Genomic DNA, 72,089 nt, shown 5'->3' with positions numbered 1-72,089 from the left:
AAATGAAAATGAAAAAATTCATATGAAAATGAATGGCAGATATAAATGGTCAGAACGTCACAATAACTGCTAATTCACGTGGCATTTATCTTTTGGTCACAGCCAAAAGTTTTATTAGTGTCTGCTAAACATATCATTAATAAAGATTTCCATGGATCATAGTGGAAAACATAAGAAAATCCAATAAGGAGAAATTGGTCTTAATAATTACATACATCATGATCAAGAGGAAGCAACCTTTGGCTCAATACAGTTTTTGAACTTAAACTTCTATCACCCTTATCTAGCAAACTGATCATCAGCTGGTGGTTTGTAGGAGTGGAATTCTGATAATAACACCAGAGCCACAGATTGCCTTCTGCCAATGTATGTACAAATAAATATAATACGTAACTGCGCCATAAAAAATGTGGCCAAAGAGTACAATGCTAAGTATCCATACCTCAGCTACAAAATGTTTGAAAGGAAGTCTCAGCCACAGAATGCATATACCTGTAGAGTTTTGCATGGGTTTTGTATAAATACAAATAAAAATAGCTGCTTGCACATTATACCAGAAAAACCTCCAAATTGCAGTTGCTTTGAAATTAGATGTTAGGTTTTTTGGGGTTTTCTGAAATGCTTGGTCTGTATTTTGATAATTGTGCATATTATGTAAAAAACATTGGTGGACCCATAAATGACCAGACTTTTTCTAAGAAAAATGTTGCTTTAATGCATTTCATGAATTTTTACTCATATATCATAGCTTGCTAGAAATAGCAAACCCACTCACCCACTCTGCTTTGCGTAGCTATTGTAAGGCTTTGAACTAATGTATGTATTTATTGCTTGAACCTCTGTGCATACCTTATAAAGAGTAAGGTCTGACAATTTAAATGCCTCATGTATTCTTGCTTCATACTTTGCTGATGGGGATCCATTATGTTTTGTATACAGCAAATTTAAGTGTAGCACAAACATCTGTTTATGTATTGTTGGTATATACCTGTTTATTTATCTTTACTGAGGTAAGCACATTTTGATCATTTTTCCATTACTGTGTACTGGGCTCATACATAGAATTCTCTGACGTTAGAAGTCATGATAGAATTATCCTGATAGAACAGTATTCTATATTCATGGCTTTCATTGCTGAACAAAATAAAGGACCAAACCAAGGATCTGAAAGAAAATTGTCTACCTCTAACACCAGGGAGTTATCAGATTTTATTTCTCATAATTTTGTCTTTCAAAAACACACACAATTGCTTAAAGCTTGTGGGCGTATGGCTTGCATTCTATAAAGTTGCATACATATCTAGTTCTACTGGTTCGGAAAAAAATCAATTACATTTTCATGTGACTTTTTAAAGTATTAGTAGAATAACCTCTAATGGGGTTTTTCTTTGAAACCAAAGTCACAAGGGGGCGTTATCATAATTATTCTACACCCACAGCTATTTAACTGCAATCATATTTAATTTCTTACTGAGGGAATCGGAAGCACAGGTAGAAACATGTCTACTGAACCACTTATAATAATAAACCATTTTACACTATATTAACATTGGTCACATTCACTTGAAGCTGTTAGCAACGTACTGACTAAATTCCATGCTTATATGTTAAAGTGTGAAAGTTGATATTTTGCTTTTTTATAAATCCTGAGTTTCTTGTACCATGCAGCTACTATAGAACGTATCAATCTTTTGCATTGTTGGTATATTTGTTCAAATAATTAGAATATTTCATTGATGAAATCGGATTCAGTTAAAAAGGATGTACATTTTTACTATATGTATAAACAATATTTCTGAACTGTTGGATGTAAACATGTATATGAAACCATTTCATTCATTTGCCTACATTTCTGGAATAAAAATAAAAAATATCTAAATCTTTTGACCCAGTTAAGATCAATATATTTGCATTTTTTTCCTAATTTAACTCACAATCAGGAACTTTATTTCATTTTAACATTAATGGGGTTATTTTTTTTAAAGGTTTTTTATTTAACCATTTCTCAACACACACATACATTTGCATTGCTATGACCATACAGAACAAGAAAGCATGTTTGCTGGGCAATGGTAAGTTATATTCAGTAGGAATACAGAATAGGACCTACACCGGTAATCAGTGGGAGGAATCTTAAGGGAAATTAATATTGTTCGGAGGTTGGTTATATTAGGGAGCTGCCACTGGATTGAACTCTAGCCAGGGATCCCCAACCATCTCAAACTTTTGGGGGCACCATCTGGCCACGTAGGTTAGTTTGATAACTGGCAGCATATTGTTAATTAATTGAACCCACTGTTGTACCTGTGGTGGGAGGGGGCTCATCCACTTCATTGCTACATGCTTTTTAGCATAGAAGTATGATGACCTTAGTAGGGTTCTGGTCTTATTCAGTGGAACTGTATCTTCTATTACTACCAGCAAGCACACCTCCGGGGCCAGAATACCAGGTAGCAGGACTTGTTTGTTAATGTATTTCACTACTTACACCCAGTACTTATGTACCACTGGACATTCCCATAATAGGTGGATGATCCCCGTGTCTGGAGAACTGCATTTGGGGCATAGTCCAATTTGGGTTTCTGACCATTTTCTGCCTTTTAGTCTTGACGGTGTAATATATGTCCTGTGAATTATTCTGTATTGCACCATTTTGTCTTTAGTGGAAATTAGGTATTCAAATGTGCCATAAGTTGCCTCTGCCCACATCTCGTCGTTTAGGTGGGGTATGTCTACAGCCCATTTGCTCTTTGCCCTATCAAAGGGGTTTCCCTAAGCTAGAAATCAGTGATTTGTACATTCCAGAGATGACTTTGCTTGAATCTGGGTCCCGCAGTCTTCTCTCGTGAGATAAGGTTGTTGTGCTAATTGTTAGGGGCCCAAACTAGGAAGTAAATGCGTGGTGCAGTTGGAGATATCGGAATAGCTGTATATTGGGTTGATTTAGGCATGTTCTTAATTGAATCAGAGTGGGAAAAGTGCTTTCCAGTAGTAGTTCTTTCAGATGGCGAACTACCGTTCTGGGCCAGTGGTGAAATTCGGGTATTCTTAGAAAATGTTCAAAATTGGAGTTCCTCCAAAGTGGTGCATTTGGCGAAGGTTGGGGGTATGTTTTAACTACTGTTTTGGAAGAAAGTGCCCACATTTTCCCAACAATAATGGGGACAGGGGGTATCCCTGCCTGGTCCCTCGGGAGAGGGGGAATTCCTTGGAAAGTGTTCTGTCGACCTGTATGATGAGGGTGATTGGTACAGCAATTGAACCCATGATATAAAGCTGTGTCCTATGCCAAACTTTTCCAATACTTTCCACAAGTACAGATGAAGCCACTTGGATTTGTGAGATAAATGCGTCATGACTCAGGGTTAATTGAAGAAACTGCGTTATCTAAAGTCATCTTAACTCATTTAATGCATTTAACCTTTCCATTAGTATACCAAAGCACCATTGTGAATAATGGTGAATGCTTTAATTAGATGGGATGTTGTGACGCAGTTTTCTGTGTTAAATGAGATAAATGGGATATCTGTGTTTAGTTATTCTGTGTCAAACAGACAAACCAAAGTGGCTGCATCTGTATGGCCACTGAACTGAGTCAAATGCTTTGGTAGCATCTAATGAAGCAATGGTTCTGGTTCCAGCATTCCTATAGTCAATTTGGAGATGGGAGAATAATCTTCTCAGATTAATTGCCGTACTCTTATTGGGCATAAAGCCAGTTTGGTCTGGATGTATTATTGTGGTTATTACTTTATTCAATCTTTGGGCCAGGATTTTTGCCAATATTTTAACATCTGTATTAATTAAGGATATGGGACGGTAGGATTGGCACGCTTCAGGGTCTTTCCCCTCCTTGAGTATGAGTATTATAGTAGCGGAATAAAAGGATTGTAGGGAGCCAGATTCTTTCACTCTCATCAGTGTGGCATGCAACCTGGGTACCAGATCTTCACTAAGAAGACGATACCACGCTGTCGGCAGACCATCTGGTCCAGGGGTTTTCCCCAGGGAAAGGTTTCCAATGGCTGTAGCTACCTCCCCCAAGGTTATAGGCCTGTCTAGATAAGAGATTTCAGTCTGGCTCAGTTTGGGGAACTCCATGTCTTGCAGGAATTGCTCTAGTTCTGCTTGTGTATAAGACATATGTGGTGTAGAGGTCTTTATAATATGTGGTCAAGATTTCAGGCCAGGGTTTTTCCATTTTTGTCCCCCTGCTCAAAGGACCTTTGGCTGGCATATAATAATTTCTTGTGAGTGGAGGCAGTTTGTGCCAGTTCCAGGTTTCTCTGAGACTAATGGCTTGTTACAGCTCCCTTTTTTGCAATAGTTTTCCACTGCATGAGTTATTTTCCCTGCCGCTTCAGTAACTTCTTGCTTAGCGGCTAGGCGCACTCTTGCAATTGCCTAGATTAAGGTGCCACAGGGAACAGCCTTGGAGGCCTCCCATACTACATTGCTATGAGCCATGTCTATGTTTGTCTCCCAGTATTTTACGTACTCGGCATGAGTCGCTCCTCCTATCTCTACGTTGTTGAGCCAGAGCGGAGATAGTCTCCATTGAAAGTGGTGGGGTTGGGGCTTTGTGCATATTTTTAATAACAGTGGGGCGTGCTCCGACAGGGCTCTTGGGATATACACAACTCCTTGTACCCATTGAATAAAGTCTGGGGAACCCAGGGCCATGTCTATATGGGACAGCGCTCCTTTGCATGTCAAATGACAGGAGAACTGCCTATCATTAGGGTATTTGTATCTCCATATATCTAGTAGTCCTAGAGCCGAGAGCCATTGGCAGAGGGGAGAAGACTGCGATGTGGAGAACCGAAGTCTGTCCCTTATAAGGTCTAACACTGTATTAAAGTCTCCCATTATACATAGTGGGCAAGGCAAGTAAGTCGAAAGTTTGGCAAAAATAAGGTCTAATATCTCAGCTTCAAAGGGGGGGATATATATTGACCAGAACCAATATTTAGTTGTTTAATTTACAATGTACAATTATGAACCTGCCATTGTGGTCGGTGTTTATATGTAATAGTTCAAATTGTATATTTTTTCCACACTAGGCATGATATGCTTGATTAACCCTACGCTTTTTAAGGGCGAGCAGTTTCTGACCCGTAAGATAGGTTTCCTGTAACATAAGGAGATCAGGTTTGTATCTATTGATGTAATCAAATATTAGGGCTCTTTTAAACTTGGGGTTGAACCCCCACACATTCCAAGATGTCAGTGTTATTTCACCCATTACTCATGTTGATATATATAGAGGGCATGTCCCATAGTGAACAGTTGCCATAGCCACTTACTTACATGTACCCTTGATAATACAATACTGTCTTAGATCGCAAAATATGAAACATAACAAAAACATAACAACCCAGTTTCCACTGTTTCCAACCCTGCCCTTCTACAACATGTAGATGGCCTATACCTTGAACTAAGTCCCATTGGGAGCAATGTTGCACTTTTGTTCCATTCAAAGGGGCAAATTTACTAAAGGGTGAAGTGGATAACGCTAGCGAAAATTTGCCAGCGTGACGTCATTTTCCCACTTCGCCGATTTACTAATGGGTGCTGGCGTAAATTCGCTAGCGAAGTAGACCTAATCTAGCACTACGTAACTATGCTAATTCACTAACTTGCGGATTTTACTGAACGTTACCTCTTGCACCAGACTTGCTTTCGCCACCTCAGACCAGGTGAAGTGCAATAGAGTAGATAGGACTTGCTTCAAAAAAAGTTGACATTTTTTCTAAGTCCCAAAAAACGCTGGCGTCTTTTATTTTTTTAAGGGTGATAGGCTGAAAAAGATCGTACATTTTTTAGGGTACCCTCCTTCCCCCATACATTTGATAACATATGGCACCTAAACTATACTGTGGGCACACGTGTAGGCCATTAGAATACATTTATTAAGGTTCCCTGGCCTTGTGTAGTGTAATGTGTTTGCTGCTGCATATACGGCCATTCACTAGTGTAACGTCGAAACGCTGATTGTAATGTTGCTAGCACAACTTCGCAAACGATCGGTAACTTGTGCGCAACTTCGGATCTTCGTGAATTTGCGCAGGTGGCAAATCTACACCTGGCAAAGTGCGGCAAAGCCAACGATGGCGCAACTTTGGAGGTAAGTAAGTTTGCCCCATAGTCTCAAGACAACCATCTTATTGCAACAGTTTGTATTAATGGGGTTTTCTCATGTATATGGTATATTATAGAGCAATCCAACTAGGGAAAAACAGTATGGAACACATCCTCAGGGTAAGGCTGGGCAGCATCTCTATGACCAGCAGACCTTTAGCTGAGCTAGATGTTAGTGTTTAGCGAGGCATTTGACAATCGTAGGCATGTCTATCACATGTGACTCACAATCCCAGATAGCACAGGACAGTATATTTGCTGAGGCCTGGCGGCCCCGCTACATTGCGGTTGTTTAGGGATTAACCGCAAATACTGTACTCAATATGGCCCCCCCTTCCACCGAAGTGCCTAGGACAGAGTACCTCACTGTGTACTGGAACTCCTTGCTTAGGTTGCCCTGATCTTCTCAACCCAGTCGGGCGCTGATTTGAAGGTGTGAAAGGGAGAGGGTCTGTATATAGGCCGTTGGTTTCAAAATGTGCCATATTTTAAGGTCACTCGTTTTCCATCCTCGGCGTCAGGAAGAGTTTAGGGAAGGCCTGGGCCCCGGAAGTTTAGGGTGTAGCATATGCTTGGAGAATAGTGAGGCACTCTAGGTCAGAGGTGTAAAACACAGGAGTGTATACTCACGATCCCCAACTACTGGCACAGACTTGGGTTGTTTCTTGTGTTGTCTTGTCTTCTTCGGGTATTGAGCCACTGTTCTGCCTCAGCTGGAGTCACGAAAAAACGCGTGACATCTCCATCCACTACCTGTAGTTTAGCTGGGTATATCATTGAATATACCATGGCAGCTTGGTATGAAGCGCTGCTTCTGCTTCTGGTGTATAATCCAGGTAGAGGCTGACAGAGTTTCCGTTCCATGTAAGCGGGTCCTTCCTTCGCGCCGATGTAGCTGCCGCGTCAGTTTAGGAATCGCATGATGAACGGCCTTCGGTTGGAACCTGGAGGTAAAGGCCTTGTGGGGATGCGGTGCACACGCTCAATTACTAGCAGCTGCGAAAAGATGTCCGCCCCCAGGGTCTCCCATAGCCAGCTCTCAGTAAAAGTTTCAGGCGACTTCCCTTCCACCTTTTCGGGCGGTCCCAACAGTCTCAAGTTATTACGGCAGTTCCTATTCTCCAGGTCTTCTGCCCGGTTAGCAAGTGTTTGCAACTGCGTCATATCATCTGGGATAGGCCGCAGCGTGCCTTCTATACTCTGCGTTCCGCCTCAGTGCTCTGTTCCCAGAGATTTTGGAGGTCTTGAGGCAACAGTGATAGATCGACTTTTATAGTCTCTAGTTGAGCTGTAGTTGATGCATGTGTCCCTTCATTAGCAGCAAGTAGTTTTGCATTCATCGGTTCAGATGTCGGGGCATTGGAAGTAGTGGAGTCCGAAGCTGGAATGAGCAGGTCTTCTTCTGCAGCCCAGTCAGTGTCTTGTGAGGCATGGAGATAACGGTCCATTCAATTTTCAGATTTGGATCTGATCCCATGTTTGCCCATCTTGCAGCCAGATGTATATCGTCATCGTTTGGCAAAAGTAGGGACTAACGTTGCCCTGGAATATGCTCAGGAGTTTAAGCTTAGTGCAGAGCACCAGAAGAAGCGACTGCTCATTTCGCCTTGTCCACACCTCATTAATGGGGTTATTTAATAAAAGACACAGGGAATACCATTTGTTAATTTTTTAATTCACTTTTTTGTCAATTAAACTTGACCAAGATTTTTCTTTGTGATAACATTTGTTTGCCTTACCGCAAGCATCTAAATGGAAAAACTCAATTGTGGATAAAAATCACAATGTTCAAAAAAACATAAAATGACTTGAATGTTGTAAATAAACCTAAAATTTGGAAAACTCAAAGTTTTTGATCCTGTTTTTTGCCATGATTTTCAACAACTCAGAAAAAAAAAAACATTTACTCGTCACCTATTTAAAAGCAAACTTCTTATTTGTTGCTTTGGGTTACTTACTACATCTCTGCAAAGTTAGCTCTTTTTTTAACATACTGTAAGTTGGTATCATAAGCAAGGTAGTAAAAGACAAATGTTTGCTAAAGTTTAAGTAACCCATAGCCATTGATCATCTTATGGTGTTTACTGGTTACCTGTCTGAAAAGCAAACATCTGACTGATTGCTGTGGATTACTAGACCTAGAAAAAAATGTTTACTTTATACTACCCCATAAACAGTTAGGGTCATATTTATCAAGGGTTGAATTTCAAGTTTATGGGAGTTTCTAAAAACTCCCATCAACTCCTATAAACTCAAAATTCGAAAAAAAGGACCAATCAAAATTTATTAAAACAATTATTTTTTTTTATATTCAGGTGAATAGGATCGAACTGCAAAACTCGAATCGATTTCTAATCGAATTCGATTGATTTCGATTCAATTTTTTAAAAAACTTGATTTTCAAAAGTCCACCAAATGACTCCATTGGCCAGGTTTTAGATGGCAAATAGTTGAATTTGAATTCTTAAAGACACAATACATAATACATTTTGAAATTCGAATTTAGATTTTTTCTTTAAACTCCAATCGAATTTATTACATTAAAATAAACCCGAAATTCAAATTTAAAAATTCAAATTTTCAATTCGACCCTTGATAAATCTGCCCCTTAAAGTCTCATATATAAAACTGCAGTATTTGTAAAGTAATATATGACTGCTAATCAAACAAAGGTGTTTTAAGAGAGTACAGCAGTGTCAGAAATATCAATATCCACTAAAACTGGTGTTTATTTGAATGGAGTAAAGACAGGTAATGCTTGGGGATGCTTACTTGCATGGTAGTGCATACTTCTATAATCCTCTGCAGATTTCTAGTTGAGAATGAAATGGTTGTTGCATACATAATGTAGTGATTACAGTGGTTGCCCCTAAGAGAAACATTGTAGTCTTAAATTACCATGTAATATAAAAGGCAGGGGTTTCCAGATGTAAGCAAACGTTACTACTTTGGGGCAAATTCACTAAGATTCGTAGTTGCGCCAGTTCGCCAGCGCTACGCAAATTCACTAAAATCCGAAGTTGCGCTCAGGGGAAGCGTAAGGTTGCGAAGTTGAACTAGCGTTAATTCGCCAAGCAAAGCGAAGTTACGCTAGCGATGCTTAATTTGCATACGGCGCCAAATTGAAGTTACAATGGAGGTATATGTAGCATCACTACACAAGCCTGGGAAACCTTCAAAACAGCAAATAAAATTTTTATTTTGCCCTACACATGTGCCCACTGTATAGTTAAGGTGCCATGAGTTAGGAAATGTAGGGGGGAAGGCAGGTAGCCCCAAAAAAAATTTCGATCTTTTTCAGCCTATCACCCATAAAAAAAGAAAAAACGCCAGGTTTTTTTGGGACTTAGAACATTTTTTAACTTTTTTTGAAGCAATCCCTATCTACTCTATTGCACTTCGCCTGGTCTGAGGTGGTGAAGTAAGTCTGGCGTAAAATGTAGAGTTCAGAAAAAAGTTCAGTGAATTTGCGTAGTAACGTCCGTTGCGCAAATTCGCCAGGCGTAAGGGTGCGAAGTAACACTATCGAATTTACACCAGTGTCCGTTAGTGAATCGGCGAATTAACGGAAATGAATTTGCCCCTTTATATCCAGCAGTATTCAGACCAGCAAATAAGCATTCAAGTGCTGCCAAATTAATTAAAAATGCTAGAATATTTTATGCTACAATATGTGAAATTTGGTGTAGCACACATGACATATTTATTAAGCCCTGTTGCAGTCCATAAACAGTAAGTGAAGTAACACTAATTAGGGCATTTATATACTGTAGATGTGTAATTTCTTTGATGCAGAAATGATTACACTTCAGACTTTATCCATTCAATCCTACCTTTGTCCTCTGCTAATCCTGCTCTCTCCTAAGAGGGAACCTGTTCAACCCCAAATAAAATATTTAGCATAGCTTTAAATTACATTTTTTCATACACCATCCACACCCACTGTCATCTCTCAACTTAAAAGTATCTATCTTGCTAATCCTTTCCTCTGGAATTCCATCCCTGAATTCCTTTACAAGGAACACTCTCTCAATCTCTGTAAAATAACACTCTAGACTCTACCTTCTGGAGCACTGGAACATTTTATAGTTTAGCCTACTGCTGAACTTAGTAGTCATTGGCCAAACCCACCCACTTATAGGGTAGGGACATCCTTCCTACTCTGTCCCATACCACATAACACACTATCTCTGTGTATTTATACATTTTATATTTATTGTAGCTAGGCATTATAATACTGGTCCTCCATTTGTGTACTTTGTATTTATTAACATGTATTTATATAGCGCCAACATATTGCGTAGCACTGTAAGTACATTGTAAGATTGTACAGCACTGGGTGTATCTTTGTAATGCTTTATATATAGGGTTGGGCGAATTTTTTCGCTGTGTTTCGCTGTGGAAATGACGCCCATAGACTTGTATGGCGCAGCGCGACAAAATGTTTTTGACGCCCATAGACTTTAATGGGCGTTGGCGACAATTCGCCAGCGGCGAATTTTTGGCGAAACAAAACGGGTCAAATTCACCCATTCCTATTTATATAGTTATACATACATACATACATACATAAATACAAACATAAAAGTATCAGAACGTTATGTGACAGAAATTACATCAGTAAGCACTAATTATAACTATTACATCACTAAGCACAGTTTATACAGATATAATTTACAGAGTATTCATGATGCTTGTGTATTATATAGTGAATAAAGTACCCCCTCTTGTAAAATATAAGGATATTATTAGTTACCGAGGAGTTTCATGACCATATAAAAACACGAGGCCGAAGGCCGAGTGTTTTTATACAGGTCATGGAACTCCGAGGTAACTTCTAATATCCTCATATTTTACAACTGGGGGTACTTTATTTATTATAATACACAAATTTTAGTGAGTCATGTGACAGAAATGACATCACTACTCACCGTTTATAACTGATGACATCACTACTCACCGTTTATAAGGATATAATTTACAGGATATTCATGGCTTTTGTGTATTATATATAGATATATGCCAACCAAGATAATTATAGGGCATTGATACCATTACCACAGTGTAGGGCTTCACGTTTATACATGGCCTAACATGCAATAAAGTGGTCAATAATTTGCCCGTCTCAAATTGTCCTTTAAGCTTAGCATGGATGATGGACCCACTACTTTGTATCCTGCATAGGGCTGCCATCCACATAATTTGGAAGCCTCTGTCATAAGTTCTGGAATATCCATTATATCTTTTGGATATTCCAGATGGCAAACATATAAGGTCTTTGGATCTTAAACATTGATATGCGCAAAACATGTAAAAGAAAACTGTCAATATTAATATACACTAAACTGTCATAGATATTTAATAAAAGAGAAAAATAGTCTTTTTCTAGATCTGGCTCACAAAATATTTAGTTGTTTTAGATATGTACCCTTCCTTGGATACTGGCATATTCCAGATATTAACACAAACCATTTTTGATCATGGTTACATACAAAGTTTACAAAGGCTATCACATAGAGTTGGACCAGCGTTAGTAGACACTAGAGTGGTGTGTACAAAAGTTAACCAATGGGGTTAGCCCATATATGAAAAAAACCTGTGAGATGCCCCCTGCAGCCATTGCCCAACCCCATCCACTTTGTTATGGGTGTTGGGCAAGCTTTCTGAGAGACATACTATGGGGCATATTTAGCAAAGAGTAAAAAAAAGAGATCCACAGTCCACAAAAATGGAATTCCTCTGCTCTCTATTCATATCTTTGGGAATTTTAAAGGCATATGTATCTCTCACTGTCACCCATGGAGAAATATGCTATTACAAATCCCCTGTAGGTGTCATTTTTAAAGGAGTGACAATTCACTAAAGTAACTTGTAGATACCTCCAAAGAAACATTTCCGGTAGGCATATATCAATTCTATGACATATCATTACTACTGATAACATACTTTGAATTACAGTTGACAATCCACCTGGGATCACTGATCACACTCTGTGATTAGTGATGGGCAAATTTATTCGGCAGGTGCAAATTTGCGATGAATTTGCGTGATTCGCCACCAGCGAATAAATTCACAAATAGGGCGTGAAAATTCGGTGGAGTAAAAAAAATGACACCGGCATCAAAAACGAGACGCCGGCGCCGTTTCATGAATTTTCGGTGAAAATTCGCCCATCATTATCTGTGATCTTATACTAAACTGTCATCTGATGTTTGTTGCACCATCATTCTCCAACTTACTGATTTATCTTGTGCTTCCAGGCTTTGATCTTACTTAGGCCCAGTTTCCTTTGCTGTTCTTTGCGTGGGATTTATTTTGTTCAGTCAGTTAATTCTGGGCCTATTTACAAACAAATCAAGCAAATCAAATGTCTATTGTTTTTCTATATTTCTGGAAAAATTAGATTTATTAAATGTAAAATCCATGAAAAACTCTAATAACAAAATTGTTCAGGTAAAAGTTGTTGAGGTCCTATAGAAGAAAATAGGATGTGCACTGATCCTATTGGACCATTTTTAATCAATTTTGGGCTTTTAAAGGTTTTCTCATTTTTTTCTCTAAGAATTGCCCAGAAAACATAAATCTCTAGAGGTTTTTGAGGTATTCATATTTTTTAGCAAATCATTCCGAGCTTCTTTTAATTCGTGTTTTTGTGGTTTTGACATAAAGTGTTTAGTCATGGTTTCAAAAACCTCTAAATTAGATTAGAAAGTCATAAAGTTATAGACACTGGCTATCTATGGGTATGTTTACTAATGTGTAAGTGTTATTTTACCTGAGCTGTCTATTTAGCAGTTTCTTTTAACCAGAGTTATGTTTTATAACATGAGATGTCCATGTCTAATGGACTATCTAATATTCTAATGTACTATGCCCAACATGTGTATGCCCCAAAAAAAATGTCTTCCCTTTGCCCCAAATTTGTATTCCTTTTAGTCATGATCCCAATTGTATTCTATGAATAAATACCCTCTCATTTTTGGGGTACAGAACCAGAAAAAATGCTATATGCCAAACAGTTTCACTGTCATGACCCCGCAAAAAAACTTTTCCAGAACTTAGGTAATAAAATGCAAACTAGAAACAAGACTTACACCATGAACATAGTTTAAGAACTGATTTTCCATTGTAGAGTATCTGGTATCTTTCCCCAATCAAATAGTAAGAGAAATTCACACTGAACTTGTAAATAAGCATAAGACTCAAATGTAGTACTGGGTCAGTAGATTTCATTCATCTGACTTGTGTAAAGAAGCTGCAGTATAGTTTAGTCTACAACATCAGTCATGTTAAGCTACAATTTAAATAATTCTTTCCTTTTAAATAATATTAAACAATTGTCATCTTAAATGCCCATCTTAGTCACACTTGACTCCATATAAAAGCCAATGATACTGGGTATCCCTAACAATAGGTACTGAGGATGAAAAGAGTATGAATAATTGCTAAAGGTATTACACAGGTAATATGAACAACTAATAAATGACTTGAAGTGTCTGATGGTATGTAACCAGAAAGTGAGCATTTAATAAAATTGAAGCCATTTGCTATCATTTTATGCGCAATAATGCATTGCATATTGTTTTCTAACTGCAAGTAAATCATTGTAAGCCACCGAGCATGTATTACACATGACATTAGATGCAATAGCTTGTTTAAATAGACATTATAGAGTCATTTTGTGTGCTGCTGTACACAACGCATAATCCATTTCACTCAAATCAAATAGGAAATTAATGCTACTTGCATGGCAGTTTAGGTTTCAAATTAATTTACTTGTAGTTTCTAAGCAAGATTTGTGTCATTTTTTATTTAGCGAAAGAGAGAAAAAAAAGAAAAAGAAAGAAATAAAGATGATTGCATTTATTTTAGTGTCTTACTTTTGATAACTAAAACTATATTTAGAATCCATAATGTAATATATAACATAAAACAATCTATATATATATAAATATACAAAATTCACAATATAATATCCAATACAGACACTATCTTCTTTGGAAATAAATCTTGTAGTATTACCAAATACAGAACTTACTTTGTATATTATCACTTTCTCTTCTGCAGAACAGGACTTTGCTTGCAACCTCCTATTACAAAGTGAAGATAAAATATATATTTTTCTTATTAAATAAAAGTTAATTCCAATAGTTAACAGGAGACAATCAGGTAGCAGTTTAAGAGCAGAATTGAAATGTTTGTTTTTTTGTTCGTTACACTCTGTACACTTGCAATCTCCCCCCTGGCCTGTTGTGAGTAAAGCAGAGGTAAGTACGAGGGGGTTGGGTCTTCAACTCCCTCCCAAAAATAATTACATTTTTTTTTAACTAAGCCCGAACTGTCAAAATCACGTTATTTCCTAGGATAGAAAAAAAACATTATTTTGGGTAAAGTAAATGATGCTATTGGTAATAGACTAACCATAATATTGTAGTATTCGGAATAAGGGGATTTTAGCAATATTTTGTTATTTTGATTATAGTATAATGAGCATTAATCTAATAACAAGTTGATGAAGCTTTATTAATCATTTCTACCATTAGCAAGACCCATTAACATACTTTGAAGTAGGAAACAATACTATTTTGACACTTCATTAATGGACCTCTTTATTATTAGACCTCACAAATGAAAAATAAATTCTGCATTCATATGAAACTGCTCATCTCTTTGCGAGCGATCCTTAACTTTTGCCTTCCCAGCTGTTCGAAATTGTAGGTTTTTCTAGATATCATTTCAGAAAAAGATAAATGTTAGAAATCAGATTATCATTAGCACATCTGGATTCTCTTAAGTAACACACCAGTTGATTAGTTCTTTTGCCCATAATAAACAATAACAAACCCTAAACGGTTGCAGACCATGAGAACTGGAATGTAAATCTAACATCTAACATATGTTGTACTGCTAATTTAGAAAAGTAGTTAATTACTATAGTGATATTTACATAATAATTTCATGACTATGCATGAACTGGGAACCCCACAAAATTAGTTTTCTTAAGGAACCTAATAGGAAACAGATGCTAAAATAATGATTAAAAAACTAACTTTTGTTTATTTTATTACTGAGTTTCAAACTACAGCAAAGAAAAAAGTCCTTTTATTTTAGGATGGATTCCAAACCTTTTTTAAATAAGAATTTGAAGGAACAAATACAAATAAATGGTATTTAGTTAACCTGATCATATGTCAAAGCACAAAAGATCTTTATGCAGTTGAACTCTAAATTAATTTGCTGAAGTGGAAATATCTTGTAGTATTCTGGATGGAACACAGAATACACAAGGAACACAAGAGAAAACAAAACATATGGAGTTTGTGCTTGTCTGATGACAAATACTTTATATTTTTGTGCACGGGCAGAACATTTCCCAGAATGTAAGAGATAAAACTAATATGTTATCTAGCCAAGCAGAAGAGCATGGTGTCTGATCAAATAGTCATCAGAGTAGCATTTTTCTGCACAAAAGTGCTTGTAGTCCACATAAGTGATCATCACCTGGGACCATAAAATGTAAAAATTTGTATTTCATGTACGTTAACTGCTCCTAGGCTGACTAAGGCAAATTCTAGGTCTGAATAACAAACATGAACACATTTATGAAAGCTATTTCACAGAAGTAAATTGAAAAGTTGTGTGCAAAAGGCCTTTTAAAGTTGTTACCTTAACCTGCTCGTGTAAAATTGCATTATTCAGGTGTTCTCTTGCTCTATGTTCTGTTGCCACTTTCACAACAACTAGACCCTCCAATAAATGCACATGAAGATTTTATCATTAATATATTTACTGTAGATATAACTGAAAAGTTAAGTGCAAATTTTTTCCACTGCATTATTTTAGTGGTTTTTGAGGTTTTTGAAACCACGACTAAACTCACAAACTTTAAAACTACAATTGTCATTGAATTTATTAAAACATCTGAATATAAAAAGTACGAATGAATAAAAAATTCTCAAAGAAATACAAATACCTCAAAAACCCCAATTCCTAATGAACAAAATATTCAAAAACCTGTAAAAGTCTGAATTAATATAAAGCAGTCCAATGGGATCAGCGCAGCTCCCACTGAGTTCTATAGCAGCTCGACAAATAAAAATGGCCAAGGACAGACCCATGTGGTACTCCAATAACAAAGTGCTTACATTGCCACCACCCTTTGTGATCTATCTTTCAGCCAATTCATACAAATATTATGATCCAGGCAAATAGTTTTCAATTTAATTAGTAACTTTCTATGTGGTACTGTATCATATGCTTTAGCAATATCCAAGGAGATCACATTCACTGCCATCCTTTATATTACTTTCACATGTTCTAGGCTTTTTTTTCCTTTTTCTCCTGGGTCACCTATGCATCATCTATTGAAAAAGGAAAGCTCTGTTATCTTCCTTCGGTATGTAAAAATAAAAATAACAGTTCAGAATCTTTGCTTCCCCCCCCCCTACTTTCATTAACCAATTGACCCCCTTTTAAATTTAGGGGGTTATTTATTAAAGTCCGATTTTTTAAGTTTTTTTTTTTTATTTCTCTTTATTTTAATTTTTTTAAAATATACTTCCTCAAAGTATAACAATGCAGTATTGGATTATACCTTCAACAGTAGTTATACAGTAACCAAAATAATAGTAAAAAATAAATAAAATACAAAACAAAATTAAATCAGTAAAATAAAACAAATCATAACAAAACAAAAGTTTTCAACTCTCATTGCCTAGATTTGCGTGTATGAGTGTTATAATAGAGAAATATACTTTAGCTATGGTGAAAGTTATAACCCAAAGTTTTGGGGGGTTCTAGCTTTCAGAACTGAATTTCACTGTATTTGTGGGATTATCAGTACTGGTGTTTCTGGTTCTTTTAAAATTTTCTTTTAAATTTTTCATATTTGTCTATGAGATTCCAGGGAGATATTAAGGCTGAATGATAAGACATTTAGGGGCAAATTTACTTAAGGTCGAATATTGAGGGTTAATTAACCCTTGGGGGTAGTTAGCTTGGGGGAGAAGGGAGGTTCGTCTACGTGGGGTGGGGGGTACAGGATTTTTCTTCGAACAAGTTGAATTCTCCTTTAAGGGGTTGGTGATTGTCATGCAAAGGTTGTCTGCATAGAGACCTAGTTTGTAAGTTCTTGTGCCTTTGCTGTATCTTTTTATATTGATTTCATCCCGTATCATCCATGCAAGAGGTTCCACTGCTAGAGCAAAAAGGAGTGGGGATAAAGGGCACCCTTGCCTTCTTCCTCAAAAGATTTTGAAGGCAGGAGATGGGATGCTGTACATTTTTATCGAAGCTGTTGGATTATTATATAGAACTCGCAATCCTTCTATAAATGGACCTGAAATATTGTATCTGGGAAGAATATTGAACAAGAATGGCCACGATAGGGAGTCGAATGCTTTGTAGATATCCAGCATTAGTAGTAGAATGGGGGATTTTATTACATTGGCATCATGTATTATATATTTGTGAATAGTATTTACAGTATGTAAGTAGGGTTTGGGTCCTGAAGCTGTCCAGTGGGTTTCCTGGAGAGCTATAATATCCACTGAAATCTTTTTGTAGTATTGCCTTCCATTCTATGTTTGACTGGAGTATTTAAACAAACAGTTCAGTGTGAAAATTAAAACTGTGTAAATAGATACGCTGTGCAAAATAAAAAATATTTCTAATATAGTTAGTGTAATGTATAAAGGCTGGAGTGACTGGATGTCTAACATAATAACCAGAACACTTCTTCCTGCTTTTCAGTTCTATAACTCTGAGCTAGTCAGCTGTTCAGTGAGTTTGCAATTGATTCTCAGCATTAAAGGAACAGTAACATCAAAAAATTTTACTAAAAAAATCGTTAGAATACAATGAAAAAAAAACCACCAACACAAATTAAAATTTATAATAGCAAAGCCTTTATTAAAAAATAACTTACAGAAACTCCACTTCCTGTCCTCTACAGAAAAGGCGACCATCCATCCTGCAGCACTCGATTTCTCCTCCTGGCTATTCACTTACAGCGTGTCCTCTGCCCCGATTTCCTTCTCCAACTCTTCTTCATTCAGCAGCAGTAGGAAGGCAATGTCGGCAGGCTCCCCATTGAAATGAACCAGCTGGGTAATTGCGCTTGGGACTGAGCTTCATTCCCTGTCTGTCTTATCCCATTCACCGGCCACTTCTCACCCATTCACTGATGCTTTCCAGTCTGCGGTAACTTGCGTCCAACACTGAGCCGGCGAACCCAGGAGGACGGTCTTCTCTTGGTGAGCCGTGCTGCCCCCAACCTGCAGCTGCTGCTCCCTCTGTGAAACCACTTTTGGGCTGTTGAAGGCAGCTCTGGTGTAGGCTGTATGTGGTTCAAGGGCGCATTGCGCTGCGCTTTATATATGCCCAGGCCCAGGATTGGATGCCCAGGCCCAGGATGACCCATGTGGCCCCCCTTCAAGTGACTGGTAACCAGTCAGTGTAAACCAAGAGAGCTGAAAAGCAGGAAGTAGAGTTCTGGCTATTATATTAGACATCCACTCACACTAGCCTTTATATATTACATTTTTGCCTAACTAACTATATTAGAATAATTTTTTATTTTGCACAGCCTATCTATTTACCGAGTTTTTATTTTTACACTGAACAATTCCTTTAAGCCTTTTTTGCATTAAAATTTTTAACTCCATGACATTTTACATTGAAATTGCATAATGATAAAGTGATGTACCACCAGAGCTGGGCCCAGCCAGCCAGCCGCCCTAGGCAACCTGGCTCGCCGCAGCGCTGACTTGGTGCGAGCATGTGCGAACAGACGTATGCATGCGTGAGCGGACGCTGGCACGCATGCGCAAATGGATGCTAGCGTGACTATAGACTATGCCCTAATGCAGGGATCTCCAACCTTTTGAACCCGTGAGCAACATTCAGAAGTAAAAGGAGTTGGGGAGCAACACTAGCATGAAAAATGTTCTTGGGGTACCAAATAAGTGGTGTGATTGGCCATTTAGTAGCCCCTATGTGGATTGTCACCCTACATTGAGGTTCTGTTTGGCAGTACATCTGGTTTTTATACAACCAAAACTTGCCTCCAAGCTAGGAACTCAAAAATTAGTACCTGCTTTGAGGCCACTGGGAGCAACATCCAAGGGGCTGGAGAGCAACATGTTGCTCACGAGCTACTGGTTGGGGACCACTGCCCTAATGGATGCTGGTGCACATGCGCCAACGGATGCTGGCACGCATGCGCGAATGGACGTGCCAGCCGACTCTACAAAAGAGAGGGGACCGGATTAGGGGTAGGCAGCATGGAAAATACGTGCCTGGCGCCCCTCCAGCTTTGTCGCCCTAGGCACGTGCCTACTCTGCCTACCCCTAGTTCCAGCCCTGTGTACCACCATAATGTATTCAACCATGCAATCCAGTGCTGTAAGTATTGTGTATGGCCAGAAACTGATGTATAGATATGGGACTGTAAATATCACATGTTGTAATAAGGACAATAAATTCCGATAAATTCGCCCATCACTACTTGTTGCTTTTAGGATGCAGTTATGTCGGGATAAAAAGGAAAATCATCTGTTAATCCTTAGAACCTTCAGGGAGAGTTGGACGCTGGGCTGGATGATTTTGGTGAGATGGATGTTGTTATCTTAAGTTTTACCGCTGCCTTTTTAGTAATTTTCCTTTTACATATTGGATGTGTTGTGGGCAGTTTCTCTGGAAGTTGTTTTCGTGGAGGACTCGAAGCTGTGAGGCCCAATTTCGCCAAAAAAGAGTGTCAATCTGCTGGATCTGATAGGGAGTATTGTATTCCATTTTTGACTACTGTTAAACAAAATGGGAGGCCCCGGCGTTATTTTAATCCTGCTTGTGAGAGGTTTGATGTAATCTGTTTCATCTCTCTGCGCTTCAGTAGTGTTGAGGGGGCTATGTCAAGAAATATTTGGATCGGTGTGCCGTCTAATTCCACTGCCTCATTTGTCCTTGCCGACCTTAAAAAATCCTCCTTTGTTTTGAAATAGTGTAGACAGGCTATAATATCTCTAGGAGGGTCTGTATTTTAAGGATAAGGCCTGAGGGCTCTGTGAACCTGGTCTAACGGGCAAGAGGTCTTGGGCATATTCAGGCAACAGTTTATCATTTGGGTAAGACAGTCTGATATTATTGCAACGAGACCTATTCTCTAGGTCTTCCGCCTGGTTAGTGAGAGTCGCCTTTCCAGCGAAAATACTCGGTGTAGGCAGGTTCTCTTGTGCTGCGGCCATTTCGTCATGCTTAGTTTCGAGGATGTCAGTGCTTGATCCCAAAGATGATATCTCTGTGTTTATGTCCGTAATTGCAGACCGAAGTTCCAATTGGAAGGTGGTAGTCATTTTCTGTAATAAAGATTCAAGACTGTTATCTAATATTGATTTGGTTAAGCAGGAAGAGTGCTCGCTGTTGTCTGCTGCCTCTGGTAATGAGGCGCCATGTTGCCTTGTTGCCAGGTCTGCTGTATGTCATTTAAAGAAGTTTCCTGGGTCCTTTTGTTAGCAGGAACACTGTGTGGTCATTGTGTCTCTAATGAGAGAGTAAAACATCTGAAATATTCAGTAGGAGGCGATTTTGATATGTGTCCCTTTAGTATGTAACTTGTTAAACCCCAATGCTGCTAAAAGTCTGAATAAAAAAGAACTCCATTGCAAACTTGCCAAGGTCATGTAGAAATCAATGGCAGATGTCCCGTTAACAGTTGGAAGATATCATGATCTGCGCTGGGTTTCGCACAATAATCCAAATAATTTGTAATTTTGGGATGCTAATCCAAAAAATCTGATTTTTAGGGCATCTAATCCGAAGAAATCATGCAATTCGGATTTATTTACGATTGTATCAAGTCTTTTCCGGCACCATATTTTTTCAAATAAATGTATTGGTATATATGGTAAAAATGTGTATGGGACTTTTGGTCAAAGTGGTTTTAAGAAAATAGTGAGAATTTTTCAGATTTTATTAAATAAAATCAATTAATTAATTGCTTAATTGTTTTGCTATTTAAAATATAATTTTGTATACATTTTGCCCCTAGCTATAATGATATTTTCATTTTTTAGTTTAGCTTGTCTGGCTACTTTTTTGCATGTTTATTGGACTCTTTGTACCTATTAAAAGTCTCAGATGTCCTGGCTAACTTTAATGTTTTAAATGCATATTTTTCTTAGTAACCACAATGGTAATGATTCTATGAAATCATTAAGGTTTGCTTTGTGACATATTTATAAGCCAACTAGGTAATACACTGATGCACATTTTTTAAGAAGCATTTCAAAGACATTGCATTGTTTAACCATGTGAACATTCTTTTTCAGTTAATATATTGCAAAGATGCCCTTATAATGCAAAGTTATGATCACTGTTCCCTAAATGCTCACGCACGCAAATGCTATATATGATTTCAGTATTATTAGTTATTAATTGACCCAAAACAGCATAATTCCTAGTAGGGTCCTGAACTACCTGAAATAAAAAGGTGTTATTTTTAATATTACAAACATTTTTGCTGTTTCAGAAATGGCAGCCTCATTACTCCAATCAATGTTTGGATAATTAAATCCTTCCATAATAACCATAAGTTGATTCTGCATAATTATGGGCATCTTACAGGTGGGCATGGCCACTCACACACCTTTTAAATGTGTACAAATTGTGGGTACAAAAAAGAAGAGCAATGGAGGTCCTGCACTTTTAAGCATGATTATGAATATGCAGGCAACAGTAGTAATGAGCCTCTAATAGGACACACAAGAGGGTCTTGAAAAGAAGATGAAGAATTACACATATTAGGTCAAATAACTGAGAGGTAGTGATGGGCGAATTTGCGAAACGGCGCCGGCGTCCCGTTTTTGATGCGGGCGCCTGTTTTTTTTACGCCGGTGGCCATTTTAGAAAAAAACGGACGCCGGCGAAATTTTTTTTTTTTTGGCTAATTTTTTCGGGCTAATTTTTGCAGGCATTTAGCGAATTTATTCAATTTTATTCAAATTTATTCAATTTTTATGCGCTTGGAAATTCTGACATGCAACAAATTTTTTTTGTCGTAGCAAATTTTTCTACAGCGAATTTTAGCAACAGTTTTGCGAAAACATTTTCGGAGGTGGAGGAAATTTGCAGCAAATCCATGCCTGGGGAATAAATTCGCCCATGACCTGCTTACAAGATCAAGAACACCATAAATCAAGCAAGAACCACAATGGAGTTTTCAGACTGTGTTGCTAACATATATTTAGTGGAGATATCTTTAAGTTGGTAGATTAGTTACCATGCCTTTGATAGGCTTAGGGATGTTTACTATTAATTGGTTTCATAGTAATATAGTGTACATTTTGTATTGGGGATTCTGATATTAAAGGAAAGCTAAACCGTAAAAATGAATATAGATAGAAATGCTATATCTTATATATTAAACTTATTGAACCAGGGTAGCATCTCTCTAGTAATAATGATCCAGGTCTTCAAAATTGGCGCAGGAACTTCTCAACTTGGATTTTGTTATGAATGTCTGTGACATGCACATGCTCAGTGTGCTTTGAGCAGCTGTTGAGAAGACAAGCTTAGGGGTCAATGCAAATCATAAAGCAGTAAATGAGGTTTAACCTGGTGGTTCAGGGCTGAAAATTAAATTCTAATTGTGCTGGTTTATGAGCTGCCATGTACCAATAATGACATTTTTACTAGATTTATATTATGACATTTATATGATATATGTTCATTATGTTATTTGTTGGTTCCTGAGCTCAGGTAACTGACAGCAGCACAGAGCAAGTGCAGTGGATCAACAGAATAGAAGATGGGGAGCTACAGGGGCTTTAGTTAAGTTTTAGCTCTCCTTTAAATTCCAGTAAGATAGGCCCATAGGTCTCAGCATGTGTATCTTGTGTTAGAAGATTCAATTTGCAATAACTTTATATTACCCCGTACACCTTTATATTACCCCATTCTAGCTACACTAGGTACTTCTTTGTTTTATGTCCATACCTCATTTTGGAGAGATTCTTTCTGATCTTTTTCTTTATTTCCCTTTATGGAGGAATTAAACATACAAAGCATACAAAAACATTTAGAGTGTAAATGTCTATATTGGAATGGGAAACAAAATCAAATGTTCAAGGTGTTTTTTAACATCTCTGGATTTATAATACTGTAAGTCACCCAGGGGTTCAGATGGACAAACTATAAAGTATCTATATTTAACCTCTGTGCTGCTGATCTAACAGACCTGTAACATCAAAGTTTTCAGAAAAACAATCTTCAGGTTTGGAGCAGACTTTGCTTGAACAGACTGAACAGGTGGATATAACTGATGTGTATGTCTTTATGAAATATCTACCACTACATTTAATATTTCTCCCAGAAGCAAGCAGGGCTTTTATTACTATATGTGTTCTTCTAAAAAGGCTCACAGAGTTTTCCTGTCAAACACGAAAACACATTGATTATATAAATTGAATGAGATGTATCTATTTTCTTTTCCCTTCTGACTAAATTCACCACCTTGATGTACAGTAGATGTGGTTACCATCAAGTAAAAGTACAGTTATTAAAGAACCCCTGTGTAAACTAAAGAAAAGAAAATACTATTCAGGAGAACATGCACAGTAGTCATATATTGAAAAAAGATGCTCCGCATCAGTCCAATCTACTTCAAGTTTTACATGATAATTTAAAGTTTTTTTTATAACTTGGAGGCAGAGCAGTAGTAACAGGACTTATGATTTGAATGTTGTACATTAACTGAGTTACTGGTTAGGCATTTTGTGCATAATTACTAATGTACTGTATGTATTGTTTGTATTATAATGATTTATTTGATATTTACTATGGAGAAGACCTCAAAATATTTTATTTGTAAGTTAGAAATCAGGCAAAACTTAGCCTCTCTTTGTTGTTAGCCTTTTTTCTTTTTTTTTTCATTCATTCATTACTGCAAATAATTAAAATTTCAGCACACAATGTCACCTGCACTGTAATCTGATTACTATATGGAGGAATTAGTATGTATATTTAATGTAGAAATGTTTTAATCTTGATGAAAAAAAATCCTAAGGAACTGTGATATGCTCATATGTCTAGGAGATATGCTGGTTACATACTAATAAATGACAGTTGATTTATGTATCTGGATTCTTTTATTTATAAAAATAGCAAGTGGACTGATTTTTGATATTAATAATACAAGTGAATCCACTTTGATTAGACTTCTGTGGAGAGCTGTGCATATTCGGCATTACAATTAAATCTTATGATGTGGAATAGGAATGACATGCTAATGAAGCAAGCCAGTGAGCCTGAACCATGAATGTCCAACATCATTATGGGATATCTTAGATGAAGAGTAATTATAAGAAGAACACTGAAATGTCATTAAAATCTCCAGTAAAAGATTTAACCTACTATTTCATACTAATAGTGACTCTCTACAACATTCAGTAAGTGAATACAAAGTACATTTCCTGAAATTGCAGGAATGATTTTTAAATATTGTTGATGTGGATTTAAGAAAAATATTTCAAGGTCTACTATTGAGTTCTAATTAAATTTTGTAAATTTGATTTCATCGGTACCAGTGCATAATTGAAATCTCCTTTTAATAATTTCAGATAGATTAGGAGTTAGAGTTAGATCTAGTTTCCATGAAATTTATTATAAGTGAGAGATGAGGTTCAAGATTTTTTTTTCATCTAATTGTTTCATTCCATTAGCACAATTTACTTACTCAAACTAATACAGTCACTTCCTCCAGTGTATTTCTTGTTTATTTATGACGATCCTTTTTTCTGTACAACAGTGTAATATACTAAGCACATATGTGAAATCCCACCTTTATGTGCTGTTCCATAAAACATTGTTTTACCGCAATTGAACTTATTATATAGATGACTGATTGTTCAGATTATCCAGTGTAACTGGATGATCTGATAAAATGAATAAATGGATAAATGAAATTGTTCTGTTTTACAATAGAAGGTTTTAGAGCATGCATATGTTGTTTCCATTTGTCTTACTGTACATAGGAGTCATTTGTCTTTATAAGAGAAAGGGGTTTTGGCTTTTGTAGGAAATAAGGCATCTAATGATAAATCAAAATTCTCCTATATTAACAGAATAATAACAACCACATCAGAGCTCTTACTTCAATGTATAAATCAATGCCCACATCCACATAATACATGTTTTCTCTGTGATGCATCAATTTAAAACACACTTTTTAAATGTGAAAGTTATGTATAATTCTGAATAACATTTAGGAATGCAGTGAAAAATAAGCAAAAATATCATCATTATTGCATTTGCATGGTGATAATAATGGCATAATGCTAATAATGGTATAAAAAGATATTTGCAGGCATTAAGATTCATCTACAATTTAGGTGCAATGCATTGTTTGGTATATTGGATGGGCAATTGAAGATGATCTGACTGACTGAAGCAGTCATACAGTTTAACACTTAGGGGGTATTTATCACAACTCAAATTTTTCTCAGTTTCTTAAAATAAAAATTCAACCTAACTCCCAAACACGATTTGCCTTAATTTACTAAAAAAAAATCTGAATGAAAATTGTACATGAAAAAAAAGTCTTGAGAAAATTCCAATCGTACAACTTTTTCGAATTGTCACCCAAAAACCTGTAATTTTTCAAGTGTTGGAAGCCAGCCAAACAGTCCAAACCCTCGAAAAAATCACTGTAAAAAACATCTTCCAATTGTTAAAGGGATATCCATGCCATTGACTTTTACATGCCTTCGAGAGGTTATAGCTGGAGTATGTTTTTTATTCTGATCTTTATCAGCTTTGGAGCATAATAAATCTCAAAAAAAAAAAAAACAAGCATGTCCAGCTTTATGCTGTTTTTGGTCAAACAAGCCCTTTTCTACATTGTCTGGGAAATACACTTCTACAGAAAGAAACAGAACAAAACAATGAATTAAAAACTCATGCATCAAACCAAATTCACATATGGGGGAGTTCTTGTTCTCATAGTTCTCCAGGAACAACACATTCTATAAGAGTACCAGCTATTTTAAAAGGCAAAGGACTGAGGCTTCATAGAGAAGGACATTAGACAGCACCTTGAGAAAGTCAAAGGTTTGTACCATTTGGATTTACTTACCCTTAGGTCAGAAGGGATATTTAAAGGTGAAATATTGCCATTTGATTCTGCTTTTTCATCTTCTGTCCCTTTGCACCCCAGGAATTAGAGAATGACCATTATGATTCACCCTTATGTTCTGTTTTAATATGATTTAAATATATAGATTGTAGGCAATTTGTAGGTGAATTTTATTGTTTACCCATTGGTGGTTTTTCAATAGTTTTTTTCATCAGCCCTACAGATACTGTAGTTTCATGGAGCAATAGTTTTTTTTAGATGCGGGGGCAGTAAACACCATCACTGGGAATTTAAAGCTTATTTACATAAGGCTTGTTGAGTTCCATCATCTCCATTTTAAAATGAATATAGCAGCGAATTGTTTGGCAGAATTGTTTTTTTAAGAGGTTTTGAAACGGGTGTTTATACATACTGTACATGTATCCATACTGTCATTTTCTTTTTCCTTATTACTACTTTTATATTTTTTTTGCTGGTCAATGCAGACATTGAACATTATCTTCATGGGAAAAGTGTAAAGGATGGTTCATCTTACTGCAAGATCCATTTTCATCCTCTGGTATTTCTATATCTGTTGTCATTTCACCAGATTTTCATGTTTAGCTCTTGTAAAACCACAACAAAATGTTTTAGTTTTTATTGAGATTTTACTGGAAATTGTATCTGTCACTTAATCACTGAGTTTTGCATTCACTGGAGAGGCAGTAGATTAATATTTTTTTAACACAATTCTCTTCATCCTGTACATGTTGTTCCATGTGTCACATTACTATAAAATATGAAGGGTTATTTAGTTACCGCAGGTGCATTTGTTGTCAGCCATGTTCACATCAGGTGCATTTCTTCTAGTCACTTCTAAAGCATGTGTACAAGAAAATATGTTTTTCAGGAACCAGTAATAAAATTGCTAGTCGTGTGGTCATTCTTAGTTTTATTTTTTTATTTTTTTATTATTATTATAATATTCAGGATATATGGATAGTTCATATGTCTCTCATAGATATATATATATATATATATATATATATATATATATATATATATATATATATATATATATATATATATATATATATACCCAGACACACATCTAAATGTTCCCATGAGCTGTGCTATAAAGTTTAATGGACTGTGATGATATTTAAATATAATAGGTTAATTAAGGCAGCCATTGAATGTACCTTTGGGTCTTGGGTGGAGTTACTGTATATACACCTTATAAGTTCTGTGTCATTAGAGGCCAAGGGCCATGCCTCCAGCATGATTAATTAAATACCCACACAGATAATTTATAAACATACGTATGGGTATATTTAAAAGGTAAAACAAAAGGGATATAGTTACTTATTTAAAAACGAATGATCTCATACATAATTGATAAACTCATAATACCTAATGAAATATGCTGAAATGCAGATGAAAGGCATTAATTATTAAGACAGCAGAAATCATCTTTATCTCTTTTGAATCTATATAGTATATATGTAGATTAAAGTGATGATCAAAATGCTTCCCTGCTGTCAATTTATGTAAATCTCCACCTTTGAAAGCAAAATGTCATAAAAAGAGATCAGGTCAGTACTGTTCATTGACTAAACGCACAATAATGGCTGATTTAAAAAGAAAAAGTGAAAGGATCATGAAGTTTGATTTTTTTTATTTTGATTACTGGAAACTTCTGAAAAACTATGCAATGCATATGCAATGCAAACAAATGACACATATTTCAATGATCATTACTTTGAAATACAGTGAATCAATTTGTAGAACTAACCTGAATAAAAATACAAATTCAAATTCATGAAAAAAATTACATTTTTTTACCTGCATGTAATGATGAAAATGTTTTTGCCAATCCATGAATCCTTAGAGAATTGCTCTTCTATAACTTTGTGCAAATCTTAATTTGTTTAAGTCCACCAACTTATTACTTGCTGGTACTTGGGGGCAAATTCACTAAAGGGCGAATTTTCACCTGCGAATGCTTTCGCCCCACTTCGCCAGACGTTACTTCGCTACCACTACCCTAATTTACTAAAATGCAAATTTGCGTCTCACTAGAGTAAATTAGTCAGCGATAGAATTTCATAACAAATTTTCACTAACATTTATTTCTGCCTAGCAAAACTTCATTAGGACACTAACACTTAAATCAATTTTAATAGGGCGGGTACATAAAGGTCTTACACTGTATATGTCTTTATTAGAGATGTTGGTGCAAATGCTTGAAGTAGCCACTTATTATTCAAAATGTTCAAGGAAGCGAAATAATGACAAAAGAGATCATCTATTGTCCTAGACATGAGCCCATCCTAAAACAAATGTGACATGTCCCTCAAATAACAAAATATTTTCACAGTTACAACTTTTAAACACAATCCCACTTTAAAATATGAAAAAGCCAGTGTTTTTTTTTTATCATTTTTATAACTTTTTGGCATACAGGATATGATGTCACTGACATAAGACTGAAGAGGATGTAGCTTCATCTTATCAGTTCCCCAGGTCTAAGCTGGCGAAGGAAGCGCTGATTACAATGAAGCTGTGGTGTTCTCTGGTATAAATACAACACATTTAAAACAGATAATGACAGAAAAGTGTGGGAATACAAATTAATGGAAACTTTCAATTCTCTGAAGAATGTACTAAACCTGGGCTAATTATGTGCACTAAGAAATAACTGCACCAGGTCAGAAATACCAACATGTCTGTATATGGACTATGAGATCATATGGAATTCCTTTGATTCTACACTCCAATACTTCAGCCCTAATTTATACTCAGCCTCTTTGACCCACATTATGTTGTACCTTATCTGCTTATCTCTTGCAGATCCCCTCGTAAATGACTTTGACACCTCACATCTATGAGCTGAATGTTGTATATATACCAGAGAACACCACAGCTTCATTGTAATCAGAAAATAACATGTACTGAAAGCTTCCTATGATTATATTAGTTAGCCAATAAAGGTATCACCTTTATACCACTTTTGTTATTTTTTCTATTTCAAAAGGGTTGCCCTGTAACATAGAGTCCATTTTTACTGAATGATATCATTTTTTTCAGTAATAATAAAGCATTACCATGTACTTGTTGGTAACTAAGTACTGCATAGTCCTAGTTGGTTTATGTAATGTGTACATGTTTTTAAATAGACTTGCATGACATATCAAGATTCAAGTTTGAGGAAAAAAACACAGACAAAACACATTCTTTCTCGAATGCTAGAAAAACTCAAACCAAGAAGCCAAGTTTACTTTTTTCTCAGAATAAAACCCCCCACACAACCCAGAGAATCACATTGTTTCATTTATGTTCAATGAGGCTGATAAACTGAAATGTTTTAGTAACGTGGGAAAATAAATACATTATGAGAATATCCCCGCTGACTTTGACTTTGACTTTTTTAGCTTTTACTGAGTTTTTTTTTCTTGCAACTTTTCAATTTTTTATTATTATTATATTATTATTATTATTACTAATACTACTACTACTAATAATAATAATAATAGAAACATGATTTGTTTTTTGCCTAGAACAGCCTATTAGTATCTACATATGTCTAATCCCACCAGACCTTCAAGATGGTAGACTGAAAGTAAACACAAAGCTCCCCTAAAATAATCATGTGGATGCACTCCACTGCCAGTGGTCTAATGCACCCTTCTTAAGGGGAGCAGTTTCACAGGCAATCACCGGAATACAGTATGGTGTAGAAGTGTATTATTTTAAGTAAATATTCTCTCTAAACCAATACCGAATAATATAATATAATCTAGAAGGATAGGATTGCAGACATCAAGGCTTGTAACTGTGGATTCTTAGCTGCAATGATAATCACTAGTTTACTGAATGGCTGATGATTGTTAAGTACATGTAGACCATGCTGAACACAACTTAAAGTCTGGTCCCAAAAGAAAAAGGCTACTACCACCTTCCTAAAATTATTTCCCCTTGCAATTGATATTCTTTTTCTATCTTATCAAAAGTTCACTTCCAAGTGACAAGGTTGTAAAAAGGAACATGCTGATTTGACTACTAAGGGGAGGAGAAAGAGATGTTGAAGGGGAGGAGACGGAGAGAGAAAGGAGATTGGGAAGGGGAGGGGACAGGGAGGAAAAGGATATGGGGAAGGGGAGGGGACAAGGAAGAGAAGGGGATGGGATGGGATGGGGAGAAGAAGGAGATGGTACGAGGAGAAGCAGATGGGGGCAAGCGGAGCGGCCTAGGGGTCGACTGTATAGTAAATCCAGCCCTGTAATTGGTTGCTATGGGTTACTGCTCCTGGGCAAACTTAGATCTTTTATTACATAACACCACTTTTATGTATTGTGTTAGTTATTTGATGGAGGAGGTGCAACTACTATTGGGAAATATGAACAAACACGGCATTTGATCATAGCAGTCTAATTCAACTTAAATTGACCATATGTATCCATGTGTTTTCAGCTGTAAATCTCAATCATCTGAAAGCCACAGGACCACACTTTAAGCTGAAAACCCAATACAGAGCTTTCTTTGTTTCATCGTTAAATACATTTTTTGAAGAGGGGAATATTTTCCTGTAATAAATACTCTCATTGGTTTGGAGCATGTCCCAAGTAAATTAAGCGCTGGGATCATTGCAAAAGAGACTTTGTTAAAATGAATAGGGAACCTGTGCTGGGAAATGCAGTCATGATTTTAGTGGTTTTGTCCACGTACATGTAACCCTGAGAGCATAGTAGTATAAATGTCAAATGGATAATACAATGCCTGCTCAATTATACTGGCTGTGGGATGCATTTCATAAATTCATCAGTTCTGGTGATCACATATTGATAATGTGATAGCATATTACACAGTTGTGAAGATACAGTACAAGACATATGTATAGGCAGTTATATGAAAGGCAGCAAAGGAAACAGAAAAACCATCACTATCTAATATTGTCTGGGATTTCACTGCTAAGTAACACTCAGGGCATATCACCTTAGTAGAGATCTTATTTAACAGGTTACCTCTAACTTTTAAGGGTACGAGGCTATGCCAAGGGTTTGTGTTGTTCACCCATTAAATATACTGTATGCATCATGAACAGGGAGAATTCATCCTTTGAGCATAAGGCAACTCAGTTCTTACACCCTGTACAGGGCTTTTTTGCAGCACTTGAGGGTGTGGGTGGCAGGCAGAACCCTAAATGCCTTTGTCTTGCACTAAAGTAGCTAACAAAAGTGTCCTGGACTGAAGGGAGGTGTCTAGAGTGAGGGGTCTGTGGGAATAGGTATTGGGGGAGCAGGACTGACTGAGTTAGGGCTGAGAGGGCTTGGGATTTGATATAACACCTCTTTGGACCAACTACTTAAGCAGCTCACAGGGAACCCTATAATTACTGCACAACTCAGCTATGTAAAGTTAAAGGTTTAGCTGAGAAGTTTTAGAATAAGGTAAATAACAATAAACAGGATGCCACGTACAATACTGGAGAAATGTTTTATATAGCTAGGTTACTTAGAAAATGAAAGTATTGCAAACATCAAGGGGCACATTTAATAAGGGTCGAATATCAAGGGTTAATAAACCCTCGAATTCGACTCTCGATGTAAAATCGTATGAATTCGAATATCGAAATCGAAGGATTTACCGCAAATCCTACGATCAAACGATTCGAAGGATTTTAATTGATCGATTGAAGGATTTTCCTTTGATCATAAAAACCTTGGAAAAGTGATGGGGAAGGTCCCCATAGGCTAACAATGTACCTCAGTAGGTTTAAACTACCGAATTATGTATTCAAAGACAGTAGTAGTAGCCTATTCAATGGTCAAAGTACCCAAAAAAATACTTCAAAATTCAAAGTTATTTTACTTCGAATCCTTCACTTAAGCTTAGTATATGTGCCCCCAAGAGGAGACAGTAACACTTTTTTAGGAATATGAAAAGTCTTTTGTAAATTCATAAAGCTTGGGTGCACCTGCCTGACCAATATATAGTCAAAAAGAATATATATTTGTCAATAAGACAGGTGTAAAAATCACATGGAGACCACATCATGGGTCCTGTGCTTTCCTAATACTATCTGTTCTTTGCTCCCAATGATATGATCTGGCCCGTTTAGTTCACCGCACAGGTTTGATTACCTAACCAGGCAAATGGATCTTCACATGTATGGACTCCCTTCATTGGACATCTGTCAAATAAACATGCTGCAAGACGCATTATTAATTAGTTCATCTGCATCAGTCATTTATCTAGGTTTCCTGAAGTTCTTTCTCAATCTACTCAAATATTGTTTATTTCTCCCAAAAATCAAAAAAACAAATAAGTCACTGCACAGTATTTGCAGCTTTTAAATATGCATCTGATCAAGCATTAAAATGGCAATAAAGCAAATTAAATACACTACCTATTATATCCTGCTAAAAATGGATTAGTATTGTTGAATAAAACTTTTTTTTTCTACAAAACATGACATTTAATAATAAAAGTGCTTGTTTATCAAGTCACCCAATAGCAGTGGAAAATGTTTCACAGCGTGTGAATGATGCCTCCACTTCAGTTCTTTGATAAAGATCTTTAAGCAGTGCCAGGACCTTGAAAGAAAATCTTGAACTCGTGGATAACTTTCTACCCTGGTGGGTCTTTTAGAAGCTCCTGGCCCTTGATTTTGAGCCTGGGAAACTGTCCTCGTCACAGCTGAAGTTGCGGGATCCAAGCTGCCGGAGAGAATTTTGAATTGACTGAAATCTCTTTCATCAAATGACTAGGAGATTGTGTAACTGTTAACCTTGCTGCAGGAGGTTTAGCTCACAGAGAGTCAGTTATAACATTGACCTTAGTCTTACCTTCCCCTGCAGAGTTTCACACAAGCTTTTATGGGGGATCACCCACTCTTTAGGCTACAAGGCAGTTATATGCTTAACTTATCGAACATGATTTCACAAGAGTGTTGTTTCTTGAGAAACAAAAATAATATCATCATATTGACTTAATCATGCCAATTTTACATAAAAAGAAGAACAAACAAAGTATGTCAGAAATCATATGCACTATTTACTGTATTTCTGTTATAAGTAAATAAACCCAATTATATGATCCAAATTGATTGTGGATATGTTATTTAATTGTACCCCAAAAACTAAATGGTTATGATGAGTGTAAGCGAAAAGTTAGAAATTAAATGTGTGCCTGCAAATTCCAAAACTGAAAAACATAAGTGGCAAGAGAAGTGGCAAGGAATAAGCCAAAAGTTATTTTTTCTACCAAAATGTATTGATACTCTGCCCCTCTTTTTGGGCATTGGACTATTTATGTAAAGTGTGGCATGAACTCTAGACAAAAAAAATCTACAAACCATTAAAAACCCTCCAAAGTCTGCTTTTTAATCATTTCAGGCTGAGAAGGAGAAGCTCTGAGGTCTACAAGTAAAAGTTGTTGTGACGCTATTGTTAAAGGGGCAGTTTACCCCTATTCAACATGAATTCACTTTATAGGGCTTGTGTTGAACCTACTTTTTGCCTATTGGTTTAATAATGACAGAAAAAACAGAGACATTTAAGATAATCCACGTTTGGTCCTTGCGAGATTAGTAATTGGTAATTGGTAATTGCACAGATAAACCCCATCTAAATGAATTCCTGCTAGCAAACAGTCACAACAGAGGGTAAAGGGAATGGTTATTTAGTGGAACTATGAAAAATAGCATTGAGGTCATGTACATAGGAAGGCAAATCCCATGGAGAAAAGTATATGAATTTTGCATTGTAACATATTATTTAATAATATTTATTTTTACTATGTGTATAATGCAGTCATAAGGCGTTGAATGTAAATGTGATGAGAACACTGCATATGCATTGGACTGAGAGATGCAGAATGACAGCATGACATGCTATGGCTGAGTGTATATAATAACAACGGTTCCTGACTAGGAGTGTAGCAAAGACATAACATGATGTAACAGTGGAATTGAGCAAAACAAAGCTTAACTTTAAAGGTTGTGTCACTTTTGGAGTCCATGAGGATGGAAGCTAACTATGTGTATACTATTTGTCTTTTTATGAAACTAGTGAACTGGTTTACACAAACAGTGTCACTCCAGATGTTTATTGAACTGCATATGGCTGACAGCCTTGGGGTTTATACAACCTTTGTACCACCAGATGTGAGAGATATGCCGAGAGTCATGCCTTAAAGCAAGCGACATCCTATTTAACAACTGCTTGAAAATAAATATATCAAGCTATTTATTGTGCACAGACCACAACAGCTATTATGTATCCCAGTGAGCATATTCAGTAGCTGTTGCAGGCCTAGCTATTTCAATTCCAGAATATATGGGGGCCGATTCACTAAGGGTCGAATTTCGAAGTTAAAAATACTTCGAAATTCGACCCTCGGATTGAAATCCTTCGACTTCGAATATCGAAGTCGAAGGATTTAGCGCTAATCCTTCGATCGATCGATCGAAGGATTTTTCGTTCGATCGAACGATTAAATCCTTCGAATCGAACGATTCGAAGGATTTGAATCCAACGATCGAACGAAAATCCTTCGATCAAAAAAAGGTTAGCAAGCCTATGGGGACCTTCCCCATAGGCTAACATTGACTTCGGTAGGTTTTACCTGCCGAAGTAGGGGGTCGAAGTTTTTTTTAAAGGGCAAGTACTTCGACTATCGAATGGTCGAATAGTCGAACGATTTTTCGTTCGATTCGTTCGATTTCGTTCGAATTCGAACGAATTTAACCAATTCGATGGTCGAAGTACCAAAAAAATACTTCGAAATTCGAAGTATTTTTCATTCGAATCCTTCACTCGAGCTTAGTGAATCTGCCCCTTAATGTGATTATTTGTACTTAATTAATAATTCTAACAGGTTAAATGGAAAATCATACTTAAAATTGACTGCATATTGTTTTATATAACTTTCATAGCTATAAAATGCACCAATCATCCATGGATATAACATTTTTTATAAAATAAATGTTATGGTCTTGATATTCCATAATTCACTTGTATGCTCTACTAACCTACAATTTGCTTCCTGCTAGTATTGACTTTGTCTATGTTTGGCAGTAAACTATTTAAGACAGATTGATCTTTGAGGCTGGATTGGCTCCCAGAAAGCAAAATAAATGAAAATAATTCATTTCTGAGGCATGCCACTATATAAACTCACTATATGTGTAAATTATAAGACATACTCAAAATATAAAAACAAGGCAAATATAAAGGACTCAGAATAAAGGGACTAATAGGTCAATTTTAGTTGTTAAATGTTATTGGATAGGAAAGCCCTGGAGCTATAAACGCAGGGGCAGCATGACAAGGGATTCAAATGACCAGCAGCCAGATTACACTATTTCATGTTTGGCAGAATTGGTAGATTGGCAGAATCAGATGTAGCTATGATTGGGAGAGAAGGAATTATTATTATTATTAACATGTATTTATATAGCGCCAACATATTGCGTAGCACTGTGGAATGAGTTAAGGCAGAGGAAAGCTGGGCTGGGTGGAGAAACAGAGGGATGTGACTAGGGTTGCCACCTTTTAATAAAATTTCCACTGGCCGGTGGAGGGGGTGGGAACAAAAGGACAGGCCTTGACATCAAAGGGACGGGGCCAGAACGTGCGATTGCCCAGAAGCCCGCAGCAAAAAGGTGAGTTTTGACTAGGCTGGGGGCAGACCACGGGCTTTTGTTAGGTATATTACAAATTTACCGGCAGCTACATTGCCGGTAAATTTGTAATACCGGCCTTGGCCTTGGCAGGTGTTTACCGGCTAGGCCGGCAAAATACCGGCCGGATCGCAACCCTAGATGTGACATCAGAGGGAGAAGCCATTCACTGCCTTATCTTCTGAGCAGGTAGAAAGATCCCACTCACCATCTATCCCCTTTTTTGCATAATCTGTAAAATGTCAGGAGTTTTTTCTTTTTTATGTTCTCATATTATCTATTAATAAACTAATGTGGAAGTTTTACTGCATACACTGTTATATTGTGGTTTCGGTACTGTATAAACATGACCGTCTATAGGGTATTATTCATGTTAAATGGATGTCAAATGCTTGATCCAGGGAATATTTACGTCAGGAAGGAATTTTTTCCCTCTTGAGGCATAATTGGCACTGGCTTCAGGCTGGGGTTTTTGCCTTCCTCTGGATCAAAACAGTGGCGATATGTTGCCATTCAAGTTAATAGATGGGATAACTGGTAGCTCAATATCATGTTAATACATATCTTAACACTATATGATAATGTATTTCAAGTTTTATTTGTCACAGCAGCAGTAGGACTTTGCCGCACAGGTAAATTTAGAAGAGGGAAAAAGGAGGTTCTCTTCTGGGACACAGACGCTACTACTGCTTGTGGTAGATAGCCTACTTAGATTTCCTATCATCGAGACACTGCAGATTCAGGACTGACAGCAGGGCTACTGAACTTCTCTCATGGTGGGAGATGCAACTCCTGCTGGTAGCAGATTTGGGGGCCACCCTCTCTGTAGGTAGAGACAGCCGAATACTCCGTGGTGGATAAAATTACATAGCGCTGATCTTAAATGAGGATTGGCAGAGCCCTGGCTTTGAATATTGCCCTGGGGTGAGGCTCGCAAGGTCCTATTTATTTGATAAAATGTTAATAAATGCTGTGGCCATTTTACACCATTTCTGCCTCCTGGTGTGTCATTAAGGTATGTAACAATGAGGTTCAGTGGGATAGCTGAAAGCAAAGGGTCAATTGAGGAGTCCCCATTTTTAGTGCATTTTTTATTTTATATCTGTTTTTTTATTCCTTTCCTATTCCTAAAGAAATACAGAAGTACCCCCATTTAAACATTTTTCAGGGGTCCAGAATTTTTTTTGTAAAATCTGAGAAAATGTAAAATCAGGAAAATGTATTATGCATTATATATTGGTGAGTCAATCAAACAATTACACAAACATATAGAATCAGTGTATGTAAAATGTAAGTTTCATTGTATACAAAAATAATCTGAATCTGAATAGAATTGTGACTGAACTATATCTATTTTAAAACAGTCACATTAATTCTCACAAAAGCGGCTGATAAATTTGTCAGTTGAAAATGCTTATTTTCTAGCATAATACCAACAGAACTATTTATTCAGTCCTAAACGTGACATGGAATGATACTGTGTTATGAAACTAAACTAAACTAAAAATACCAGCATGACAATCATGCTGAGGGAAAATACTGAAGGGAATGATTGCTTTTCATTAGATTCTGATGAATTAAAGGAAATGTTTACAGTATGCTCCCCCCTGTACTACACTATGTATATGAAGTAATTTTGTGCTGATTATTTAAATGTGATTTACATACATATTGGTTATACTGTATTAACAACTAGAGGAAAATATGTGAATTATCCAGCAGTAATTTATATTCATAGCTTTCAGAATTTTTCTCGTTTATAAATTTACATTCATAAAATGTTGCGGCATACTGGTTTATGTAATTTCAGTTTCCGATGCCCATTGAGTACTTCCATCTTTAAGCAGGATTATGCTCAGTTAATATGAGAGCATGCCTATTACAATATGCTGTATCAGAAAATCAAAACTTGAAATTTGCTCCCCACATGCAAATCCAATTCAAAATATTTCCATAACATATATCCGCTGGATGTTACTACTGTTTGTGTGTCACTCTAGATGGATTTAACTCCATGACAGACTAGTCTCAGTTTTTCTGCATTTCGTGTTTTTAAACAGTTTATATTTGTTATCATATCAAAGACAGGCTTGCAGTTTTCAAAAGGAAGAAGAGAACACAGTGCCCAAGGCTCTTCCAGCATTACATTTCTTATTCCATTTTATCTTTCTTGGTTTTGACTAATGTCAGTAACAGCTACTGGTAATAAACTGCTTGTTACAGCTTGCTGTTGCCTTGAAGCACTGGCTTTGATACATTGTCAGCCAATTGCAAGCATTTCCTGATTACATTTGCAAACTGCTTGTTTATTGATTGAAAGTTAATAAAGTAAAAGACAACTTTACATCTTAAAATTAAATGAATACTTTGATGTTCACATTATCCAATCATCCAGTATTCAGCGTGATGGAAAATGTTTTCATCCCCCCCCCCCATAAAGATGGGATTGTTTGAAGCAAATTAATTCTGACATGAGCTGTGACTACTGTAGGTGTCACTAAAAATACCAATAAATGAAGATGATATTTGCTGGGGGTTTTTTTTCTGCTTATTTATACACCAAATACAAAAAAAGATTTACACTAACCTCTGTAGGAGATGAAGATTAAAAATACCCAGACATTTTATAGTTTTAACAATGCAAGTAAAAGTTATAGTAAGTGTGTTGTATGTAACCTAGTCAGATAGTATAAAGGCTAATCTTTCGAGAGGTGATGTAACGGTTGGCACCCTGAATCTACAACCAATGCCAAGCACCCTGGTCTCGGCTCGTGCTTCTACCTGTAGCAGCCGCCTTTGTCCTTGGGAGGAGCCCTCAGCTACTAAGATGCCGCCAGGTCTTAAAACGAGAGGTGCAAGGCGAAAGATTCTAAACAAGCAAAGGGGCACAACTGTAAGCAAAGTCTTTTGGGCAGAAGGTCATGGTACCAAGCGTAAGGCAAAATCGTAGTCAAAACAGGCTGGGTCAAGGCAGGCAGAGAATAAGTGTAGTTAGGCAGGAAGGGTCAAACCGGGAAGAAATTATTTAGCAGAAGAGGTAGTCGGTATTCAGGCAAGGGTCAGGATCCAGAGGTCAGAATAGTCAAAAGTCAGGCAGGGGTCACAAAAGGAATCAAGACAGGTTCAGACAGATAGCTTAAAGCTCAGAAGCACCAGGAACAAACTCCTATAACAGGCAATGCATAAATGAATGAAGTCCCTTTAAATACCCTTTGAATTTCGCGCCATTGCGCCTTTGTGTGCTGACATCAACAAGCCAATGGGTCCATAAAGGGAACGAGACGTGGGCGCGCACCCTAAGAAACAACCATGGCGCAGGAAGATGAGCGGCGCGGCGGGCGTCCCCACTGCACCACTAGACCACCAGGGTAAGCTGATTTTGTCACAGGTGATCTGTTTTCACCCACATTAAAATTGTATCTTTCAGGAATTCTATACCAGTGACCCACCAGAATTTGCAGGGGCAATGCTTTAATGTTGGACCTGATGGGAAAATCAGTTCATGGGAAACCAGTTTTTCCAGAAATTCACATAAAAAAAATTACTGGTTTAAAGTATATAAAGAGACCTAGGACACAATGCATACAATTACGGTCTACCACCACCCATGTTGGGACTGTTGGCTTTATAAATAATCCCCTGCATAAAGGCATTAAAAATGGCAGTCAGTCTGGGACCATCTAGTTGGCTTTCAAATTTGATAATTGACAGACCTTAGTATATGAGAAATGTAGTAATCAGGACTAGTAATGGGCGAATTTATTCACCAGGCGCGAATTCGCGGCAAATTTGCGCGATTAGCCGCCAGTGAATAAATTTGTGAAACGCCCGCGTCAAAAACGGACGCCGGAGTCAAAAACGAGACGCCAACGCCCTTTCGCAAATTTTTAGCCATTTCGAGGGAAATTCACTAATTTTTACGCAAAGCGAAACGGCGCAAACTCGCCCATCACTAATCAGAATCAAGTAGTTTCCTAAAAGCCATAGATGTTTGACCTTTGAATATAAAATGCAGCTGGATACCTCACAAAGCAGTCTATTATACTGAAACTCACTGATATATCAGCAAGCATGTTGGGAGCTTGACTGCTCACTGCTATTAAAAAAGTAACTACTGTACTGTAATTTGAATTTGTTATTTAATAAATAAGCACACATTCATCTTTGATAAGCTTTTGAGTTTTTATAAATAGGCCCCATAGATCAATTATAAATATACACTTTACATAGAAAAATCAACCTTATTTGCTTTGTAAGGTAAAAAGCATGATACCATTTCAAAAGATCATAAATTAACAAATATTGTTATTTTCTGTTACTGATACCTTTGGAGCTTGCTTTTCACAAACAACCAGCACTTTGTGCCTGAGGTGTTGGGACATTATACCTACCATTTGCACTTCTTCATGCCTACTGTGATAAATAGATAATCATCAGGCTGTATCAGCCACTTAGACTGGAGCTGGAACCAGTAGCTGAAGGTGTCTTGCTAACCACTGTGTGCCAATAAGCAGATATATAAAATAAATATTTTGTTCACCTTTTAGGTCCACTTCTCCATAATCAACTAAAAAACTACAGTCCTTTCTTGTAAACCCCCAAAATGGGAGACTTAAAAAAAACCCATTCATAACTCATAAAAAGGATTTTTGCTAAATAATCACACAGAAATGAGGTGAGACTATAAGACTGACAATCATTTCTCTGTAATGTCACATATCATAGCTTTAATGACATTCCTACATATATGTCACCTTGAGCTGTGGATATGGAAGCAGAGCTGACCGGCACTCAAATGGATCCACAGGACCAAGGGATTCAGTTAAAAAACTAAGCCCATGACTAAGTGCCCTTAGGGGTAGATGGAGATGCAGATATATTTTTCACACATCCTGAATAGGTGTTTCAACTATTGTCATCAATAATCATTCTTAATCATTTCCCTTTCAAATGATCCCAGTAATCCATTGTGTAAATGATTACTCATGTTCAATTTTATGTGTTAAAGGAATAGTTCAGTGTGAAAATAAAAACTGGGTAAATAAATAGGTTGTGCAAAATAAAAAATGTTTCTAATATAGTTAGTTAGCCAAAAATGTAACAGATATCTAATAAAACAGCCAGAATCCAACTTCCTGCTTTTCAGCTCTATAACTCTGAGTTAGTCAGCGACTTGAAGGGGGGCCACATGGTACATTTCTGTTCAGTGAGTTTCTAATTGATCCTCATCATTCAGCTCAGATTCAAAAGCATCAGATATGACCCATGTGCCCCCCCCTCAAGTCTCTGATTGGTTACTGCCTGGTAACCAGGGTAACCAGTCAGTGTAAACCAAGAGAGCTGAAAAGCAGGAAGTAGTGATCTGACTGAAGCATTTTTTATTTTGCACAGCCTATCTATTTACCCAGTTTTTATTTTTACACTGAACAATTCCTATTAGGTCATTTTCAATTTTATTCTTTACACCCAGATCTGACAGTGTTAATGCTAAATTTGGCCACGGCAAACAGGACTATAAAATCTCTTCACTCCTAGCTTCTTGGCCTATAAAATGGACAATTTTTGGCAATCCCATGTGGCTCAGATGTGTCTGGAATACTGAGAAAAGAAATGACTTCAAAGAGCGAGGAGATTTTGTTTAAGATTGCAGTTTAGAAGGGGTGTTGCTTCTCCTGTTGCATCACACCAGGGCTAAATAGAGCCTTGCTGGCTGGCTTAGGGAACCTCAAGTAATTGATCGATATTGATTTAATCTCCAGGGTCTCATGGATCTCTATGAGCTTATCAAAATAATATTGATCCTCTGGCACCTACAAATAGGGCAGTTCCAGGCTTCACTAAGTTGACATTTTCTGCCAGTTTTGAGTCATCAGAAGATCTTGTCAGTGGCATGTCTCAATCTACTTTCTCTGGTCACTGAATCAAGTTCTACAAGCTCTTAAAAAAAAAGATGTCATCTTAAACATAAAAAGGTCCAGACAAGTTATTGAGCATGTATTTGACTAAATCAAGATGCAGGGGGTGTCTTGCAGTATGCTATATCATTGCAGTGAACAATCATCTATGGGGGAATCTTCAATTACCTGAAAATCCTCCAGTTCATTTTGCAGATGCAGGCCAATGTGGGAACCAGGTCTGGCAGCAAATAATGTGTGGACACTTCTCTTGTAAGTACATTTAAAATGCTATCACACATGAGATTAGGATTGCTTAGTTTACAAATGTGCCCTACCTCGTCTATGAAAATTTGATTTTCATAGATAGTTTATATGACACTGTACATTCTTTCTTTTTTCAAGTAGGATCATTCTAATTTTGTTTTGCCCTGTCTATTTTTTAGACAAACAACATGAGATTTCCCTTTAACCCTTTGCCTGCTAAGCATGTACGCCATACGTGCTGGCAAATGCTCAGGCTGCGAAGAACGTACCATGTTCGTCCTTTAGCAGGCAAGGTGTTCTCTCTGCTTTTGCCACCTCCACAGAGAGTATGGAGGAATGACAGCCCCCTGGGCAACGAGGCTGTCATGTCGGATCTGTAATGCGCTCGACGCAAGTCCGACTTCCAAGTAGCAGACACGACCGCATGGCGCATCTGCTACTTCCCTTATCTCCTCCTTCCTGCACAGCCGCCCACTCACTTTCTTTGTGCAACAGCTCACTTACATTATATTTATACACTTACACACACACATATAAGTAAAGATTGCTTTTTTTATTTTTTTGCATACTTGCTCCCTTTTGCACACTTATTTACATATATTAACACACTCAGACAACTTTTAGAATTGCACAAACATGTAAACATAAAAACACGGACAGGTCATTTTTTTTTCTACTTATTCAATGTACCATTTTTTTTTTTACAAAAAAACAGTTTATTCTGGCAGTGTGACTATTGATCATCATTTTGGCCACTAATTATGCTGCCGGATCAGTTATTTTATTTCATTGATTTACACAATTTTTGTGGTTTTATTGCAATTTTATCCCTGCATTATTGTTCCTTATGTATCTTTAGAATAACTTTGCTGTTTGGTGCTTTGGTATAGAAAGATATCATTTGCTTAGTTTGATCCGTCAGAATATGCACTTTTTCAAAAATATATGGTTTTCTGGGGGGTCTTTTTACAGTTTGGTGGTCTTACAGCACATAATGCACAGTTTGGGCTCTCTTTTCAGCAGCTGAGTTGGCCAGCGTGAAAATTCTTTGGTAAATCTATGCATATTGAGCATCAAAATATTAAGAAGACCTCTGATGTCCATATTTGGGTGATTTTTCTTTGTAAGTAAAACATTGTGTGAGATAAATGCGGCTAACTGCAACATTTTTAGGCAATTTTCAGAAATGATGTAAAAACCTCTACGTTTAGAAAAGCTTTGCAGTTTGGTAGTTTGGCATAGAAAGACGTCTTTATTTTTGTTGGATTCATCAGAATGTGTACTTTCCAAAACTATATGGTTTTGAGGGGTCTATTATGCAGTCAAGGGTGCATATGATGCCCAATATGCATAGATATACCAAGACAGCTGGCATGTGCGTACCAAAATTAAAAAACTTCTGTTTTTCTTGCAACAGCTATCTAGTTGTTACAGCGTAAAAAAATGGAAATGTGAAAGCACTCTAAAGGCTAAGTAATAGTATATTTAAGTATAATGGAAGTGCTAGTTTTAATGCACATTCCCTAGTCCCCTGTCTCAAAGTTTTCAAAACAGGGGTTTTTAGTTACAAAGTTATGATCATAAAGTTGAAAAGCCACCATACCACGTCAAGGTAAACCCCATATGGCGGTCCCTAACTTGTTTGCCTTTCGGCCATAGTATAAAAAGTCTTACTGCATAGTAGCATTCAGTGTAATCAGTGTCTGTTTACCTTAAACTTTACTGTTACTGACCAACTGTAATACATTTTTCACAATTTGCAAACAAGAGGTGCTGCAGTTTTTCGTTTTTGCTGTATATTTGGCCCATGGCAAGGGCCCGTACACTGCTTTGCACTCTGACCGAAAGGAACTTATGTGAGGTGGTTGAAGCACACACAACTGTATACTTGGATATGGGGTTTACCTTGACGTGGTATGGTGGCTTTTCAACTTTATGATCATAACTTTGTAACTAAAAACCCCTGTTTTGTAAACTTACTTTTGAGACAGGGGACCAGGGAATGTGCATTAAAACTAGCACTTCCATTATACTTTAATATACTATTACTTAGCCTTTAAAGTGCTTCCACACCCCTATTTTGTACATTGTATTGTTGCCGGAAGCTGTGGCTGAGCTTCATGTGGTTTTTAATAGCACCCCATACCCCCCCTTTAAACTAATGGGGCCCTACAATTTTTAAAAATGGGCGTTGGTTGGACAATTCCTCTCCCTTAAAAGCCGCATACTGGCGGGGGGGGATAGATCCTTTACACTGAAACCAAGGTTCAACAGACACTGATTACACTGAATGCTACTATGCAGTAAGACTTTTTATACTATGGCCGAAAGGCAAACAAGTTAGGGACCGCCATATGGGGTTTACCTTGACGTGGTATGGTGGCTTTTCAACTTTATGATCAACTTTGTAACTAAAAACTCCTGTTTTGTAAACTTACTTTTGAGACAGGGGATCAGGGAATGTGCATTAAAACTAGCACTTGCATTATACTTAAATATACTATTATTTAGCCTTAAGAGTGCTTCCACACCCCTATTTTGTACATTGTCTAGTTGTTACAGCATTTGACCCTAGCAAGCAGCCCAGGTTTGTAATGGCGGACTACAATAGTAGAAATTGACACAAACATCAAAAATTTAGAAGTAAAAAATCCCTGACACCACAAAAATGTGTGATGGTAGGATCAATGACCAATCTTGTAAGAATTACATTATGTTGTAATAATCATGAAATATTTTTCATGTAACAGGGTGCTTTGATCCTGTTAAAAGAAGTGAAAAAGTATACATGGGCAGTAATGGTTCTAAATAATTAAGTATATGTTTATTTAGATTGTTGTAGATGGTGGATGTTACAAACATATATGTTACATACATTAAACCTAATTTTGAAAAACAAAACAAACATTTTTTTGCGGTAAGTTATAACAAAAAACAAGAGAAGATGAACAGCTGGCAAAAATGAAAGATAGATGACCTGTTTGGATGGCTGGTGAAGGTCCTTTTCAGCTGGTGTGATACACTATAAAATGATAGAGGATATGGTTTAGAGTTCAAGTTGAAAAATTGAAAAGTTCTTAAATGTGAGGCTGAGGCTGTTTTTGCACACAGTGAAGTGAACATGGGTGTCTTGTTTGTTGTTAGAACATGTTTTGCAAGGCCAAACGTATCTGCAATAGTGGAATTAGAACAGTTCAGTTCTTAGAACAGTTCTAGAAAAAAAGATATACAGTATGATCTCCCTGGAAGCCAGGCAAATGTTCTTTTTTGGCTGGTCTGGGGTACACTATAAGATGATATACAGTAGAGGATATGGTTAAGAACGCAAGTTGAAAATGTAAAAGTGTGGAAAAAGAAGGTGAGGTTATTTTAGGTTGATATGGTTGGCTTGTGTGTTGTTAGAATGCACATTGGTGTATGTTTGCAAGGCCAAATGTACCTGGAATAATGGACTTGGAGCATGCAATCACCTGTAGCATGGAGGGCAAAGGCAGGTCCAAGCATTATCCAAAACAGAAAGTACTTTTTATAGCGTTGCTATGTCTGGGTGTGGTATTTAATTAATAACCTTTGATTGGTTGAGATGAGCCAATATAAGATGTTCATAGAAATCTTAAGCAGTGTTGACCTTTAGAGAGTAACCGGAATGTATTTTTCACATCAAAAAATTTAAAAGTTATGAACTTGACATAAATCAGGTAGGCAGATGTATGTAGAATATTGCGTTACTGTAAGTTGCAGTGTGATTTGCGAAAAAAAGAGAGCTAACAACAGTTTCCGCTAAAAATGGTAGTAAAACCCGAAAATGGCAATAACGCAGTTTATTGCAAATAATTGAATTAGGTAAAACTGTGCATTATTCGTTAGAGGAAAACACATCTTTACTTTATTGCACATTTAGCACAGTAAATTAAATCGAGCCCAATATATGAAAGATTCCCTTGTAGAGTAAAATTGCATGGCATGAGTTATATAGGAAATTGCTTAGAAACTTTGATTAAATTATAAGTGGCAAAGTGTTCTGGACACCATCAGAACCAGTTAAGATTATTCCTACGGAATATAAAATCTTGGCTGACATGTTCAACTAGTTCCATTTAGTAAATTTCACTGTAGGCAAAAAATAAAAACATGTTTCGGAAACAGATAAAACTCAGAGCAAATTATTTTGAACCAGAACAGATTATTAATGCCAAACAGTATTGTCTGCAATGGGTGAAAACATTTTTTTCTGTTTAGTTTTTTTGCCACGTCTTTTTTGGATATCTAACTTTTTTCATATGAACATATTGATGAAATATTTAGTGATGAGTGAATCTGTCCCTGCTGAAACTCATTGAAGTAAATAGGCAGCAAATTTTTTAATGCTGCAACAATTTTTTCTCACTCCAAATGCATTAACGTCAATAGATATTTTTCTTGCTGCAACTTTTTTGTCTCTGTAAAAATTTTGTGTTGGTGACTATTTTGTTGCAGCAAAAATTTTCGAGAAGGATTTTTGCCACAGTTTCTTAAAAGAATTTGCAGGTGGCGAAGTGCAGAATTTGTCTGAGAATCCATACCTGCCAAAAAAATTAGCTCATCACTAGAAATATTTTTTATTTGATGACAGGGCAACATTGACTATTGGTCAAGTTATGCTGGGCAACTTTTCTGACACACTTCCAGTCTAAAAATAGCATGCATGGAATTACCACACAATACACATTTACATTGTACCTATTGCACTAAAAATTTCCAAAACAGTATTTTTTGTATAATATTTGTAATGATAATTAAGCTGGGGATGCATAAGCTCTGTAAAGCACTTCACATTATTTTAAATATATAATAACAAGTTCCCAAACTTCAATATGCAAACAGTTGGGTGACTACTGGCAACAGCAACATTCTATGCATCTTTTATGTATGCCTCTAGTATTTTAACTAAAGCATCATCTTCTGGCTGTGGCAACTTAATTTATTAATAATAAAAGTCTGTTTACTTAAAAACAGACTTTTATTGCTCTGGCAGATGGATAATGGATCAACATATACAAAATACAGTAAATGAGAACAATAAAGTTAAAAAATTATGTTTCACCAGAAATCAAAGTTCTTAGTGGATGCAGAAAAATAATTAATTAATAAAAGGAAGCACATTTTTCACAGCACCATTTTGTTGTATCCCCATATATATTTTTTTATAGATATGATGAATAAATACATTTTAATGATACCATAATAATAACAGATTTAAAAAAGTTTTGTTACTTGGAAAGTAACAAATTCTTTTCATTTAAATTCTGAACAATGTCTTTTTTGTATTCCAGCTATAGGATATATTATCCTGAAGGTTTTGTAACTGGGGTTTTCTGGATAATCACCATATCTAAAAGGAACAGTTTAGTGTAAAAATAAAAACTTGCTACATAGATAGGCTGTGCAAATTATAAAAACGAACAAAAACAAGTGCTGAATGATCAAAAAAAAATCTGAAAATCTGAATACCTCTAAAATCTCAAAAAATTCCAGTTTTTCAGACAATTGGTAGCAATAAAAAATCCAAAAACCTTTAACTTTCTTTAACATTTAAAAATGGTCCAATAGGAACAGCACTCCTCCTATTGACTTCTACAGCACCTCAACAACTTTAACTTGGGGAAGTTTGGTATGATAGGCTTTTGTGGGTTTTTCACTTGATAAATCTCAAATTTGTAGAGATTTTTAGAAATATAGAAAACAAATTGCAATTCATTTGTTAATAAACGGGTCCCTTAGGGGCAGATTTATCAAGGGTCGAAGTGAATTCGAGGGAATTTTCGAAGTAAAAAAATTCAAAATTCAAAGTAATTTTTGGGATACTTCGACCATCGAATAGGATACTACAACTTCGAATTTACTTTGATTCAAAGTAAAAATCATTCGAATATTCGACCATTCGATAATCGAAGTACTGTCTCTTTAAAAAAACTTCGACTTCAGTACTTCGCCAAATTAAACCTGCCGAAGTTCTATGTTAGCCTATTGGGACCTTCTAGGGCAGTTTTCTAAGTCTTTAGAGGTCAAAGGAAAATCCTTCAATCCATCACTAAAATCGTTTGATTTGAACGATTTAATCATGCGATTGATCAATTTTACTTCGCTCGTTCGAAATTCCAAATTCGGTAAAAAATTCCTTCGACTTCGATATTCGAAGTTGAAGTATTTTAATTCGATGGTCGAATTTCGAAGTATTTTTTACTTCGAAATTCGACCCGTGATAAATCTGCCCCTTAGTTTCCTGAGGAAAAAGGAAATTGTTTTCAAATTGCAATTATGTGGCCTCCCATAATTGCACGCTCCACTAAGATGGTCTTATATCAATAACCATACTGTGAAAGCCAAAGGACACTATTTTAGTCTTATTCTCCTAGATTTATCCTATGCTTTGATTTTTGCTTTTGCTAACAAACCTTTTTCAGTTTAGCCTAGTGTGTGGTGCCTTAGGGTTCTGTACTGAGTCCCTCTGTTGTTCTCCCTGCACACTCTCTGTTTCTCTTTGCACCCAAATCTGGCCCTTCTTCTCCTTTTACCATTTACTACAGATGGCATGACCATTAACCTTGTTGATTCAGAATGCCGTCTGGCGGTTATCTTTATCAGTTTATATCCATTTCAAATCATATTATGCCACTGCCAAAACCTGATGCTATTTCCTGAGTAATATTGCCAAAATACACCATTTTATTTTTCTCAAGCAACACTCATCCATGCTATTGGCATATCCCACTTAGACTATTGCAGCCTCCTATAAACTAATCTCCCAGACTCCCACCTTTCTCTGCTGCAACCAGTTTTAAAGGACCAATAGCATAAAAAACACTGCCCAATGTGCTGTATGCAGTTATGGGAGAATGCTTTTGATTTCCTTAATACACACAACATTATCAGCAGTATTGGTGTGTTTTCCAACTGCAGAAAAAAAAGTAAGCAGCTGAAACTTTTAGGAATCTGTCAGACTAAGTGGTATCAGCTATATCTTTAATGCAAGAATTTTTGCATTCCTAAATCTTGTCTCGCTTTTGGTCCTCTCTTCCTAGTATTTTAGTCTGTTAATTCAATATGGTCATAATCATGGAGTGCAGCCATCATGATTTAAACAATTAATCCTGTAATCAGTGTAGGTGTACACAAGCCATATCATGGAGTAGTGGATTCTTGAATACATTAAAAATGATGTATTTATTTATGCATTTACCTTGAATCTCAAGTACTATTCTTCACTATACAGGTGTTGTATTTATTAAGTACCATACAAAAAAAATGATGTAATATTTGTGCAAAATGCATTAACTACATAAAAGTCTGGGTTGTCTAGACAGTACAAAAGAACCGTATCACATATAGGTGGGTGCCCAGTGCCTAGTATATTGTTACCAGTACATATCTCCAGAGTACAGTACAAAATATTGGCAATCCCATGGCATGTCAGAAAACCACCTTTTGGTTTTGCCAGCTTAAGAAAGGACTGAATGTTGCTGTGATTATGGCAGTTGTGAAATCATATTGTAGCTTTATTACATGTCATGTGAGTGCTAAATGTTTTGTGCTGGACTTTTACTTACAGTATGTTTCACAATTCAGAGTTATACCCAGTCAGGGAATGTACATTTCAGATTTTTAAATAATGGTGTTAAGAGATTTGTCAAAATATTATTTGAAGTAGATTAAAGTGTACATGTCAGCTTCTTTCTCCGTTCTTATTAGCAAGATGTTTAAAAATCATTGTTTGGTTAATTATATCGGGGCATTTCTTCTAACTTTCTTACATTATAAAAAAGCCTTTGCTTTAGTAACTGGCATATGAATCCATGCATTTAAAGGTGATTTAAATCTGAAATAAATAAAGAACTAAAGTTTGCTTTTCTTGGATTTGCATGGCTGTATGTCGATCAGTAGCTGCATGTCGAATATTGAATGTAATAAAAGGCAGAAAGGTAGGCCAGCAGTAACCCACAGCAACCAATAAGAGGTGACATGAAAATCCCACCTGCTGGTTGGCTGCTATAGGAGACTAGACAGTTACCCAATGTCTATTACATTTCCCCTTTGTGCTGACATACATATTCTAAATGACCAAAAGACTGTTCTGTAACATTTCTATATTTCCTCTGGCATAGATTTTGTGTGTTAGAGAAAGGGTTATGCAATGGTTTCTGTGTGGTTTGATCAGTTTAAGAATATCTTATATTCATTTTCCCTTTGTTATGCATTGTTAACATTTCTCTGTTTTCCTCCAAAATATTTTTTATTAGTTGCAGTAGGCATACCCCCCTAATGTATCTTCCTATCCCCATATTACTATAGGTTATATTCAGTAAAGATGAACAGAGAGCCAGATTGAGTGCCAGATACATTAACACATGTATTTAAGATGTTATTTTTTTTGTTAGGTGTTCTATTAATGATTATTGTCTTGTTCCTCTCAAATATGTGATATTATATTGAAGTCGAAGTATTTAGCGCTATTCCTACGATGGAACGATCGTAGGAATAATCGTTTGATCAAACGATTAAATCCTTCGAATCAAACAATTCGAAGGATTTTAATCCATCGATCGAAGGATTTTCCTTCGATCAGAAAATTGTTAGGAAGCCTATGTGGCGAACTAGGGGGTCGAAGTATTTTTTAAAGAGACAGTACTTCGACTATCGAATGGTCGAAAAGTTTAACGATTTTTAGTTCAAATCGTTCGATTCGAAGTCGTAGACGAAGGTCGAAGTAGCCTATTCGATGGTCGAAGTAGCCATATTCGACCATTCGAAATTCAAAGTATTTTTTCTTCTATTCCTTCACTCGAGCTAAGTAAATGGGCCCCTATGTGTATTAATAAGAAATATTGTTAAAATGTATATAATCTATTATCACCAGAGCGCAGTATCAGTGCAGTGTATAGAAAATACTATAGTTCATTTCACACCTCCTTCAGTAGCAGTACAGGAACTTCATTAGAGTATTAATGGAGATTAGCAACCTATTTTCAAAATACTAGCTCAGTCTACTTTTTAAACCCAATAGGTGTTTTTTTAAAGTAGTACAACACTGGGTAAACGGAAATATCTGACTTTGTAAAACAAAAGTGTATATATATATAAAAATAGATGCTCACCAATTTAAATTAGCTGATACTATAACATGTAGACAGAAATTTCAAATTAATCATTATCTGACTGGAGATCATTCTTCATGAGAATACTCTGCACTGAAACTGGTAGTTAAATATTATAGTTAATTTAAACGATTTATAAGTGCATGTAATGCTTCATATTTAGTCAACAGTTATTATCTACTAGGAGTTGTGTAAATGAAAAAAAACTGTATTTTAAATGTATTATTAATGTTAAACAGTCTCTTATTATAATGAGGAAAACTTCTAGCTTTTGTTCAGATGCTGTAATTTTTATATAAAAGTATGTTATTTGTTTAACCATAATTGACAAAGCTCAAAAGTTGCAGAAAACTTAAAATAAATTACAAATTTCGTTAAATTTATAGCCATTTTTAACAAAATGATGTTAAAATTCTTGCACTTGTAACTTCAGATCTAGATGCGTTTTGCCCTTCTTTATATGACTGAATTGAGTAGTATTGTGTTTTTAAATTATTAAACCTGCCTTACACATTTCTGAATCTGTTTCATCTTGGACTTGTCTCTTACACTTGTTTCTGTGAAAACAACATTTCAATTAGTTATCAGGGGCATCCTTAGGGGCTAATGATAGCCCCCTAAACCACCCTTCTGGCATTGCAAATTGTGCCGTAGGCCCTCCAATGTATTGCTAAATCTGCAGGGACACCTCTCCCCCAGGCCAGCCAAGATTATGCCCTGGATCTTAAGAGATACAAGAAACATCCATTGTCATCTACAAAATTAATGTATCATGCAATCCATTGTGTACATTGTGGAAATGTATTTCCAACTTTGTGTGAATTAGACTGCTGTATATGTTCAAACAGAATCTAAAATCAAACTCTGCAACCAATAAATTAGATGTGACAACATTCTAAGACACAGGAGAAAAGGTAAAACAGGAATTAATATATGGCAGATACTTGCCTAAACTGTTGCACAACATGGTTTCAGATGTAGCGTCATGGTATATTGCTGAAATTATATTTAAGTCTGGAGATATATTTCATCATGTCAAAAAAATGTTGATGTACTTCATTGATTTAAATTTTAATTATTAAGACTGATGGATATTTATTCCCAAATTGCAGTTATAAATAGTGCGAAGTTACTATTATTTTATATAAACCTGTATGTTATTTTATATTAACCTGTAGGTAATGTTTGCACTACATTCCTCATGATTCTTCTGTAGAATTACAAACAAAAATATTCTCATGTTCTTGATCACGTTGTAGAGTTGTATAAAATTGTAGACATGAGTAGACAAAAGCATCTGTGTTTGTAGTTACAATTAAAAGTTTCATTCAGCACACATGCACTAAACAAATAAATGCATTTGATACTTTTAACCAAACTGGCAGTTTGTGTATGTAATGTTTATGGAAGAATATGGGATGGTGCAATCACACCCAAGCTGGTTGTTAAAAAAAACAAAACTCTTGGCTGTTCATCGACATGATCTCTGGCATGAGGTCATGCTATGATGTGATTACTGTCTGCTACTGAACTGAACAGTATCAAAATAATATGTTAAGCAGCTTGTTCCTATACTGGGGGAGTGGGGGGTTGTAAAATGTGAATTGTCCACATCAGTTAGCATTTTTGAATTAACCTTTGAAGGATGACAATTAAAATGATATTAATGTAACTATTGGAACATTTGTTGTGTATCCTCAAAAATGCAACTTAAATGGATTTGAATAGTGGCTTTAAAGGTTTTTGAAAACCACAACTAAACTCACAAACTCTAAAACCATTTACAGTATATTACTGAATTTATTAAAAGTTCTTATAATAAAAAGTACAAATGAAAAAAACACTAAATGATCAGAAAAAAATTATGAATATGTCTCAAACCTCTAAAAAATTAGAGCATTTTGGACAATTTATACTGAAAAAAAATTTCAAAAACCTTTAACATTCTGATTGGATTAAAAATGCTCCAATAGGATCAGCGCCCTTAACATCACCCTTTACATTTCCATCTTTCAACCATGTAATGTCTAGGACAAGGGAATTTGGGGATATTTCTGCACTAATCCATTTTCTTAAAGGTGAAACCAAAAAAGTCCTTTTATAGATGAGGGAACCAAGGTACAGGTAACACACTTGGGGGCCTATTTATTAAACTTTAAAACATTATGTTTTTAAAGGGGAAAACTCATATTTAAGAGAAAAAACTTCAGGATTATCAATACATTTGGGCTATTGGCACTGGTTTTCTTTTGATAATCCAATAAATTCAAGTTTTTGGGGCAACAATTCGATAAACCTGAATTTTTGGAGCGACAATTTTAAAAAGCTGCAAGATTCAAATTGACGCTTGATTTTGTCAACGTATTATTGGTAAACTAAGGGATTTAGATTTAGGAATTTGGTCCATTTTTTTTAACTAAAGCAAGAAAAAGTTGAGTTTTAGTAAATGCTGGAAAAAACTGTAACACACCAGGTTCTTACGTCTATAGAATCGAGCATAATAATGAACTGTATAGTCATTTTACATGAGGTATATATTAATTCATAATCAATTTCTAATCCTAAAGATTGAATAATAGCTGTTAAAGTTGTGAAAACAGAAAAATAGAAGGTGGAAAACTCTGTAAGTTAGTGCCTTGCGATCAATTAAACGTATAACTGATTATGCGTTAGAATAAAGAGGTAAATTTAGCAGCCATCGCAATGGATATTGTTTCTGCTGGGGGTGGGGCAGGGATATAAAAGTTAGTATGACATTCATAAGTGGACACTGTGGCCAATCTCAATTTACATTGGAACTCGACAGTAAAAATTTTGAGGGGACTAGGTAAGACCCACAGTTTCAATGCCTATGAAACTGAGTATATACCATGAATTGTGTATTCCTTTTACATGATTTATACATTAACACATCAATTACTGATACATTTCTAATCCAAAAGATTCAATAATAAGAATGAGCAGTTGTAGAAATCTAGCCTTTTCTAACTACTTCCCTCAGAGTAGCCACAAGTAAAGATGAGTTTTGTAGGTGACTATGCCACAAAGTTTTCAGCCCCCTTCCTCTTCATGGAAATTTCCCCCAAAATTATCCAACTTCCATACTCTAACCTCAGTATTTTACCTATACATTTAGAATCAGAATTCACACAAAGCTGGCCAACTACATCAAAGTCATCCCCGCTATAGCCAGTCCTACACTCAACTTTCATCTGATTCATTAAGAATTCAATCTCTTGTATTTGTCTGTGTGAATTTTGTGGTCACAACCTCATTGATCCCCCACTTTTTGTTTTTAAAAATTAGTGGTGAGCACAACTTTGCCTTGTTTGTTATAGTTCATATAGGAGCAGTGACCAGCTCCTTGTTGCAGCTCCCATCACTTCCAGCTATAGTCAGGTGATCCCACTGGTGTCTAATAAAAGGGCAGCCAAGTTTGGGAGTTTTACTTTGAAAGCAGCTAGTAAGTTGCAGGTAAAACTTAGTCCCTTTGTAAAATGTATAATGAAGCAATTGAATTCTTAATGAATACGATGAAAGTTGAGTGTGGGAACAGCCATATTGGGGTTGACTTTGACGTAGTTGGCCAGCTTAAATATATTGCAATATATGAACAAACAATCCCTGTTTTGTTTAAAGGGGAGGGCATTTTTAGTATCTTAAGGCACAACATGTTTCAATGTCCTTAATATATTGATAATGGGTTGAGTGCACAGGATCTCTTGTATTTGTCTGTGCTATAATAAAGAAGAGTCTGATAAGGGCTTCAGAAATCATAAGCATAAGAATATCCAGAATAGGAATTAGGTCATCGAGTTGATTAGTTCCCATGATTTCTCTTGCACAAAGCTTCATTATACAGGATTATAGATTATAAGGCTGTCTTGTATACTATGATACAAAGCTTTGTTATACATAATTATAAAGCTGTCTTGTACACTATATTGCGCTTAACATACAACATCAGGCTCAACAGTAGAACAGTTCTTTGTGTTATATTTTATACAGTTCTTTATCAAAGTATTGCAATGAGCTATTAGGTTTAATCAGAGTATTACCATGAGCCATTATTGAAAAAACTCCTATTATTACAACAATATAAACCCTTATGACATTTTGCTGATGTACACTATGCTTATTTTTGCATATACCATCATTTTGCAGTCATTTAGTATATTTAGCTCTTTTACAGTAAGACTTTGGGGAATAATTTGTAAGATTGCAGCTTTAGGCATCCTGACTGTCTTTGCTTTTGGCTACCTCAAGGGAAGTAGTCAGAAAAAATGTAAATTTGACTAGTCTTACAAGGTTCTTCTCCTCCCCATTTTCTGATTTCGCAACTAATAACTTTCTGCTCACCCTCATTATTATCTTTGGGTTTAGTAATTAACTAGAAATGCATTTCTCATGTAAAATGAATACACAGTTTAGTATATTTACTAAATGTGTTAGTCTCTTAATTGTTAGACTATTATAAATAGTCTTGAACCATCTATAATCTGTAATGATACATACAGTTTGGCAAAAGGTCAGATTTACCAGTTTGTTCCAATGCATATTTTGAGAAATCCTCAAAAAACTTGAGTCACATTTGTTTAAACAGTACTTGTTACAGTTTGGAGCTTCACAATTCACAATTTTTTTTAAATGGTAAAATATCAGACTGCTTTGAACTCTTTGGGATTCCCCAGTTTGATATTTTATAAATCAGCCTGCTTGTTTCTTACTTGTCCCTTTGTAAATGATAGAGCAGGGTTGCTTGTTTAATAGCAATGATAAATTATAGGCATATACCCAACTTGCAGCATGTTTATTTGATATTGGTGGACCTTCTCATCAGTACAAAACATAATGCAAAAACTTCAGAGGTGCTGGACCTAAATAGTAATTAACCAGTTCCTCTGGAAAGAAAATGCAGGACATTTATAAACCACAAGGTATTTACATATAACCTGCTATATGCAAAACAAGCCAAAACATCAGACAACAATACTAATTATTAGTGATGGGTGAATCTGTGCAGTTTTGCAAATTAATTTGATTGTGGCAAAACGCGGAAATTTTCCACAAATTAGTGTCTGGCAAATTTATTCACCCATCACTACAAATTATGGGATATGTTTAATAATTAAGAACATTGTATTTAACTGTTTGAAAAAAATATAGAGAAAAAAAGTACAAATGGCCTCATCACACTGTGACACAATAAACAAGTGAACAATGAACAAGACTGCACACAAATAAAGCCATATTCACGCTGAAGCAAACTGGAAAAATATCACAAATTCATGAAAAATTAATACAATATAAGCTGGCCTCCAATTTGTATTTGGAATTAGCATATGATTATTAAAAAAAATGAACACTATTCTGTACTGCCTATTGCCTACTGCAATCGTCAGATAAACTGGAATTAGTAATAATTAGTGATATAAATCAATCCAATGACTCAAATATACAAAGAACAGCAAGAATGATAAAATACTCATATACTGTATGTACATCTAATAATTTCTAAATATATAATATGTCTATGGTGAAACTTTTGTAAACACTGGTGAATCTCTCATAAGCTCTCTTTAAAATCTCCTTTAACATGTTCCAAGGCAAGAAATGGTTGCAACAAGATATAGGAAAAAGATGATCCCATGGGCATGACTAGATCAGAGACTATCCATAGTTTCTGAATATTTTTTTCTTTAAGAAAAGACATTAAGTATTATGAAAGTGTGAAAGGATACACTATATTGTCAGTATCTTCTTCAGCATCAAAGGGAATCTTTTATTTTCAGAGCAGAAAAAGCAGTAATAAGCTATACCCCGGACTCTCTGGTTCAAACCTCGCTCAGATTCAAGCATTACTCAATGCTAAAATAACCTTCTAAATGCAGCTCTTTGTGGGGGGAACGCTATTTACTTTTCCTGAGTTAAACTTTATGCAATGCATGCAAGTTTTTATATATAATATTTTTGCAAATTGCTTAACCAAGGGACTGGTTTAAAGATCTAAAAATGTTTTCAATGAAGTGATTAATTTGCATGGATAAAACAACCAAACACAGTTCTTTTTCATAGAATATTATTGTATGTGACCTATGGAAAATGCATACCATTGATCTCCAATGTGTTCTGCAACAAGGGAAAAAAATCTATGAGGTTAAACAGTACAGATCACTTACTACTTTGCTGCATTTCATTCCTAAAGATTTTTTAACGAGGTTATTGCGATCTTTAATAAGGTTTCTGTTTTAAAGGATAATATTCCCATCTGGGATTTTTGTTCACCCTCAAAGTAAAGAACTATATTTAAACCATGGATTTCTAAAGCAAATCTCTTCATAACTCTGACATATAATTACGGCAAGTGCTGGAAGCTGATGGTATGGATATCGGTCCAAGTAATTGTCTGAGCTTATTAACTGGTAGTTGCAACTCAGTGTTAGCCAGTGGTTTGGTTTGAATCAAACACAGGCTTGTCAATTCTTTTATAGAAAGAAATTACACTGAACCACTATGTGTTCAGACAAAAGCAGACGTTGTGCCTAATATTACATAGCCCCTGGATTTTATATATGAAAACAATAGCAATAGTATTCCTTCTACTTGGCAAATTCAAATAAATGAATAGGTGGGGAATAGTCGAGTTCAAGTTCTTAAAAGACCAGAGTATGATAAATCTCAGTTTTGACCATAAAAACACTCAAAAATTTGAATTTCTAATTCGAATTTTCAATTTGACCTGTGATGGGTTGCAAATGTTGTTGCTATTTTTTACACCACATAATAAATCTGCCCCATTGTGTTTTGGATAAGCAAATACCTCAGGGAATTAAAAAAAAGGAAGTAAAAACAACTGTAAGACATTCCTATGGCAGTGTATGGGTTAAATTTAGTGCACGGTAAAAAAAAAAATTTAAAAAAAAACTGTCAAAAACTTTCAATAAAGCATGTAAGAGGAACCTCGATTGGGAACTATCTAGCCCCAAAAACCTGCACACTTATTCCCTCTGTAGGCAACAATGTCAATGAGGATCTAGCCCCTTCTAACACTCCTTGGTGGAGCCCAATATCTTCTCAGCTAAATAGCCCTGAGCCTGACTGTCTCTTCAATAAAGACCAATTACAGAAATAGCTGCCCACTCTCTAAATACTGCACTATTATTTGTTCACTCCTGACTTTCATTTACCTAAGGAAGTCACTGGCAAGAGCCCTTAGAACCACATGACTTGGCAATATATATAATTACACAGTGTCAACTGGTGGCTGAACATGTGTTGAGGAGCATTAAGAGGAGCATTACTTTCTTCATACCTAAGGGGCATATTAGTGGCTAAACTTTAGAGGATTGCACAATAAATGGGGAACTATTTAACAGTCCCCTACATAAAACAGGGTCAATTTGATTTATTTCAGTACAGTAAGGAAGCCAGGTCAACATTACTTTGGTTCCCCCGAGATGACTGTGATAATGAAAATGCCTTGGCATGGGAGCATAGACCTTATTGCTTGTATTGATCCCATTCTGTAGTAGCTGAAAATATGTGTTATCATCCTGCTCAGCATATGGTTGACTAATGGGTGAATAAACGTCTCTTATTTTATTAATGTAATAGTAGGCATACTAAAGCTGAACGTACCATTGTTTCTACTTTAATAGCTGCCTAATATATAGCATTAAATACAAAATAAATATACAATTGTATATATATTAATTTCATAACAGTAACAACGAGGTTATTGCATATTGCAGTCTTGTTTGTGCTGCATTAAAGGTTAATTTTCCCTTTATGCAAATGGCAGTGGACATATATCTTTAGTAGAAATGCCCTTGCAGCATGAGCATTGACAAATATAAAGTATAATTTCACAAGCCTACAGTTTCTCAAATTGAAATTAATTATGACAAATGAATTCTACTTAGATACATAACTGGCTGAATGATTGAACCTGGATTGATCTATTTATCAGTGCTTCCAATTTGCTGGGCATTAATCTCTGACAGTCTTTGAATTGCATTTAATCATATTTACAACTGAATTAAATCAGATTTTGTTTAAATCAAAGCGTGGCAAATAGAAATGGGAAAAAGAGGAAACCATTGAGAAAAACTTGCAGAATTGTAATTTTATTATGAGTGTATAAGGAGACTTTAATTATCATCAGTGCAACGCGTAGAATCCAATGCTTGTGTTATTTACTGACAATGTAGCATTCTCAAACAGAATTCTAGCATAATAGTGGGAATCCACTGAGATTTGCCACCTGTACATTGTGGCTGTAAGCTCCTGACCACATAACTCTTTCCGAATGTATGCTTGATTGGTGTCACTTCCAACACAACATTATTATATACCAATAAATAATAAAGAACGAAAATGGAAGACTCCAGCAAAATCTTATGAAATCTGTTACACTGGTCCAGATAAAGAGAGCTTTTAATTAGAAGTTGATAATAACCATGGCACATTGTACAAGCTTTTTTATACTATGACCAGAGGTAACAAGTTAGGGACCACCGTACGGGGTTTACATTGACGCAGTATGGTGGCTTATCAACTTTATGATCATAACTTTGTATCTAAAAACCCATGTTTTTGTAAACACTTGCACTTGCAAATATACTGAATTACTTATAAGACAGGGGACAATATTTAAAAGAAACTTTGAAAATATCTCTGCTGGGTTTCGTTCAACTATCTAAAGACTTTGTGGTTTTCGTGCATCAAATCCAAAAAAAATCACAGTTTTTGGTGACAAATCTGAAAAAATCATACAGTTCGGATTTTTGTTCATGATTTTATTGTGTCTTTTTCTGCACAACAGTTTTTGTAAAAATGTATTGACAAATAGGGAGAAAAAGTTCATGTGGATGTGATTTTCAGAAAATAGTGAGAAATTTTTGAATCTTGATAAATAACCCCCTTAATGTATTATACAAATGTACAAAGCTGCATATGCAATTAGTATAATTCACTTTGTGAAATGATGTGCTTTTACACAGCAATAGACTGTGTAAAAGTGTGGTTTTGTGTCTTTTGTTTAACACTTTTGTATAAATATCTCCCTGTTGCTGGTTTATATTGTCCGTGTGGCAGAAATGTATTTCTCAGTATTTTAGGTGCTTTGATATGGAATATTTATTCCTGACCTAGCATATCCAGGTTGATTATTCTGACAGCATTTCTGCACAAACAGGTTTTGATTATGTAGTTATAAGTGAGGGTTTGATTACAATAAACACTAGTATTGAAACACTAGCATTAACATTTCAGTAAATATAATTGATAGTAAGCATTCTGAATTCTATACACCAGGGCATGGAACAATTTTCCTATAACACGTGTGTTACAGATAAATTACTGTCTATCAGATACTGACATTTCTAAATGAACACATTAAAGTATATTTAATATGGCAGTTGTAGCCTGTCTACAGTACAGAGTATCTGTTTTATTAAGTCAGAAACAATCCTTCCAAAATCATTATAGCAAACACATGCAGTAATCTCACTGCAGAACAGACACTGAGAACATATGCTTTGGTCATCAGACTCATTTGCCTTAGGCATTTTGGTCTTGAAAGTAGTAAATATGAAAATCTATGAAAGGGACCCAACATTTCCTATATATGCGAGAAGCAAGAATAGAACGGAATCTGGTAAATGGAGCATATAAAGGTTTATGGGATTATGGTCCCCCTAAATATTGTTGATCCACGATATACTTTTTAGATCATGAGTTAATCAACACTGTGAAATTTGCATTTTATACCACAGGAAATTAAATGAGCATAAACCAGTAATCCTATGAATGATGTCAACAACAAAGAATAGGTTTAGAAAAAAGAAGTTTTTCATTCTACACTGCTCATAAAATGGGCTTAGTGCATCACTCCTGTTGTAGTCACTAATATTTGATGTTTCTTTAAAAAAAAAGCATATTGCCTAACCAAGTAAAATACATACTGTAGATGTCAAAAATGGTTTGTTTCATGCTCAAAGAAAATAAGTAACTGTGCAATTGTTTAAATAACCCGTCACACAAATATTTACCAGTATGATCACCAAACATTCTTTTTGTAGAAAGATGAAGCACTGGAGGTGTACAAACACTTCTCTGCATATATTGCAAGTCTTCAATTGCCTTAAACAAACAAGTATTCCTTAGGACAACTAGATGATATAAGACCTTCCTCTGTGCAGTTCTGCCATGGCTAAACCTCTTTATATCATCCTGTCTTCATCCATGAATATGATAAACCAGATATCAACCATCTGCTACAGAAAAAAGCACATATTAAAATGGAGAGGACATTTAACCCCCTTAATACCCGAAATATCATATTTCTGGGGACGCACAGTTTGAGCATAAAGCAAAGCCTTTTCCTTAATTGTTGTTCTGAGCTCCATATAAAACCTGTTTCATCAACTGGATAAATATTTGACTGCAATTCAGTAAATTGCATTAGTTTACTTTAACTGTATGCTCAGTCTTATTCAGGCATCATACATTAGGCAATGTAGTGTGTAATGCATCTCCACAGGTGACCAGAGCTATTCTCTGTAAGAGGTCAATTAAAACTCATAATTTAAAAATTAAACATTTTTGCACTTCATGATTTCAATATTTAATTATAAATTGCGTCAGAGCTAAATCTCTGACTGAGTCAGGCGTGGAATTAATCAAAAAAGAAATAAGTTTAGCTCCTCTTTGCTGTGAAGAAAATATGATTTGTTATTTCATGTCTTGATTCTGACATCACATGGACTCTGCACAAAAAAGGCTTTACTAAGAACCAAGTCAAATAAAGCTTTACTGCCCAATTCAGAAGATTAATGCAATTAACAAAGCTAATTGGTAATTGTGAATAAAGGCCATAGTAATATTGCCAAAGGCATGCTGGGGGCAATGTACTAAATATTATTTAATGTGTTATTTTTCACCCTGCCAAAAATACATTTTACTATAAATGTTTAAAGTGCAGAATGCAATAACAATATTCATATGTACACAGTAACCAGGATCTTGCCTTTCTGGTATTTAACCCCATGGTAACTCCAGACTTGCCACTTTCCAAGTATTTTATATGCTTACATTAAACTGGATATTAAAGAAAACAATTATTTATGTTTGTGAGAATGTACTGAAATGCTGGACCTATTCAGAAGAAGTGATGGGCGAATTTATTCAGCAGGCGCAAATTCGCGGCAAATTTGCGCGATTCGCTGCTAGCGAATAAATTTGCGAAACGGCCGCGAAAATTCGCTGGCGTCAAAAAAAAGTGTTGCCGGCGTAAAAAAAAATGGACACCGGCATCAAAAACAGGCATCGTTTCGAGAATTTTTCGGCAAAGCGAAACGGCGCAAATTCGCCCATAACTATTCAGAAGTAGTTATTGGATGGGATATTTTAAGTAACAGAACCATATACGTATGTCAGCCATGCTGGCATGGGGTTTGCTGGGAAGCGAGGAAGATGTTTTCCTTACTATGGTCAAGTTTTCGAAAGCTGAGATATATTTCCCATGCAAAATACTTTTACACATTTATGTCTGTACTTATAGCCACCTAGTAAATAAATATCATATATCAGCGCTGTCCAACTTCTGTGGTACCGAGGGTGATAATGGAAGCCAGTGTTGACCACTCCCTGTTTTCAACCACTTTAAACCACACCCATGTTACCACAAGAACTTTTAAGACCATGTCCACATTAATGGTGGTACCACAACAAAAAAATAAATGGTTGGTGCTCACTGCATATCATTACTCATATGTAAAAAATGTAAGTCATGTTAATACACATGTACCCTATAGTGGAGGTAGGGAATCCGCGCTCTGCCAATTAGCACCTGATGAATGAATGCATCAATCCTCCCGAACAGATGTACCGAACATCCCAAACCATTGAACTTTCAGTAGGAGAGAGGAGAGCACTCTAACGCAGATTAACTGCTTGTGATTAATATTTATTTAAGCTGCTATACACAACATGTTTTGGGCTGTAATTGCCCTTTCTCAAGTGTACCCTGTAGATAACAAAGCAACCCCCAACACATGATTAAATATCTTAGGGTCCCTATCAACAATTTCCAAATGCTAACAAACCCCAGAACAAACCCTACCAGGCTCACGCCCCATGGGCAGCATAGGGCAGTCACAATAGGGCACACATAGGGAGCATAGGCCAGACATAGTATGGAACACACAATGTCAGAGCAGATATCAGCAGCACACCGTAGATATGAACAAACGTGTATTTTATTGCATCAAATTATTTTAAACAGGGCAACGTTTCAGGCCGCCCGGGCCCTTTATCAAGCCTAGTATGGAACACACAATGAGCATAGGGCAGGCAGAGTATGGACCACACAGGAAGAGTAGGGAAGGCAGAGTATGGCACACCAAAAGAGCATAGGGCAGGCAGAGTATGGCAAACACAGAGAATAGAAAAGAAGGCAGAAAACAGCAGGAGACAGGGAAAGATATTAGGACCACTCTAAGATGAACAGTTCACACTGTGCTACATACAGTGGCACAATGCTGGTAACCTTCCAGCAGTTTGTATGAAGTGTGAATAGATGAACAATGTGGGCACTTTCAGTCTGGGTCTGAGGTGTGAGCTGTCTGTCTGTATTTGAGGTTTAAACAATGCAGGGGCCAGTTAATAACAGTACTGATAATACACAAGGGGTGGGAGTGGGCAAAATCAAAAATAAGCATGTGAGAGAAGCAGCATATGGTATTGCATGTGGTAGCTAAACAGAGTGAGGGTAGGCTTCTCGAAATAAATCTGTTTTAAGAGATCTTTTGAAAGCATGAAGGTTGGGAGAAAGTTGGACAGACTGTGGGAGAGAATCCCAGATCAGGGGTGCAGCCCTAGCAAAGTCTTGAATCGAGGGTCTGAGGAGGTAACTAGAGAAGAGTTGAAGAGCAGGTCAGTAGAGAAGCATAGTAAGCAGTTGAGTGAGTATCTAGAGATGAGTTCAGAGATGTAGGAAGGGGCAGAGTTATTAAGTGCTTTGAATATCAGGGTCATTACTTTGAATTTTATTCTGAAAGGTAGTGGAAGCCAGTGCAGGGATTGGCAGAGCGGCATGGCAGAGGAGGAGCGGTTGCTGAGGTGTATAAGCCTGGCAGCGGCAGCAGTGTTCATTATGGACTGGAGAGTTGACAGTCTCTGGCGGGGAAGGCCAATTAATAGAGTTACAGTAGTCTACATGTGATATGATGAGAAAGTGAATAAGAATTTTGGTGGCACCTTGGGTGATACATGATCATACTGTATTTTGGATATGTTCTTTAGGTAAAATTGACATGATTTAATAATTGACTGGATATGAGGTATTAAGGACAGAATCTATGATAACGCCAAGGCACCAGACCTGGGGAGATGAGGTGATAGTGGAATTGTTAATTACAATAGATACTTCTGGGATGTTACAGGTGTTATTTGGGGGATAATTTTCTGTTTTAGAGAGGTTTAATTTAAGGTAGAGTTGTGACATCCAAGTCGATATAGTGGACAGGCAGGTGGAGACCTAATAGTTAAGTGCTCTGGATTGAGATCAGGAGAGGAGAGATAGATCTGAGTATCATCAGGATAGAGGTGGTATTGGAGACCATACAATTGATTAGTTTGACAAGGGAGGAAGTACAGAAAATAATAAGGGACTCAGGACAGAGCCCTGAGGAACCCCAACTAAAAGAGGTAGGCGAAAAGATGATACTCCATTGTAGGAGGCACTGAAGGAACAATTAGTGAGGTAAGTAGAGAACCAATACAGGGCCATGTCATGAAGGCCAAGCGAATGGAGGGATTCAAGGAGGAGAGGATGTGCCACAGTGTCAAATACAGCCAAGAGATCAAGAAGTATTGGTAGTGAGAAGTGGTTGTTGGCTTTTGCTGTTATAAGGTCATTAGTTAGTCGGGTTAGGGCTGTCTCAGTGGAGTGTTGTTGCCTAAAACCAAATTGTAGGGGGTCCAGTAGGTTATTGTCAAGAAAAGAATGGTGTTGGTCAGTTGTAAACTAGATGCTCGAGTATTTTAGAAATGAAAGGTAAACCTTAACCTAAGGGTCAGGAGGCAAACTGTATATTTAAGATGCATTTTAAAGTGAAAACGACATGTGTGTGATTTTACCCGATTATTTTCCCAATTTCCTTTTTTTCTGTATCCCTGTATTTGAAAAAATTACCAAAATAAAGAATTATAAAAAAAAAAGAAATGAAAGGTAAAAGAGAGATAGGTCCGAGGTTATCAAGAGGGATAAAGGGAGGGTTTTTTTCAGAATAGGTTGAGAAGGAAAGATTCCAGTTGAGAGCGAGAGATTAAAAAGATGAGTTAAGGCTTTGATTAGACAGGGATTGATATAGCGGAGACTTTTAGAGGGAATGGGATCAAGTGGGCAGTTAGTAAGGTGAGAAGAAGCCAAAAGTTTAATAGGGTAATGTCACTTTTAACGGTGTTAGTTTTTGTTTTTGAAGTGCTCAGCAATATCATGGGCAGAGACATATGCGCACAGGGGGGGTGGGGAATGGGAAAAATAGTGTTAAAGATAGAGAAAAGTTGTGCAGGTTTTTTTAGAAAGGGAGTTAATGAGTGTAGTAAAGTAAGTTTAAGTGTTTGGCTAGGGAAAGGCTGGTGTTAAAGGAGTGCAGGGCTGATTTGTAGCTCCAGAAGTCTGATTCTAAGCGAGATTTGCGCCAGCGATGCTCAATTGCATGTGACCAAACCAAATTGTGAGTGTCTTTAGAGAGCTTTTGTATGAGCAGTATACCAAGATTGAAGCGGTTTGGGTCTAGTACATTTCGTTTTGGCAGGAGCAAGTTCACTGAGGGCAGTGGTATGTGTGCTATAGTAGACAGAGGTAGCCACATTAGGACAGGAGGTGGCTGAGATATTAAAATTAAGAGAGTCAAAGCATGCGACATGTCTAGTGCTTGCAAGTCAAGGTACGTATGTGTTTGGGGATTAGCAAGGGGTGAGGAGGGAGTTAGTGAGTAGTGATGGGCGAATTTGCGCCGTTTCGCTTCGCCGAAAAATTCGCGAATTTCGCGCGAAATTCGTGAAATTCGCAAAACGGCGAAAAATTCGCGAAACGACGTTTTTGGCGCCGGCGTCCGTTTTTCGGAAAAAATTTTTTGACGCTGGCGAATTTTTTGACGCGAATTTTCGCGGTCGATTCGCGAATTTATTCGCTGGCGGCGAAACGCGCAAATTCGCCGCGAATTCGCGCCTGGCGAATAAATTCGCCCATCACTATTAGTGAGAGTTGAAATGTGAGCATATATCAGAGAGGGGAAACAGTGAGTTGATAAAATTGGAGATTGAACAGAGTCTGGTAAATATAAGATCCAGAGCATTACCATTGGAGTGAGAGGTGGAGTCTGAACTGAGAGATAAGCCTAGTGAAAGAAGATTGTTAACCGCAGGGCCAGAACTAGGGGTAGGCACAAGAGGCACCTGCCTAGGGCACATTTGAAATAAGGATAAAGCATTACAACTGTCCTATACTAGAAACCAATATACTGCGCAACATATCCTAGATCAGGCAGTTTTCATCCCAAACATATCAAAAATGTAATTATCTACAATCAGGCCATTATGTTCTGCTGTTACAGGCAGGGACCAGCATTCCTACAAAATGTTTTCATTAATCAGGTTGCAAGGGAGGCTTTCCGCCAATACTGACAGCACCAAGAATAATAATTGCTTAGCTCATAGGTTACCTATAGGGCACAACTTGAAACTAAGCAGGGGCACAACTAGAAACTAAACACATTCTTTTATCATTTTGCCTGACTGATAAAAGCCAGTCACTAATTTTGGTGCAAAAATGTTAACATTATGCATTTTGTGACAAAATCCACTCTGTATGCACTGAAAGCATATGCCATACATGTCAGTGTACACTGGAGACAGAAGACATTGGACTGGATTTCCATTGCTGACATATTTATGTATTTAATGGTGAAAGCTATAAAATGTATTTTTTACTGAAAAGTATGTTGCTTAATTGTTTTGTGGGTTAACAAAATCTATATAAAATATGCACAAAGGAAAATGGTTCATGTTTTGTATTTATTTTTCATTAAGGGGCAGATTTATCAAGGGTCAAAGTGAAAATTCGAATTTTTGTATTCAAATTTTCTTTTTCTAAGGAATTGTTAAACTTTGATTCAGGTTTTTTTTAAAAATTCTCATGAGTGTTCATGGGAGTTTTAAATAACTTCCATGAACTCAAAATTTGACCCTTGATAAATCTGGCCCTAAATGTATTTCAATATTGAGTAACAAGAAATGCATAATAGATTATTTATAATGTCAAGCTGAAATCTATATAGTGTAGATACTGTAAATACTGTAGGTTAGGTTAAAAAGTATGCTTTATCGGGTCAGTTGAAGGTACAGTGACTCAGCTTTATTTCAGTTTTTTCCATGACTTCAGGATCACTGTGCAAGTAAGATAAGGTTACAGCAGAACAGTTTGTCACTAACTCCTGTTCCAAAATGTGATCATAATAATACTGTGTTTTTTAACAATCAGTTTTCTTGGGAAACCTAGTGAAAGCCTAACCCATCCATTGCTGGAGAAAAAGGAAATAAAAAAACAGAAACAAATAAAGGATACTGACATGATTCCCAAATAACATAGGAATGTATCAGTTTCAGAAAACAGTAAACTACAGCATGAAGTAGATAAAACATCAAGTACATTATTTACATTTTTTTAATGACAATTAGAGGCACATTTATCAAGGGTCGAATTTCGAATAAATGAGTTTTTTAAACTACTCTAAATTCCCATAAATTCAAAATCGACATCAAAATTTATTATTAAAATCAAATATTTTTGACGAATTGAAATGACCCAAAACCTTGAATCAAATTAGAATCAAATTCGATCAAACTCGATTCGAGTTTTTTTTTATCAGGAAGGCTGCAAACATCTGCAAATTGATCCCTGGACCTCTCTCATTGATTTAAGTGGTGAATAGTTGAATTCAATTCGAGTTTTGACCATAAAAAAACTTTGAATTTGAATTTTCAATTTGAGCCTTGATAAATCTGCCCCTTAATGTTCTTCATCATAAAAAAATGTTCCTGGGTGGTGCAAAATAAGGCCTGTGATTGGTTATCTAGTAGCCCTATGTGGACTGGCAGCCTACACTGGTTTTTATGCAACCAATTCAAAATTCATAGCACATGCTTTGAGGCCACTGAGAGCAACATTCAGGGGTTGGTGAGCAACATGTTGCTGCTCTAGAGTAAAGCTCTCAAACTGGAGGTCAAATTGGGCCTCAGGCAGTCAAAGGGCTCCACACACATCTTTGTATGACATAATAAATAAAAATATAATCATGTCAACAAATATGTGCTATAGTAGGAAACACTGGACAGCAGAGCACTGAGAAAAAAAACCTAAATTCATAAATTGTAGACAGCAGAAGTCCCTTGACCAACTGATCCAGATCCTTGGCAATTGAGTCATAGGCCAGTCACCAGGACCATTTTACTTGTCTCCCCTATATCATAACAAGTGCAATGACACGATCAGTAAACAGGATAATATTTGCTCAGTTCCTGAGGTTCCAATCTATAACCCCTCCAAAGTTGGTGAGGTGGATGAGGTTAGCCTGTTTGTTTCATAAACCTAGACCCTTGTTCTTTTATCAATATGGTCTTTCATGGGCAGTGCTTTCATTTTGAAGGGCATGCTTACAGCAAGCCTTATGCATTTTATGCAGCTAGGCATTTAATCATAGGCTTGTGCTGTGCACATGCGCCTGTAATAAAGTCCACATTTTCATTTTGTGTCCTGCTAGTGTCTGCCCCTGTCAAGATTTCTAGTTATCACCTTCTATGCTGAATGCACATAAATTCCACATTAGTACCAGAAAACACTATTTTTCCAAGCAATACCATGTTAATGTTGACAGGTATAGGCTCTCTTATACGATATGCAGAAAGCTCTAAATTACAGGTAGCCCATCTCCCATAGAGTCAATTTTAAGCACATAATTTTTATAAAATACTTTTACTTTGTAATAATAAAACTGTAATTAATTAGACTGCCAAGAACTCAGCAAAAAAAAATACAGCACCCCACACTAGAAAAATAAACCAAGTATAATTAGCTTAATTAATTTACTGTATATGCATAAAAAGTTATTTATTGATGATTTGTAAATTTAGGCTACCATGCCATCCACCCTCAGGAGGTGCTGCATGCAAAGAAACCCCATATTTAACGCCTGCCCTAAAGAAGATGGTAAGGACAGGGCTCTGCTGTGCTTCCTGACATTGGATTTTTGATGCAGCACTAGGTACAAAGAGCAGTATTCCCAGGGCCACAAGTGCTTGGTAAGTGAGCACTGAGGGGTCCACTCTTGCTGTAGCACTTGCACCCCAGAGAATGAAAAATTAATCCTTATATGTTCTCCCATAGTCCTCATGCGTATCCTTAGTGTACTGTGGCTTCCTCCAACAAGGCACTGGCTCCTAATGAAATTTTGACCCTAATGTATGTTGATTCAATGTAATAGTAATATTAGAATGTAAGCTTCACTGGGGCAGGGACTGACGTGTGTGATGAAGAATTTCTGTGAAGAGATGAGTAAACATGTCAGCACCATAAAAAATGAAGCATAGTAAATGTTAAAACACATTTTTTATCCTTATCCCATTCTTTAAAAATTAATTTTTAAAAATATATTTGCTATACAATCACTACCCTTTAATTGTAATCATCATAAGAACTGGCCAATGCTTAAGTCTCTCTGCAGCAGTATTGGGCTTATATGCAAAATGCGGTGGTTCTGTAACCAATAATGGACCAGTGAGTAAGAAAAGTATATTCAAACAGCATGATTTTTTAAAATGTCAGTTGACTACATGACCCCATATTCTGAGCCAGTGGCATTCCCTTCATAAATATACTAAACAGTTGATGAAATGAGAGTGTAACATAGATAAATAAACATAAACTCTTATACTTGTTCATTATTTATCCACAGAATGGCCAATGGTGCAGAAAATGCTGCATGAAATACTGTGGAACCTTAAAATTATTTTGATTTATAATTTGTTCCAAAGTTTAAGGGGCACATTAACTTAGCTCAAGTGAAGGAATAGAAGAAAAAATACTTTGAATTTCTAAAGTTTTTTTGGCTACTTCGACCATCGAATTGGCTACTTCGACCATCGAATTGGCTACTTCGACCATCGAATTGGTTACTTCAACCTTCGACTACGACTTCGACCATTCGATAGTCAAAGTACTGTCTCTTTAAAAAAACCTTAGACGCCCTACTTCACCAAGTAAAACCTACCGATGTGCAATGTTAGCCTATGGGGAAGGTCCTCATAGGCTTCCTAACAAATTTCTGATCAAAGCAAAATCGTTCAATTCGAAGGATTTAATCGTTCGGTTGAACGATTTTCCCTTCAATCATTCGATCGAACGAATTGCGGTAAATCCTTCGACTTCGATATTCGAAGTTGAAGGATTTAACCTCGACAGTCGAATATCGAGGGTTAATTAACCCTCGATATTTGACCCTAAGTAAATGTGCCCCTAAATGTACCTGCTCAAGAAAATTTTAGGAACAATTCCACTGAGTAGGAACAAAGACACTTTGTTCAAAAAGATGTCGTTTTTAGGTAATAACAGTCTTGTGTAGCTTTACAATAGCAACTTCTGAATGTCCATTTGTACAAAGATTTATGTCTGCATCAAAATGTTGAGATACATAACTAATCTGCATATGAATCTGCAATAGTCATGCAGGATAAATTGTCCCATGGGAGCAGAGAGCTTTAGTTGGTGACATTTATTTCAGTGCATTCCTAATACTTTTCTCATTATTTAAAGAATCTGGTGTCAAATTTGTGGGAGTTTTATAATATTTTATTTATATAGCACTGGCATGTTATGCAGAGCTTTCCAGAGATTGTTCATCATTCATATTGGCCCTGCCCCAGTGAAGCTTATTGTCCCTATTAGACAAACACTATGATCAGTTTTATCAGGAACCTTCATTTCTGAAATGTGGAAAGAATCTGGCATATACCGGGAAAATCCTTGCAAATATGTAAATACAAGTAAAATCCTTACACACAGTTTCTGTGCAAGATCCAAAATCAGGACCCCAGAATTACAAGGCAGGCCACAAATCAATAGACACATTATAGGCAGTTCTCGGCTTTCTAAGCTATCTATCTTTATGACATGTACAAAGCAGGAAACCCAACTTAATTTTACAACAATCCCCCTGTTACATAGAGTATGTGTGCTGTTTACAAGAGAATACATTCATCAGTCTGTTTAAACAATTCCAGACTAAAATATATATATTTGAAACATGTTTGTCAGATAGACTGAACAGATTTCAGAGCAGTCTCTTTGGCACAAAAAAAGGAACAGCTGCAAACCATTATTTGCAATAGGGAAAACATTAATCAAGATATGTGTGAGATGGTGCGCTGGGGTCTTTTCCAATTCAGCCACGTGTTGAAGTGAAGCCCTTAGGGATGAGCTGTACAGTAGATACAGATTATGGTGCTGTTGCTGCCCTGAAAAATGCTACTTACATTACATATTTTCTCTGTCAAAACTGGCCCACTTACTGCTTTATAACCTTTTATTCTGAAAAAGGGAGGGTTTCAAGCATCCCTTTGCATCAGACAGGACATCCAACACAGGAGCTGACTGGACACCAGTTATTGAAATACAGCGCAACAGCCAGGGCTTCAAACAGCACATCTGATGCAGGAGCTAAGGTTACTGCAGAGGAATGCATACCAAAAGTGGAGGCAGAATCTCTAATTTTACAAATGAGATTACATTTAGAATGTCTAAC

At 36.4% G+C, this 72,089-nt stretch overlaps 1 protein-coding gene across 7 annotated transcripts in view; it reads left to right on the top strand.

Moving 5' to 3' along the window:
• The window catches only part of foxp2.S (forkhead box P2 S homeolog), a 146,310-nt gene extending 144,426 nt beyond the window's left edge, over positions 1-1,884 (top strand). For all 7 annotated transcript variants that reach the window (XM_018255874.2, XM_018255875.2, XM_041588546.1 and 4 more), the window contains one exon: positions 1-1,884. This exon is cut by the window's left edge and continues 2,092 nt beyond it. The gene's annotated coding sequence lies outside the window, so the exon portion shown is untranslated.
• Positions 1,885-72,089: the final 70,205 nt, after the last annotated feature.

This window comes from Xenopus laevis, chromosome 3S (assembly GCF_017654675.1).
Source record: "Xenopus laevis strain J_2021 chromosome 3S, Xenopus_laevis_v10.1, whole genome shotgun sequence".
Taxonomy (NCBI): domain Eukaryota; kingdom Metazoa; phylum Chordata; class Amphibia; order Anura; family Pipidae; genus Xenopus; species Xenopus laevis.
The sequence above is the reverse complement of the archived record's forward strand: the minus strand, read 5'-3'. Positions and strand labels throughout refer to the sequence as shown.